At 35.7% G+C, this 56,880-nt stretch overlaps 1 protein-coding gene across 1 annotated transcript; it reads right to left on the bottom strand.

Annotated features, from left to right (window-relative positions):
• Positions 1 to 3,036: 3,036 nt before the first annotated feature.
• TMPRSS15 (transmembrane serine protease 15) lies at positions 3,037 to 54,485 on the bottom strand. The gene is made up of 28 exons (XM_063150348.1): positions 54,341 to 54,485; positions 51,458 to 51,588; positions 50,997 to 51,064; positions 50,186 to 50,227; positions 47,830 to 47,966; positions 46,046 to 46,090; positions 44,994 to 45,031; positions 42,726 to 42,831; positions 40,373 to 40,492; positions 35,485 to 35,593; positions 32,874 to 32,983; positions 31,861 to 31,998; positions 31,123 to 31,272; positions 28,760 to 28,862; positions 28,145 to 28,295; positions 26,800 to 26,941; positions 23,387 to 23,476; positions 22,009 to 22,134; positions 21,434 to 21,565; positions 18,876 to 18,986; positions 15,834 to 15,966; positions 12,027 to 12,122; positions 8,696 to 8,745; positions 7,979 to 8,153; positions 6,229 to 6,410; positions 5,937 to 6,032; positions 4,904 to 5,043; positions 3,037 to 3,192 (listed from the first exon to the last, which is right to left on the bottom strand). The coding sequence occupies exons 1-28, from the start codon at positions 54,483 to 54,485 to the stop codon at positions 3,037 to 3,039; spliced, it is 3,222 nt and encodes a 1,073-aa protein (XP_063006418.1).
• Positions 54,486 to 56,880: the final 2,395 nt, after the last annotated feature.

Below are 56,880 nucleotides of genomic sequence, written 5' to 3'. Positions count from 1 at the left end.
TATTTTACTGCCATTGCAGCAGGAGGTCAAGAGCCTGAGTTCAACCTTGCTGGCTTTAACACAGATTGATAACCACCACTGGCTGGGGAGAGACTGACCAAAGCAGAGCTGAGGGGTTGCCTGCACTGTGCTGGCTGATGCTCACCACATCACTTCAGACACAAATCTGTCCCAATTTTCTGAGTACAGAAAAAATATTTGAAAGTTTCCATTAATACTAATTGTGCAATTAGCTGCTGAAGCACTTTTGGAAGTATCTTGAAACTGCTGTTATGCAGTGGTTCTGCTTCCTTTTCAAAGGAAACTCCTCCTGTTGTTCAGATTAAGTATTGTTATTCCACTTAAGTATTCTATAATTCTTCCATTCAGTAGGAACTTCTTTCTTTGTTCAATCCCCACCTTCAGTTTCCTTTGCAGTCAGAAAATACTATGATCCTACATGATCACCAGGACCAGAATTGTTTTCCTACTGATGTAACATATTGATGAACTCAACTGAGGGGAGGAGAGACCTCTTTCTTGAGAAGAGTTGTGGTAAAAAGGACTTAGTTCATTTTTATGGTCTTGAAGGATTAGCTCCCTTTAACTTAGGGATTAACTATTTCTTCATACTTCCAAAGGACATGTAAAGTTGTCACTATCCATATAATGGTTAATGGCAGCAGAAGTGACTTTGAAGCAGCAGTTAAGAGAGTGAAAATACCTTCAGGAGTGTTTTTTACAGAGTGAAAGTGATGGATAGGCAGACATTGGCACTGATCTGTCTCAAACTCTGTGTGAAGGCAGATGGGGAAGTGGCATCCAATGCTTCTGTTGTAGTGTGCTCAGATTTTACGTAGAAATAAGAAATATTGGCTGTTGGGGTGAAATATTTCCATATCTACCACCATATCCGTCCTCTGTTTCAAAGCATCTTGGAACTGACTCAATTGCAAATAATCTGTTCTGCCCAAGTGTTTTAACATAGTATTGACTGGTTTCTTCACAGGTAATTTGCAGGCAACTGAAGCCGTGATGCTGACCAAAGGCTAGAATGTGATTGACTGAGGTTATGTTAGTTTTATCTAAACATAATTAATTGAAATAAAATTGTTTTTAAAATTAAAATAGTTTATATGATATATATTTTTATGCTAGGGTTTATATAGTATAAATATATAATATACTATATAATATAACTATATATAATATAGTTATATATAGTTATACAGTTGTATACTGTATAAGTACACAACTTTTTCAGTCTGATGAATTGTTTTATCAATGTATATCTCAAAATATGCTTTGCATTTTGGAAAGCAAGAAAATGCACACAGATAAAAGTATCTTACTGTATTCCTGGGAAGCACATTTTCTGGTGACCGGATTTGCTTTCAGTTGGCTTTTGTGTTTCATTAACAGACTGAAACACAATGTACAATAGTGATGTATGATAAATAATGCAGAAATCAGGTCATATTTTACTTAATCATTTTAATGTAATTGCTTAATCCAAATCAATTTATACTGGTAGCAAAATGCTCTACTTTTTAGAGTAATAGGAGAAACAATGGTTCACTATGAAAGATAAAATTTGCAGCTCTAGTATTTTAATGTCAAAAAAAATGTGTCTTTCATATGAGAGACTCTCTAAAACACCTTCTTACCTTCTCTCTGTCATAATTATATTTATCTGTGTTCTTTGTGATCACAGATGTCTTTGATAAAGCTACAGATTTTGGTCTGGACCTAATTCTCTAATTACAAAGACCTGAAAGCAGTTTGGGACTTATTTTTTTAATCAGTGACTGCCAACCTCTGTTTGCAAGCATTCCATACCTTCATTTAGGGTTGTAAGAACCAAATCCAGTAAGTGAGAATGCATTTGTAGTTTGGGTATGGAATGATAAATACATTAAGGTCCTACACTGGTGTGAAAACAGAAATAAAGAAGTGCATCATATTATGCTAATACCATAGAATTTAAGGCATTTGAACAAGTAAGTAATTATTTTTTAATAGAAACCTATTTACAAAAGAGCTCAAGAAGATAAACCCCTTATTTTAGTTTTCATATTCTTTCCTCTTTAGAATGCTGTAATGGGATACCCTGCTGGTTTTTTTACAAAACCCAAAATATATATTAAAAATCACCAGTACAAAAAAGTACAGAAAAAGCTTGTAATATGGAAACACTATTATTCTTGAGGGAGAACTGGTACTCATTATTGTCAAATGTTTTTAGAAACATCACTTTTTATGAGAAGAAGTTGCGGTATTGTGAGTCTGTGCTTGGGTGTGGAAAAGCACATCTCTATAATTGTTTGAATAATTGCCCAACACTTGCCTAGAAAGAAAACTAAAAAGCTTTATTCAATCCTTTTTTAACTCTATTAATTCCAAGCACATTACACAAGAGAGAACATTTGGCTGACATTCAGTTTGTTCATTAGAAAGCAGCATGATCCATGGTCAGCCTTTCTGCACAATCCATAAACTTCACTCCAGAGCCTTTTGCAAGAGGCAAGGCAGAGGAGCTCCCATGAGCCAGTTTGAATTGAGGACATACACCTTCAATTTGATGTGCACAGAGATTGCTGGGAAGAGCTGACTCTGCATTAATATGAAATTACACATTGAAAACCACAATGTAAAAACATAAACCAGATAATATTTCACTTGATGTTGACAATTTGGATTCTTTTCCACTGCAGCATTTACCGTTTGCAAACATTTTTTTACTGCCCGTGCTTTGTAAGGCCCTCCACTGTGCAGTTAATGCACTGATGTTCAAAGAATCTGTTTTCCTAAAATCCTATATAAAATAAGAATTAAAATGACAAAACTATTTATTACCAAAACCACAGCATCTCTTTTGAAATATTGTGCTCACTTGAAAATGGGTCTTCTTAACAAACAGAAGTTACCAATGTTTTCCTCACCAAGAGTTATGTATTTATTTAATTTCTCTGTGAGATTGAAATGGCAGCCTAGTTCACATCATTATGCAATGTCTTGCTTTCAACATCCGAACTCCATTGCTATAATTAAAAAATATCAAGCTATGATGTTTTTGATCCAGTCCACAAACATGGTGACTCGAGCATACACTCCTGGTCGCTGGGGAAGGGCACACCCTTCCCCAAATGATGTCACACCAACCAAAAACCACTTGTCCCCATCTTCAAATGTCAGAGGGCCACCTGAATCCCCCTGCAATGACAAATTCAAAAGTTAAAAGTGAGCAGTGTCAACTCTCAGGCAAAGCCTGTTTATGATGTTTGTTCATTTTGTTCCTTAATCATAGATGCTCTACCCCTGTATGTCTTTAGCACCAGAAAGATCAATATGAATATTTCCATGTGAAAAAAAAATTGAAATTATCCATTTATTTTTTTTCTTTTTTTTTTTTTAATTATGTGAGCTTAAACTGTCATCAGTCTTCTAATACAGGACTGGACTTCAAGAGATTTTTTTTTTTAATCTTATTCCTTTTATGTTCAGCTCTTCACATTTCACAAAGCCTGAGTAAATGTAGAGGATTTTTTTCAATTGAATGTATTCAGCCAAAACACAGTTCTATTTTCAGTCACCCCAGAGTTTCCACAGTTTCAAATTTAGAGAACAAAATAACAAGATTGCCAGAAGAGGTGTTCTTTTCTCTCACCTCCTTTTCAATAGTTTAGCAGATGTAGCATTGTAATAGAGACTGAATTTGATTTAGCTTGAGTGGGGATGAGTCAGCCGTGGGTGTCTTGTTTTGATGAGAAAGAAAACAATTACTATTTTTCATTGTCTATCAAGTTAGTTGAACCAGTATTAATTGTGTCTTCTCCAGGCCCTGTGAATGGATCTTTACCAGAGAATTCTGCAAGGACTCGGCCATTAAAATGCTTCTGCCCATAACCCTGGGGCATCCCAGAATGTTAAAGGCTGTGACAGCAGCCTAAAGAGGGATGTGCTATCAGGAATCACTTGTTTATCTTTGCTCATGGCTGACTGGTCATTGATCACAGTGCTGGTCACTTGTACTCTCTATCACCCTGTGGTCCTACATGGAATTGGTTTTTGTTTTGTTTTGGGTTTCTTTTATTTGTTGTTGTTTTTTTTTTTTTTTTTTTGGTTTTGTTCAGTATAAGGTTCAGAAAGAAAAAGGGAAAGAAGAAAACCATGAGGGGAAATGACATTAGGCTTGAATAGAATCCTTGTTCTAGACTAAACTGGGCAAAAAGTCAGGGCAGGGGATGAAGGCTTAGGTTGGTAGGGCAAGGCAGTAGGAATTATGTGAGAATGCTCCTCATCAGCCTTGAGGGAGGGCAGCCAGTCTCCATGCCACAGACTCCATATTGCTGGAATAAAAATCAACTGGCAGCCACCTCTGAGGACATTCTCAAAGAGAAGCAGGGAGTTAAAAAAAGCTGGAATGGATAAAAACGAAACCCACATGAACATATATCAGTGCAGAAAGGCAGCCTCTCTGAAATACTGTGGTGTCTGCTTGGGAAAGGTCTCCAGAGTCTACAGATGCTGGGGAAAAGCAGCTTTGCTTTCTCTCTTTCCCATAATGAAGGATTTCTGAGACTTCAGTCTATTTGGTATTTATTTCTCTGTTCTCTGCATTTCTCTAAGTATATGCTTCTCGCCTTCATGGAATTACTCAGCAGGAATTATTCAAAGCCTAGTGCAAAAAATTCCCAGTCCTCATATTTATCTCCCTCCATGATTGTTTATGCCAAGATGACACACACACACACAAAATTAAACTTGTATCCTGATAAATTATTAAATGTGCTAAGTACCATGAGTAGAAGTTACATTAGTGGACAGGGATTGTTCTGTTCTTCATGAGTGGAGGATCAGGGAATTTTATTCAGTAACTAGATGAGGTTTATCCCAGCAGTGAAAATGAGTTGCTTCTACTTACCTGGCAGGAATCTATGCCTCCCATGTCATATCCTGCACAGAGCATTTTCTCAGTAATATTATATTTTGGCATCCATTGCTGGCACTTTTCATTAGAAAGGAGAGGGACCTCTGCTTCTTGCAATATATTTGAAGAGGGACCTGATGAAAATACAAAGTACATTTACCTGCAGCATTAAATACATGCATCCCACTGGGAATGCTGATGGTTTTGTTCCTGTTCCAGCATGCTCAGCACACTCCTGAGCAGCAGGAATCCCTGCCTTACCGCTGTACTACTCAGGCTTATGCCCCTGTAACACAGTCTCTGATTAAACAGGGCTCATTAACTGAATCCTGTCTTTCATTTTTGCAATGGGACTGAATTTGGTTATAATTGAATCAAGATCACTAAAATCAATGACTATGAACTCACTGTGGAGAGATCTAAGGGATGATTAAAGACTTAGGAATATGGGTTGTCTAGTGTTTCCTCACTATTCATTGTGCAACTTTGGTTATTTAAAATTTATTTAAAAAATATTTTATTAATTCCTACCCAAAATTTTAAATGCAATTTAATGTAGAAGTCAATGTATTCAACTGTGGAAGTGAACTGTCATGTTTATTATTTCAGAGAGACTTCAAATCTGGAGCATATGACATACAAACAGAACATACATTTCACACTGCAGTCAGCTTTCTTGACTTCTGGGGAAAAATCATTTTCACGTTGTCAGAAAGACTAATCTTCCTCTTCCCCCACCCAATATCTGGAACTCAGATGTACATATTTCATGTTGAGAAAAGCAGTCATCGTAACTTCTAAGTGAATGTAAGAAGCTTTCTTCATAGCCTAATTAACTTAGGTATGCATGGGTTTTTTCTAAGAGATATGTTATAATTTTGCTTCAGACAAGGAATAGTGGAATGGGATATTAAATTTTCATGTGGAAGAGTAGCTCTCTAAACTATTTGACCTTAGCAACTCCTGTGGAATAGGAAGAAGCCTGCCCTCACATGCCTGTCAGAATTTTTGCAAGCAGATGACGCACCATCATTGCGAATAGCCCCCCAGCCAGCAATGGAGCAGATAATTCCTGGTGGAAACTGTTGATTCTTTTCTGGTAGGCAGATAGGTTGGATGTAATCTGTGAATGAGAAACAAATAATCAATTTCAGCCTCTTCCCTGTGTTCAGGTTTTTATGAAGTCATACCAGAAAACATTCATTAATTCAAGCCCACTTTTTGCCAAGATATCCAGGAATTACTGAGTAGACTTCCCACCACCCTCATATGCTCAGCATAATAGAATAAATGGGTCTTTTGGGAAAACAAAAACTCACCTGTATACTGCACTTTGTGTTGAAGGTGCATCAGAGCAATATCACTGTCTTTTGTTTGCTTCATGTAATGAGGATTTATAATTATTCTGTCAATGTTCTGAACCACTGCTGGAGGCTTTGCCAGGTCTGACTGGCTGTACAAGCCAAGAGCTGCCTGCCAGCGGGATGGCTTCAGCTGTCTCCTAGAAATTGCAAAGAGAGTATTCACAATTAGGGATGATTAATGGAAGTCTTGAAAAATGTGTATCAGATAAAATGCTGATATCTAGCCTTGTGGTAACCTATAGCATTTGCATGTTTTGTCAAATAAATAGAACAGGGTAGATGTGCTTAGAATTCTGTGAGTATCACTGTCTTAAACATCCACACTGCAGATATGCGTTGCTGATTTTTTTATGGTGAGCTTATAATGCATTATTTATAATGAATTAATCAGATGGTGGTGCAGAGGAGGGAAATACATTAACTAAATTACCATGGCTTTTTAAACACTATGAAGAATACTGCTGACTGCTGGCAATTAATATTGGTCCCAGTTAGAAAACTGTAATGGAATATCTAAGGGATAAGAGGTCTGAGATGTTGGAAATGCTGCAGCTCACAGACTCAGAAAACTAGTCCCTTACTTTTTAATTCAATCAAACAAGATATGATAAAACAAAATATGGCATAACCTAATTTATTTCCTTATCTACACATGCTGGTTTGAGGCTGTGTTCATCAGAGAACTTAAATATTTTCTGGTTTTTAATCAATCACCTTATGATTTAAAAAGTACATTTTCAGCCTGATTGTTGGACTGAATTGGTTTCTGCTCCTCTTTTGGTTTGACATCAAGATGTTCTTTTGTTCTAAACTACGAGTGTCCAAGTTAAATGTTCAGAAGGTGTGAAACCACAAGCTTCAATTTAGGAAAATTCTAGCAAAGGCAAAATTAGATTTAGTTGAAAAGAGAAAGGTGATTCACGTGAAAAGGAAGTATCAAGACAATTGTGGATTTATTGTGAGGAAACTAAGGGGCTTAATCCTTCTCATTTTAGTGTCTTTGTGTGGAATGTAGTGCTCGTCATGCCATGAGGCAGTGTTGAGATTTTGGCATAGTCTCCTCTGCCTTACCATTTAGCTATTTGTAGTGAAAGCTCTATTCTAATTTTGTTTTTAGTTTTTTTTTTGGTTGATTTTTTTTTGCCATTCCAGTTTCTATATGTCTTTTACAACATCTGGTTTTATTGTAGATATTATGAAATATCCTAGAAAATATTTCAATATGCATCACTTCTTGGAATGATACAAATTACACCATAGAGAAGATATCTACTATAGCCTAATCAATGCACATAAATCAAGAGTCATTCCAGTGATGCACAGTAAGTCTTGATCAATCCAGGATAATATGTAGGAGGAATGCTGTGTTTAATTTATGGGATATGATGTCACCTTTTATACCACTGGTAGAGGAATTCACCCAATTTATGGAGGCCCACAATAATTATGGATTAAGTACCAATGCTCAGTATTAATACCATGCATTTAAAGTGCAATTCCTTATTGTTCAGGAAAAGCTGCTTTGTTTCCACAATTGTCTGCATTAAAGTAAGGACTGAGGATTTACCAGGAAGTAAAGGAGCCTACAAGTGATTCAAAGCTTGGTAATTAAACCAGGAGCTAGTTGTTAATTTTTCATATCAGCGTCACAATTTGTTCATAATCTGATGCCTCCTTAGTGAACTTGCACATGAAATAACTTTACCCATAGACACAGTGTGCTGCTGTCACCAGCCACTCGTCACTGACAAGGGAAGCTCCACAAACGGGTTGGAAATTAAAATGGAGTGAAACTATCCAGGGCCAAGCCTCTCTTCTGGCATCATTTCCACCTACAATTCTTGTTCCATTATTCTGAGTTACCAGGTTTTTTCCACAAGCTAAGAGAAAGTAAAATAAAATAAAATAAAATAAAATAAAATAAAATAAAATAAAATAAAATAAAATAAAATAAAATAAAATAAAATAAAATAAAATAAAATAAAATAAAATAAAATAAAATAATAAAGGGATGTTGCATATTTTATTAGACTAGTCAATTTTCTTGGGAAAAACAAGGCTTTGTAGAATCTGAACTGCTATTCAAAAATACTGTGGGAAAAATTTTGGGTTTTTATAGCTGAAATGAAGATGCAACTGCCTAAGTTGGATTTAGATGTTTTCTTTCCTCAGATCTTCTGGAATTTTTATACATTTATTTTATAAATGTTTTCACTACAGATCCATCTCTAGTGTACACTTAACACTGAAATTGAGTGAAGACTAAATTTTCCTTTGTTTATACCATTATGAGTATAGCATTTATAGTCCATTCCCTAACCTTTCCATTCAAGCTATAAACATTAGGCTTAATGGTCTGAACAATTTGATCTCTCTGTGAAATATTCCTGGATTCTGTGTACTTACATTGAATTGTACTTACTTTGAATGTTACATTGCAGATGAACCACCAGATTTTCCCGACAGTGTTCTCTAGAATAAAAGTGCAATTTAATCACAAGTGTCTGCACAACAGATAACTCTGACTGTCAAATATATATATATATATATATATATATATATATATATATATATATATATATATATACAGAGAGAAATGTATACAATCATATATATGAAAGCACATTCATTTAGCAGTATCAGCCTGTTAAGTATATGTTTAAATTATGTTTAAATTATAAGTATACAACATTATATGTTCTACAACTTTAAATGTATACATTCCTCTTCAGTGGGCACTTAATTGATTTACATTATGGAAATAAAAGTATACTCTTGTGTTTTAGGGAAATGGATCATCTGCCTGAGACTTGCAATAAAGTTATAGCTGCCTATGGTATTTTTCCTACCTTTTGAGATGTTTTCAACACCTTACCACTAGAGATCAGTGTGGCCAAAGAATTTAAGAGGTTAGTTTTATATCCCTGCATCATTTTACTAAGAAAATAATGCTACTGTAAAATACAGAGTTGCATATGTTAGGCTAGAAATTATTTAGCAAATATATAAAGCCAGAGTCTGAAGAGCACAAGACCATAGATCAAAACTGCTCAAGCATTTCTGATACCCAGAGGTTTTAATATTATGTTCATAGTCTGTAATGAATCTGAAAGACTTGGGACAGTGTGCGTGCTAGCAATTCAAATCTGATACACACAGAAATGAGAATGAGGGGAAGACAGAAAACCAAGCTCTGCCAACAGTTTGTTTCCAGTGAGCATTTCCACATTTAATTTGTAAATAGAGTAGGTGAAGGGTACTTCAAACATGATAGGGAATGATGTATCCCTCACTGTGTTTGCTCTAAAATTTGTTACCTGCTGTGAGTGAGAACTGACCCAGGAATTTCCCAATGGCATAAAGGGACATGAAATAAAGTGGGAACTGCAACCACCCACCACCTCCCCAGTTAAACTTTCACTATAGTGGGGTGCAAATGGGATATTCCTCTGGCCCTGAATAGTCCCACATTGCCATTTTCCATTTCAAGGTAGGTACCTAATTTTAAGTCTGTAATTTAAAAAGTGGAAACCATTAACCATTTTCTGTGACATGCATCGAAATCTGTAATCTGACAAATATTAAGAAAACAAAAATGCAAGAAACCAAAATCACCTTTGCATTAACTTCAACTAAATACCCTTTTCCATGATGCCTGCATAGGCTTTCAATGCGGGGGGGATTAGTGCTGCTGTATATTAATTCTTTTATCTAATCCTATGCTTTCTCATAGGTAGATGCATAAACTACCTGAACTAACAACCAAAGTGTCAGATTTATCCCTATAATTTTACATTTTCACTGTAAAGGGAGTTGCCTGTCTCACCACAAGTACCCACTGGTTGGTTGCTTCAGCAGAAATGACTTCATTTGCCCCTGCTTTTTCCTCTTTGTGAAGCTAGCTCCCAGCAGGAGAAGCACATTCCTGCCTGCACTTCAGCCCAACAATTCTCAGCTGCCTCTTGGTCTGCACAGGAGTGGCCAAAAAGCACCAGAGGCATGTGCTGAGCACCCTCTCTGTGCCTCTCTGAGTGTCAGCTGTCAAGCAGCACGCCAGGCAGAAATCTGGAGTAGTTAGGGTATCTGTGAGCACGATCTTCACTTAGAACTGGCAAAAACAATTAGTCCCTGTGGAATCTGCTCACATGCATCAAAAAGGCAGGATCTGGGGCTCTTACAAAAAAATCCTGCCAAAAATCACATTACCTAAGGGCACCAGATAATTCTTTTTCTGTCTCTGTCATTGCAGATTTCAAGCCCTACTATTATATATTCCCTCCTTTGTTTTAATGGTGGATGCACTTGAATAAAAAAATAAAGACAATGTAAGAAATACATTTTATAATTGGATTACCAGTTAGTGAATTCAATTGCTTAAATTATCACATCTGTGTGATCTTTCTAGCCCTCGTTATATGTAGAAAAACCATGTGTGAATCTGCTATAGAGTCACCCTGCAAAATAATTCCTATCAGCTGTCCAGATGAAACATGGGAGGAGACACCTATTTCTGCCACAGAAATACAACCAAGATAAATGAATTTATTCCATTTCCTCCTGCTTTAATCACTTTCACTGTTTAACAGGTATTAACAGAAGACATCTTTAAATCATTACTGCTCTTCAAGATGTCTTGTGGCAATGCTGGTTTAGACATTCACTCAAGAAAAAAAGAAAAATAGCCTCCAATGATATTCCATTAGTTTAAGATACTTTCAGCACTCATAAAAATTATAAATGTTTGGGGTTAACAGAGTATAATTAGAACATAAAATGTAACTTTTCTTTTTTTTTTCTTTTTTTTTTGTGTAGACAAAATAATAGACCATAGAAAATTAAGACATGTCTCTTGCATTGTCACTATGTGTTGTGTTTATTAAGGGAAACTGAAAGAACATGGATTCTTGCTGTCCTCAACATGGTTTCAGCATTTTAGCAATTAGACAGTAATTTTCTGGCTCAGTGTTCTGGTAGAAATCCAGAAAAAATTATACAGTAAAGCCTCTTATAAACAGAAAATAGTAATTGAAGTCATTACAATTCTTTAAACTGATGATGGGAAGCTTTTCTGCTTGGGAGTTGTGTTGTAAATCCCACTATTTCCTGAGGAGGTAATCCTGGGCTAATCTCACATTTTCATTAAATCTACAAGAAATTACCAGTTTCTAGTACCCTTCAGAATCCCTTGAGCAGTTATTTGGACTGAGAAAGGTTAGAATAGAATCAAATGTATTCTGAGGATCATGTCATCTAATGATTCACTTGTGAAGGTGGAGATAAATCCAGAAGTCATTTTTTGAGTGGAATTGTTTGTTTAAATATAGATTCCTGTCTGTGGATGGCCTAAATTAGCAATTCTCAGTGTGTCCAAAGTCTGTATCAATAAAGTTAAAGACCATAGAGTGTGACTCATCATATTTCAAGAGATGCCTTGATGGATCACATTTTGGATCACTATTTTTCTCCGCTGATTACAGAGAGAACCAACTTTGGCAACTACTCTGTAACTATGGGTGATGCTCACTCCATCCTAATTCTTCTATATTATATATAGGCAGTCTTAATTCTATTATATTATGTAGTCATAATTTAGAGATTTCTAGATAAGAAATATTTTCATAAAAGAGCATATAATTTCCACAGTAAATGGATAGAGATGTCTATTAGGATTTGACCTATATATTAGTGCATAAATAATCACCAAAACACTTAGAGACATGGTTTGTATGAGGAAGAAATCTCACTGTACCTACCTTTTTGTGAAAATTAGGCTCTGGTTACCTCCTTTGGTGATGGCGACAAATGGGCCATCTCCAGTGAATAATACAGGTGATGACATATTTGCATCCCTAGGACAGAAAGACATGTGCATATATTTAGATATAAACCACCAGTGGAGCAATATTCGGGAAATGATTATGCTGACAGAATAAACACCAGATTTTTAACTTTTTTTTTTCTTCTCCTCAAATAATGACCCTTTAGCAGGGGCTTTTTGAGGCTTGAAACTCGTTTGGATTAAAATGCGAGTCTCTTACTTCCAGTCTTACATCTTAGTCTAAGATTTCTAATGCTTCATTCATATTGAAAGAGATAGTAATATTTATTTTCACAGCAGTAAATATTTAGTTTGATTTTTCTGTGCCACAATGAAGGGCTTGAAATACCAGTTCTTAAATGTATGGAGCTAGAACTTAGAGCAGTAATAGCTGAATCTCGGGGTATCACAGTCTTGCTTTTTTGAGGGGTGCAGTTATACTACAATGTCCAGGAAAGAAATGAAATCATATTTTATATAATGAAGAATCTAATTGAGTAAAAAAAAAGTTAATTTTCACCTCATAGATCTGTTAAAATCAGAGTGTCTGTGGAATAAGTCAATAGTGTCATGTTTGCTATTGATCAAGAGTGGGGTGCATTCACAGAGCCACAGAATCACAGAACAGTTTGGGTTGGATGGCACTTTTAAAGGTCATGTGGTCAATCTAAAGGAATCAATTAGTCTATTCTTCAACTAATTTTTTGGGGTTTTGTTTTGGTAGCAATGGCTTTTTGGTGAGACAAATAGTTTTGACATTTAGAACCCATATCCAGATTTACTTTACAGTCCATTCTGCATCATGCACTTTGTGATACTTCATATGATCAGTTTGGAACACATATCTATGAAACATATTTGCTTTCCCTTGAGGAAGCATGGGGAAAAAAGATAGCTGTGGTTAGATTGACAAATTTTTGGGGGGATGACAACCTCCCATTTGGCCCTTTAACCTTACACATCTCAGGAGAAATAAGGGAACAATTTGTTTCATACACAGGGAGCACCTGCAGGTTTAATGCACAGGGAGCACCTGCACTGTGTCTTCTCTTCAAATGCAGTAAATCTCACTCTCCTGGGGAGGATGAAGTCTGGAATCTGCCTGCAAATCTGCTGTGTATGAAGTAAAGAGGTGTTCAACAACCCTGCTGTGCCACCAGGAGAGCTGTATGATCCACCTGCTGGAAAAGTCACTATCACTGCATTTCTCAGCCTGGAAGTGCTTTTAGACAGCCTGAGAGAGCAGTGAAGTGCCAAGCCAGGTAGGCAGAGTCAAATTCTGTAATGAAGAACTTTGCTGAGACCAGCAAAGCACTCCCAGGACCTAATTGCCTTCTGAAGAATGTTGCAAGTTCATGAAGAAAATAGAATGAAGGGTTACAGAGTAAAGACTAAAAACTCTCACTCTTGTTGGATTTTTAGGTGTGATAAAATTGCCAGGTCTACCCCCATTCCTGGGTACAATTTAGCAAAGGCCCAGCTGGCTCTGGTCCCAGGGAAACAGGATTGTTTTGCATTGGCCCAATGCAATGGTGAAAAGCTCAGTGTGTGATTTCCTTGGTTCCAGGAAATAAGATGCTGACAACAGATTTTAGCAGTGCTGTCAGATGCACACAGCTACAAGTGCAAGCTGAGTAAAGGATTGTTTACAGGTTTCTTCAGAGCATCAATTTGTTCATCTTGCAGCCCAGACTAATTAAGATTTGCAAATTATTTGCTTAAGATGTGTTTTGTAGATGCACAATAAGCATGTCCCCAGACTGGCCTCTTGTTTGGTACAAATCACAAATGCAACAGGCACATATTTAATAAATGGAGGCAAAAGGATTCACACTGAGATTTACTAGAACCTGTGAGGAACATTGCACTTTGTAGCCTGGGTACATAAATAATCAGGATATGATACAGGACTCCGATCAGCTCAGTCCTTTTCAGAAATTAAACAGAAAGTGAGACTAGCAAATGTATAAGCAATTAACAGTAAAACTAAATTGTCCTAGATGAACTTTAGTCTGTCTTTCTAATAAAACATGATTCTAGGTAGTAATTCAGTGTAGGAGCATGAACTACAGCCTACTCAGAACCTGCTATTGCAAACATCCATTTAATAACAAATATGGTGATGCTTATTAAGAAATATGCTGCTACAGGGGGACTCAAGGAAAGCAGAATAGTGTGGTGCTCACAGAAGTTACACACACACACACACACATATATATATACATATATATATATATATACACACCTTTTCCTGTATTAATATATACATAAATATAGACACACCCATGTGAGGATTTCGTCCTATGCTGTAACTTCAGTAGCACCCAGGTTACAAAAATGTGATCCAAGTTAGGGTTAAAAATATTTTTTCTAGACAATGGGAGTATGTAATAAACTGAGAAATGGAATTAGAAGAAATGACTAGGAAGCTTGATAGGAACTCTTTTAGCACGTGCACCTGAGTAGTTTATAGGGACAACCTGAAAGATATTGCTGCAGAATGCTATGGGGAAAAAAAGTATTAACTAATATTTAAAAGTTAAAATACCATGGAAGGAAAAGCTTGTTGAAGCTTATCAAATATGTCAATTAAATCAGTAGACCACAAAATTACTTCTGTCCAGAAGGGTAAAGAGGCAGGGTAGGGACAGAAAGAATCAGAGAAGGAGGCCACTGGCCACTCTAAGGAACAAGGTATTTGACCAGAAGCACGTTTACACACAGTTTGTATGTTCTTACATGTATGCATACTTAAATTACAGCCAGGATTTCTGCATGTAGCTACCTGATTTTTATGTAAACTCAGTACTCACCCAAAGGAAAAAAATAAAAAACCCAAAAAAACAGCAGACATTCATCCAATTAGAAGTATTTCTGAAATAACACTTGGATATTTTTCTAAGCCATTCTAACTATGTGATTGCTGCAATTAATTTATCAGAAGGGGATTTGTAAGCATCTTTCTTTGGTCACAGACCAAAATAACGAATTACAAGCTCAGAGTTCAGTTTGATTAGTGGTTGGGTGAGTGACATTCCCAAAAAACCTCAGCACTGCAGCAAAGCTAATTATTATTTAGTTGATGGAAGTAGAGTAGCACATGATGTAAGGCCAAAATTTAGGCCATAAATTTTACCACAGATTGAAAAATGTCACACTCTGCACTCAACAATCCCCATGTTTCCCTTGAAAATTCTTCTGAACAGGGACTAAAGCCAAATCTATATTTCTGCCATATACTTCCCTACTCTATCCTTGCTCTAAGTCTACCTCGAAATTCCATTCTACCTAGCAGAATTCCAGAATTCCATTCAATTCTAGCAGAGTATCCAAGTGATGATCTCTACTTGGAATGATCAGCGGCACTACAAAAGCAGAGCAGCCAAGGCTGCTGTTGGCTCCAGCTTTACTCTTGAGCCATCCTTATGGAAGTGAAGATGTAAATGATGACACAAAGTGATAAAAGGGTGATGCATCCACAACACTTTCCCAGTGTTCTCCAGTATGCATCCTCCTGCCCAACCTGCCATGTTCAGAGTCATCAATCCTGTGCTGAATGGCATCAGGACAGGGTTTGCCACATTCTCAAATTTGTTGGCACACCAAGCACTCCACTTGACAGAGACAGACACATTTGCCATTTTTTTGGAGAGCACACCAGCGAAACGAGGAGGAAAATGCCAATATACACTCAACAAATCTGCAAACAAGTCACAAAGGGCAATGAATATTTATCACTCACCCCAACCCCAGCAGCTGGCAAACACTGTCTGAAATCTCTCCACTCCAATCCTCTGCACATGCCAGGTGCCACGACGCCCCAACCCTGGCCTGTACCAGCCCTTCGGTGCTCTGAGAGCCATTGAGCAATCTCACTGGAGAACAAAATGGGCAGAAACATTTTAGATAGGTGGCACACCACTTTCCACCCCAAGCAAATAGAAATGTAATATAAAGAGATTTATTATTGTCAATGAAAAACACGAGAAAAAGTTAAAATGCTTTACAGAGGTCATAAACCCAGAATCTCCAGGATGTTGAGCTCCCACAGGAAGGAAATGCTATTGTTATTTCCTATATTTCTGCCACAGGAGAGTTTCATACCTTGTATTTTGCAAATGTCTCAGAAATAGACAATAAACAGTACATTTTCCATCAACTCTAAACAATGCATTGTTTTCTTAGTCAGCATTATATAATTTCCAAATAATGAGTGAAGCCTTAGTTCCATAATGCTCAGTAATACTGACTGGAAATAAGATTAAAAAAAATTATTTCCAATTCCAATTGCTACTATTTTCACTGCAGTTTTAATTAAAAGAGTCATACTAATAATTAAAGCTCACTGAAAAAACAGTCCTTGTATAAAAACTTTTCCCAAAAGAAAATATTCAGAACAAGAATTCAGAAAGTCATTAACTTATTGGTAAAAAGTCTTATGCTATTGGCATAGCGACTAAGGAAGTTGGACTGTATGGCCAACAGAATCCCATGTATATACATCTATATAAAATAAGAATTTTATTATATAATCTTAGATTTATATATAATAATGTCAGTCGAGTCTCATATATGTCTTAGCAGCTACAGCTGCATTTTAGGCAGATAACATGTATTGCCACTGTCAAGTAGAAGAAAGCATGCAATGCATTGACATTTATTGTTTTCCAAAATATTTTTTAAAAAAAAATCTTGTGCAAAAAACCTTTTTCTACCAAAATGCTTTCACATAGAGTATCTGCCATAATAAATAAAACATTTAGATTTTTAGAAATGCCTCTGTGACACCTGGAGTGCATGAACCAAAGAGGAGATTTACACTGAATAATTAATTAATGGTAAATTTTAGATTAAATTAAATTAAATTAAATTGTTGAGCTTTTTAACATCTTGGAATTGTATGCACTGCAAGATTTCTCCAAATTACTTTTGACACCTCTCTTCTTGAGAGAACTTGAACTATAAGTCCTTTTCCTTTCTCCTCATCAGATCCATGTTCTTATCCAAATACATTATTGGTAAGAAATAATAAAGTCAGTGAGGATCCAACAACTGCTTTATTCAGATATCATATATTTTAGAATTCTGGCATTTCTTTGCAGTCCCTGGAAGTTTCAGAAGTTGGAAGATTTGAAAAGACAGTTTGTCTAGTTCAAGTTGCCTCTTCTGATAAGTCATTGAAATTGGTTTCAGGAAAATGAGCAAGGCTTTTGGACACTGGAAAGACTCAATGTGAGAGTTTCTAATTGAATTTTCATTTTGTTTTAAGACATAAATTGATTTAGCCAAAGTTAGGATTAAATGGATTTTTGGAAACAAATCTCCCAGGCTTTTCATGTGAGGTAATTTGTTATGAAGTAATAGACAACCAGTGGCAAAATAAATCTTTGGGAAAATGTATGTCATGTTAATGTAGGTGATGGTTTTCTTGTTCAGATCTTCTTCAGCAATGACTGGAAAAATAAATTCAAGTTTTCTTAAGAAGAAAACTGAAGTGAATTTTATTCTATACATTTTAAAGGATGAATATGTGGCTATTTTGCCACAAAATAGCCAATGGAACTAATTTGAGGAGTGAATCTGTGTCTTCAGACATCTATCTATCTATCTATCTATCTATCTATCTATCTATCTATCTATCTATCTATCTATCTATCTATCTGTCTATCTGTCTATCTAATCTATCATCTATCTACATGTATTTGCATATGCCATGTATATTTTTATATATATGCATGTCAAAAAAATTTGAAATCAGCAACTGACTGTCAGCACATATTTAAAACATATCTGACCCCTAGTAGAACTCCTTAAAACAAAGGAATTGTGCTAAGCTTAAAGACCACCTTTAAATCTTCCTTTAGTTCTCCAAAGTAGATTGTCAGAAAGAGCAGTTTAACTGTTGTGCTAGGCCAAACATGATTTTAGCATTAGTCTTACATTCAAATTATTTATTTCCCTGCTATGTAAAATGAGTACAGATACTGTACACATGCATTTTGGAATGAATTTGGAAATTTGCATCTTGGAATTTCTTTGTAAAGAACCACTTTACCAGAGAAGTAAGGAATAGCAGTGAACAATGGATGCTGCTTTTGAAGCTGTGCCATCCATTCACCCCATGGAGTCCAGGTGGGCTGGAGGGTGCCATGTGTTATAGTTTGGCTTCACACCCACAAAACTATTTGGGAATTTCCACCAAGAACATGATTATTCTCTACCCTGCACTGCAGAATTTTCATTCTAATTAATTACAGCAAAACCCAGTATAATTTGGAAATACAAATTGAATACAGAAGAAAAGCATATGGTGAGTTTTCATTTAATTTTGAGGCCATTAAAAACAACTACAGTTTTCAGCACAGAGAAGCTTCCTACCTTTTCCAGAGTTCTTCACCAGATTCCATACACTATCTCAGAAAAGTGACTGTTTTCCTGGTCCTGACAAGCTCAGTGAGGTACTGCTGTGCAAATTGGCATGGCCTGAAGTGCTCTACATCAGCTGAGCTTCTGTGGCTGTTTTCCTGGCAATTCCTGCTAAATATGCATGGCTTGGGTTTGATATTAAGGAAAATGTCTTCAAAAGGGCTGCTAAGCATGTCAACCTGCAAAGTGGTGGAGTCACCATCCTTGGAAGGATTTAAAAGATGTGGAGATGTAGCACTGAGGGACGTGGTTTATCAGTGAACTTAGCAGCGCTGGATTAATGGTTCAAATTGATGATCTTAATAATCTTTCCAAACCTAAATTAATCTATGATTTCTTTGTAAGAAGGAAACCTTACTGCATTTTGCTTCGTCAGAGCCATCTTCACACTGAGGGACGTTGTCACACAGGTTGTGCAATGGGATGCATTTCCCACTGCCACACTGATGCTCATTAACTGTGCAAGCTCCTGAAGGGAAACAGGAGAGAAAAATTATTCTGTAGTTGTGAGGAAGGTTGATGTTCACAGGAGGTCTCAGAGTTCACCAGAAGAAAACAGTGTAAATATTATGAAGAACCTCTGATTTCCTTTTCTTTCCATTTCCACCCATCTCTCTTGCAAAATAAAGATAATTTTCAGATAAATAGAATATAATTAAGAATAAAATCTGTGGTACTCTGCCTTGTAGTTTCTTGTAGTTAGTGTTGCTCAGTTAGTAGTGTTCTTCCATTGCAAGTGATCAACATGGGAGTGAAAAGTCAAATCCTGCCAAAAGTGACTAATAATTTCAATTTTCAAATGTTCATCACTTTCAAAAATTTTAGAGACCTTAAGCTCTGTCAAATCAAGCATATGAGCAAAGAGGCAATGAGAGCTGAGAGTCTCCTGCTGAAATGTATTTGTTAGGAAAGGTGGAAGAAACAAAAGCAAACGGAATGAATGAGGAAAGTGTTCATACAAGTAGGATTAAGCTACTTCAGAATCAGTTATACAATAAAAACAAATGAGGGGAAGAGTAAATGTAAAATTATAATTTTTTTCTGTGGCCAAATTACATTTTTAATGGCTTTATTTGTGTTACAGGAAATATGCAGGCATAAACTTAAATTCAACAAATTGTTTACCTTCCTGGACGTACTGACAGAAATATTTGATTATCTAAAGTCTTATTTAAAGCAAGATAATTGCTTTACTTCTGAATTTTTAATATTCCTATAAAATGATTCATTCATCAATCAGCATGGTTTGTACCAAATGGAAGCAGAAGAATATGGTTTATAAAAAGCTTGAACCAGATTTTCACACAGTCAGTATCCATAACTAATGACAGATATTACACAGAACTTAGTTCTTAATTTAAATTGTTTTTATTATATTGCATGCTGCCAAAAATTATTTCTGTTCAAATAAGTCTTACTTTTCCAAAACCCAATATTTCATAGAAAAAATAAAACGCAAAGAAAAATCTGATTTCTTCTAAAGTTAATTTTTTTACTGACAATCCTTTTGTCCTTAAGCCTGAATGCTAATGATAATAGTCTCTCTCCTTTGGCTACAAAGATCATGAATAAGCATAATTCTTTTGCAAATGGAACATTTAAAATATATTTAACCAGAACTGGCAATGGCAACCCTGAGAATTCTGCCTTGCTAAGCTTAATTTTCATTTTACAAAGTGTGGGCAAGGCTGGCCCAGCAAAGGTGCTGAACCAGCTAAAAAAGAAAAAGGCAGAGAGTTGTTGGACTGAACAAATGTGATTGATAAGGCAGAACAAGAAGCAGCAAAATTTTCAAATGGACATTTAAACTAGCATCTCAGTCTTGCACAATGGGATTAAACAGAGTTAATTTTATAAATGCAGACCAAAGGTGAAGATTTTAAAAAATATTAATAAAAGTAATATTATAGTTACTACTGTGAATCCATGAAAAATCTGCCACTGGCTAAACAAACTGGGAGAAACTTGAGAGATTTCTGAGAGTTAAAGTAAGAAAAAGAGCCTAGATCCTTGCTGATCTTCTGTTCAGGTAAGTGCATGGTCCTTCACACATTTCTGAATACATACTGCTTTTTCTTTCTCTGTTCTTCTCCTGTCAAACTTTTACAGAAGTAATACAAAGCCTCTAATTAATGCAGTCAAGATGTGGCCTCGAGTTTGTATAATTATTTGTCCTGCTAAGCTTATTACTGTTCCATGTAATTTGCATTATGCTTCATTTTGCATATTTTGGTGAGTTGATTGCTGAATTATGAGTGACAAATCTAACTGCAGACCCCAAGAAAATCAAGAGCCTTTCAGGAGGGATCTGGCTGGAACCAGAAACACTGCTGTCCAAATATTTAAGAGACTAGTTCTTCTCAGATTATTCACACACTGAAGACCAAATTTTTAGAGATGCAAGAAAGACCATATTACAATATTGATAGAGCTACCACATACAGTGGTATATTCTCTTTTCTAGTGCATGTTATCAATAATAAATATTTTACAAATTAATTTAAGCAGACTTTAATGACACACTGAAATTATTTAAAAAGTGATGCTTTTTCCTGTTTTTTTTTTGTTTGTTTGGTTGGTTTTTTGTTGTTGTTTTTTGTTTTTTAATAGGGAATAGTTAGTATTTGCCCTCTTAACACCTAAAAAGATATTGGTCAAAATAATGACTCAATTTTCCACATAATATCACAGAGCTATGCAGGATCTAGACATTGCTCCAATTACACTAAGAAACAAACCCATCACTTTTCCTGCCAGGAAATATAAAGTACAGATGAGTAACCAGCCTTTTTCTCTTTAACATTTCCGTTTTTTTCTACTGAGCAAATGCTGAGAGTCACTTTGCGCTCTCTATGTTTTCTGAAATACATTTGGCCAGTGGTTTAACCTCATAATTACAAAGGTTCAGATGCTTACTGAGATGGTAGCCAGTGGTGAAGTTTGCAAGAAATCCCTTCCCAGTTGAAGACTTGTCTGTCCGGAGGATCACTGTCATCTGGTTTGTTGTAGAGAAGACATCTGGCAGAGGGCCTCTCTCTGTGTAGACAGCTATTCAACAGGAAAACATGAATACATTCAACATATTTTGTTCCTATGTTTTTCAAAATGTTCTGGGTTCACAAGCAAATGTTGCCACCACAGGGATGTAGCTGCTCCCCCAAACCTAACTCAGATTGCTGTGGTCAGACCCCAACACCAGATTTGACTAATCAGCATAGAGCAATAAGGTTCAGCTAAGAGATTTTCCATCTGTTTGTCCACACACATAAACAGTCTGACTCCCTGAGAATTTCATCTCACACGGATTGCATGGAGAGCTGAGTGCATGAAAATGTTTTGGAAACCTGATGTCACATAAAGTGTGCTTTCTCAAATTTTTTTCTCTGAATTTCCTCTGAAATGAGAGGAATTTAATTTCCATGATATTATATCCATCAGTTTGCTCCAGCTGTCTGATTACATTCATTTTAGTACCCACTGCTGCTACTTGCCCAAAAGTAAAGAATCTGGTCCTCTGCCATCTCTGATTTCAACCACATCATAAATATTTTCCAGATCAAAGACCTGAAAATGAAGCTGGATGTTTTTTCCATTTTCAGCATTCAAGTACCACACACCTGGAAAATAGTAAAAAACACACACACACACATACAAATCACCTTTTCAATAGTTGCATTTACTGTGCCATTTTCCTGTTGAAGTGCTTTGGGGGGGAAAAAAAATCTAAATTCTTAATAATCACCCAAGAAATTAAGAAGGTTAAATCTTGTATTTAAAAGCTGTCAAGATCCAAAATTCTATTGTTCCTCATTCTTGAAACATTTTTAAAAATTAATTTTAGGCTTCTACAACACAAACATATGTGGTTTTAATCATTTGTGTCAGCTGTGTTTTCTCAAGGTAGTATATCCCACTATTTTCTGACACTGACAATGTGACAAATAGTCTTGTCACTTAAGTCTCATTTGATAGTAAGATAATTTTTATAATCAGTCACAGAAGCCTGTCTTTGAAGTTAAAATAGCTCTTTGCTTCTGTTTAGCCTATTCTTTCCCATATTTCATCTAAGTGTGGATACTATAGAAATCTTGTAAAGTAAAAAAAAATAATTCCATGGAGTGAAAAGTATTTTCTCACTAGCAGGAATCTCATTTGGGAACTTGTGGAATGAATCATGGAAATGTGAGCCATATCTCAAGCAGAGCAGAAACACAAAATGACAACTCTTATGATTACCATCCCAGCACAATTCTCCAGAATTGAAGGGATAAATAATTAAAATTTCATTAAGAAGCAATGACAGAGCTCTCTTCCTTGCTTTATCCATCAACAAGATGTAGTGAACCTCTTTGAAGCATTCACTTTTGCCAGCTCTCATTTAATCTAAATCAAGTAACATCAGTAGAATAACATCTTGCTAGTATGTTAAGAATCATTCAATAAAGGGAGGATTCTTTACAAAATGCATGCACATATTCTTTGCCCTTAGAAAATGTGAGCTATTTAACAGCAGAAGTGATGATATTAACCTGGCAGATACACCAGGTTATGGCAAAATGGGGACTTTCATCACCTTATGTGCTGCTGCATTGACATGAAGACATTTGACATCAGAGGCAGGATGGAATTGGCCAGTCTGGACCTGTTCCATTGGATTATGCTTGTTTTCATCCCTTTTTAATCAGCTGGCACATGCTTAGCTTCAGCTCAGTACCATATAGAATGCAGTTAAAAGATCCCACTGTAGATGCCTTAGATCTTTTTTTGTTTCTTTTATGTTTGACAGCGTCTGAGTTGGAAAAGCAGATTTAGTATCTCTACTTTTATGTGGTTAAACTTCTCCTGAAGTTTTGGAAAAGAATGACTTACAAGAAGCTAAATTAGGGTAATTGTTTGGAAAGTTTGCAGAGCTGAATGTACTGTTTGGCTCCCAGAGTTCAACCGGCCCTCCACAGTCAGCTGGAAAAGAAAACATTTCAAAAACACAATTAACCTGCTGTCTTAATCCTTTAATCTGTGGTAACAATGATAATGTCTAAAAGTAATTTTCATGATTATTGGTCTGCACACTGTGACCATGACAGAAATAAGAAGACAAGAATATGATACAGTCATGTGCCTCATTTACAGTAATAAAAAAGCTAGGACCTAACTAGTGCCTGACCACTCTTTTGGTGGAGAAATTATTCGTGCAGCATCAGCAGAGATACTCAAATCTAAAGGTCCTTTTTTCATCTGGCAAGTAAACGTTCAGCAAAAAACCACAAACTGTTCCTTTGTTTTCTTCAGGATCCCAAAAGCTTTAACAGCTAAACCTTCTCAGTAGTTAAACCAGTCATTTGCTTTTTCCTTAAAATAACTGTTCTAGTAGGAAAGACCTTTGTCATCAAGAGGTGTATGTACTTACAGGTAAAAAGTAATAAAATTTCTGTAAAAGCAAGTATTGTAGATATGTGTACTCACATAAACATGCACTGACAACAGGAACACAGCTAACTGTACTTTATATATTTGATATTCTGTTTCAATTATAATTTTGATGGTGGTTTACATCCCAAATATATCAGCTTTGTGTTCAAAACTTTACTTGATATTGAGAAATATTATTTCTTTTCATTTTAGCCATCAGAATGACTAAATGAATCATGAGAATGAACTTTGGTGTTTTCCCAATTTTGTTGCTCACAATTACTTCATTCAAAATGAACAGTGCTCCTCCCCTTGCTTCAGGAGATCATAAATTAAAGCAAAATACCTTTACCTTTTTTTTTTTTTTTAATGTTTTATTCCTTGAATTAAAATTTTTGCCTTTTTTTTTTTACCTCTCAGATTTTGGCTAAACTTTAACTCTCTCCTCCCCATCCCTTATTCCCTTATGGCTCAAATGTGCATGCCATGATGTCTGATAGCATCTTACACTCTGAGCCCCTTGGTTGGGGACTGCATAATTTATAAATTGTGCCAAGTCTGACCACTGAATCCCATTGGCAGAAAGCTAAAAAAAAAAGAACCAAAACCCCAAAACCAAGAAAAATTTGAACTTCCTCACAACAGTCATTTTCTAGAACTTTCTATTTCACTGAATCACTCCTGGCAAGAAAAGCCAAAAGCTCAGAAAAGAAAAGGAACTTTTAACAATCTTATCCTGACTAATAATTATATTATGTTTCAGCCATATGGCTCACAAGGAAGATTATTTTCTATAAATACCATGGACAGCAGATAAAGATTACATTTTTTTAATGGAACATTATGGCTTGTGAAATCTGATCTGGTCTTGACTACACATAAGGCACATTAGTAGTGATCTTTGTCTATCATGGAAAATGAGAGAAGAAATTGAATTTACTCATGTCTTGAAAAAATGTTTTAAAAATTTCCAGTGATCTTTGAACATAAATTCATAAGGAGTTATTCATACAGCTGAGAACCAAATAGTAATCACTACCAACAATCTTAGTTGAGCACAAGAGATGTGAGAGAGCACAACTTTTCTCAACATTTTAGAAATTGGACATGACCTGTATCTCTGTTCTTTGGTCTAAACTTCAGTTTATATTGACATAAGTATGGAATGTACACTTTTCCACACTATTGTTTGTGTTAAAAGATAGATTATAAATTAACATGAAGATGAAAGCAATCTTTGTTTTAGATGAAAGTGTAAGGTGACAGACTTGTACAAAAGACAAAAGCAAATCTGGCTTTCCCATGCCACCATCAAAAATATCCCTTTTTACATTTCAAGGAGCTTTTGTGGCACTGTGAATGATGCCAGTGACTCGTACTGAAGCTCTAATTCTAGTAAAAGAAATTGACTCAGCTCAAATTCTTTCATGTCTTGTTTATGGACATGACATTTGCAGTGAAATCATTAGTGTTAGTAAGCTTGTACACGTTCATCAAAGTCATTTCATGCTTTGAAGATGATTGATAACATTCACTTTTTTTTTCATCAGGTTACAGATAACACGTAGTAGCATGTACCAATAAAATTATGAAAGTTATTTTTTTTTTCCCCAGCAACAGACATGTTGTACCATGGCTCCCTTTAATCTCTTTCATAAGGAGTTATAAGCCATATTACCATGTCCCTTTTTGGAATGCTAACATTTTATGACCATGCAGTGGGTAGAGATCTATAGTTTGATATTCCTTTGGTGTTTCTCAGAAGCACTCAGCCACTTTTAGCACAGGGCTGTTCCACCACTAATCATGAGTGCTGCTGACTTGCGAGGTGTGTTTACCCACAGCACCTGAAGGTTAGCTGGAGGGGGCAGGCATCAGCATCTCTCCACAAAATTACTTTAATAAAAACTGCTATTGAATTCCAAAACTCATTTTGAGAAACTAGGACTGAAATTATTACTGTTATTAAAATTTCATTTTGCTGACAGACACACCTTGTTGAACTTTACCTCCCTGTGTCTCATGATGGAGCTCTGAAACTGCATTTTACTCTTCCATTTAAAGGCTTTTGCTTCGTCCTGATACAATAGATTTGGAGGTACAGATTTGAGGGAATAATAATAGTATACAGTGTTTCAACATGAATGCAATGTGAATAGTCTTACTATTATTTTAATTTTAGACAATTTAGACAATTTTTAAATTTTTTTATGTTGTCAAGAGAGAAACTAGCTGTGCTTTGAAAGACACAGTAAATCTAATAAAAGGAACATGCTCAATTTTTGCTTTAATGATTTGAAGTTCTATCTGAATGGGCCTTTGTAGAATTTTTTTTGTCCAAAATTTCATCCACTTGCAGAATAAATAACAAAGCAAACCCCATCTGATATTTTAATAATTTTTCCACAAGGAAAAATGATTGAAATATCAGATTTTTTAGATTTTATCAGATTTTAATTTTTTTTTGGTTTTTGCTTTGAATGGGCTTGGACTTCTTTATCATCATATACAACATTTCCTCTCTCTTTTATATAAGCTATTGAGATTTATAAGGATAGTTACAGGTATTCTCTTTGAGTTTTGTTTGTTTGTTTGTTTTTCTTTGTTCGATTTTTTTTTTTTCTGTGAGATTTTCCTGTTTAGCTCTGTGAAACTGGAATGTTTGGAGTAAGCTTTGACCTCTGTGCTTTCCTCTAAAATACTCTGCAGCTGGAAGGGTCTGGAGAGGCGTGGAGCTTGATCTTAGTGTGTTATCCCAGAGACAACTTTATGATGCCGATAAGAGGTTTTGATAAAACTGAGGTTTAAAATCCTGACCCACTCAAACTCAGATACATCAGGAGGAAATCAACAGTGATTTGGTGTTGACTTACTGGGAACCAATGGGGTGGTGGCAGTAGTTGGCCTCACAGTGGGCTCTACATAATTGTCCTCATTGCACTTTCCCTTTGTCAGGCCAATGTCGTCCAGGGCAATGTCACTGGGACCACGCCTTTTAAAGGCATCAAAAATAACCTGAATTCAGGGAGAAAAAAAAAATCAGAATTTTATAATTTAATGAACTATTTTCAGCTGACTATGCTGCACTATTCTGTCTTTTCTTGAATGCTCTTATTTCCACTGTAGTCTACGCTGGTGCTACACTCAGGGGAAGGTTTGCAGTGAAATTCTCTCTCATTGGGGATGAGGCAGAAATTCTCACAAAACAAAACAGCACTATGCAAACTGAGTGGATCATTCTAAGGAATGTAGTAGCTTCTTCATTTAAATGATGATCATGATTCAAAAATATTCAATACCTTTGCTTTTTATATCTATTTTTAAAATGTAATTTTAAAAGCAGTTCTGCATTGCTCATCAGCCCAAACTTCTCCTGAACTAATGGCACAAAAAGATAAAACTAATCTCATTTGTTTTTAACTGCTCTTTAATATCCACATATTTAAAGTAATCCTGCAAAAAAGGAATTAGAGCTGGTGAACTACAGTTAGGCTTAGCAATCTTTTTGAGATCATATGTGGTTACATATTTCCTGGAAATCTGATGCAGCCAGGTCACAGATGCATTTATTTCCTCAGATGTTAAATGCATCTTTCTAGCAGTGCTTGCCAGAAATCAATCAAAACTACTGTAGCAAGGCAAACCATCCCAAATGCCTATAAAAAGAGATTGTTTTCAAAAGAGAGGTGCTGAAAGAATTGTCTGGAATAAACCTCCTCCTTTTGTTTACAGATAAGTCATGTCAGTTGTTAATCATTGCACTTCCATCTGCAACACACTTTCAGTGGATTAATCTGTAAGTAATTAGTGAAAACACTGATTAACAATCTGAAGTAATTTAAATTGAAATCTTCTCATGGCTAAACACTTCACATCACCCTCACTACTGAGATTTTATATTCCACAGCAGATTTTGATAGGCTTTGAACACTCTTGTTTTGTGGAAAGCTCTCATGATAACATTCATTGTTCCCTGAAAATGATCATGTTTTCTGAAATATTAATACTTTAAGTTCCAGAGTAGGGAAAGGGGGTGTGGGAATTTAAATGGGGATTCCAGTCTTCTGTATGCTAATATTTGTTTGATGGTAGATATTTTAAAATGATACTTAGTATTATCTTTGGAATAGTGGAATTTTGGATTCATTTCACAAAAATCTCTGATATCAGTCTAGCTAAAATAAATGAAAAAAGAAAAAAAAAAGCAGCTAAACAAACCTTAAAATCAGAAGTTTCATTTAAAGTTACTTGTCCATAATTCCAGTTGTTTCCATAGTTTCCTACTTTCTCAAAAATTATCTTTTCCTGACCACGCTCATTGCTTATGCTGACTCTTAAACGGTAAACATTATCCCCATACATGAAATACCTAGAGGGGGAAAAGCATTTTATTAGAACAAAGTCAGAATTAGAACAAAGTCAGAATCCATGAAAAAATGTCACTCTTTTTATTTTACAATTTTTCATGAAATCAGGATTAATTTGAAGCAAGCATGAAAATAATATTAATTGTATGTTTAAATTACACCTGGAAGGGTAGAGACCTATTTAAGCTTCATGATGAAAAACATTTCAGGGACTCTAAATATCCTTTTTGCATAGAAATGAATATTGGATGCAGGGTGAAAAAGAAAATACATCATAGCTAACTGCAAAAGTCAAAGCTATGCAGGAGTTAAACTTCAGGCCTGGAGCTGAGGCTGATTGTGGAAATCCAAACAGAACCAGGCTGGTGCTGCCGGCACGCTGAGTGGGAGTAATATTTTAAATGAAAGAAAGCTCTTTGGGTACATTCTTAAACAAAATACAAGTTTAGGAATTATGTAACAATACCAGAAGCTTAGACAATAGGTGTCTGAAGGGACCAAAGGCAAGCTCAGGATCCGGACCCGCTCTTCTGTGAATCCAAGCCCAATGGGTGTTGAAATATAAAATCCTGCAAGATAATGGTCACAATTTAGCCAGGACAGAAGAAATATCTTTTTTACTTTTTTACTTATTGAATTAGAGTTTTTATATTTAAAACAACATCAAGCACAGATAGTGCTGCATGATTTGGAAGACTCCCGACACAGTAAATGTGAGGGATTATCCCAAGATATGTTCACCAAAGAGATATTAAATTGAGCTTTTAAACTTCTTGGATACTCCTCAGAACTAGATGAGCAATGGGAAATTAGTCTTTTCCAAGTCAGTGGGAATTCTGCCTTATATTCTGTGAAGGGAGCAATACTCCTGCCTTTATAAAAATGTCTTCCTGTTTGATATTGATAGTGATTTTGCTGAAGAATTTCCCAACATTTTCATAATCTGTATCCACAAATGACAATGGGAAATATGGATTTTGTGTTGAGAGGGTGACAGAATGAGTATGTGAACATTTTATAGCAAGGTGAGGCATTATAAACCAACAAACAACAACAAAAAAAAAACCCTTTATGTGTGACATTAAGTTTGTAGCTTTTTTCTGAGATAATTTGTTGCAGCAGCTGGGAATTTGGACTTCTTGTCACCATATGAGGTCACGCCATAGAAACACTGAAATTAGTCATAAGAAATGCAAACTTAGTCAGCTTTAAAATAAAATTCTTGCTTTATTTAAATCATGGGTGTAATCTTGTATTTTCTTCTACCTAATCAATATATATATATGCAAATATTATATTAAGAGAATTTTCAAATTAATATAGTTATAATTATATGAATTAAATTATATACGCTGTATTCTGTTATTTATACATCCAGATTATCTAGTTTTTTCAAATGAGAGGCTAAAATTCCTGAAAATTAATCTGAAATCTGAATCAGGCCTTTAATTTCCTCTGTTGACTTAGAGAGCATGCAGTAAAATAGACATGATGCCTAACTTAAAGATAAAAGTTCTTAATATAATTCTCTGTTTTGTCAATTCCCTGAGCATTCATAATCAATTTTTGAATGTGTATTAAGGCCTTTACTTTTCAGGAGAAGAAAAAAACAAAAAAAAGTGTTTCATGAATGTAATAGCTTGATATTTATGATGCAATTTACTCAAAATACAGGTCAGAAATTTAAATATGCAATACAGTAGTAACATTACACATAGGAACATTGCATATTTCAGCTTAGACTTGGCATAGGAAAATTGAGAGCCCCTAAAATGCATTAATATTTTTTGAGAGAAAGAAATCATTCTCAAGTGTTTTGTTAAAAAAATTTACATTCTTTCATCTGATTTGCATTCTAGGAGCCCAATGGGAAGACAAAACAGTGTTCTGAAGATTGTTTAGAAAATGTGCTTTTACTCAGAAAGGGGTGCATAATTTCTATCTGATAAAGTGCAGAATACTATTTTTTCTTTTCCCAGGAGTAACTTCTTTCAGAATAATTTGCAATTTTCCCATTCATTTGTCACTGAATAAATTTTATGTAAGTCTTGCATAGAATACATATAAACATTGCAAAATCCAGTTTGTATTTTATCTGGTTTTAGCTGGACTGACAAATCAGCTGAGACAGTGATTGTTTGGCTTTATTATTAAAATAGAAAAACACTTATGGAGTCTAATGCAGATATAAGGATTCATGATACATTCAAAATCCAATTCCTATCAGTATTGTCTCTTTAAACAGATTCCACTTTTGATATGACCATTCTTCTAATAAAGTTATTTAACTGTAACAGTTACTGGAGTGTTTGTGGTGTGTTTGGCACAGTAGGTGAGTTTGCTGCGCAGTAACCAGGGACACAGATGCCCCCTGAAAACTGCAGGTCAGCTTTATTCAAATCAAAATTATTTTGTGACTACCCTGAGGATGTCAGCAGGAGAGAGGGATGAAACAGAAGTGATTTGTCTAATAATGCAATTATACTTTTTTTCCGCCTCAAGTTATACATACAGGTTTTTGACCTATAATATTTTTGCCCAATAGAAATTTCTTTCTCAGATAAAGCATTTTGGTGTAATAAAAGCATTGAAATTTTTAGTACCTCACACTTAAATAATTTTACTTTTTTTTTTTTTTTTCCTTTTAGTTTTGGTATATTTCCACAAGATGGCAATCAGAAGGATAAAACATTTAATCTGGTAACAGTGACATTTTTATTGCAGAATAATACAACATTTTAGTAATACCACTATGAAGAATCCATAATGCAGTGACATAAGCTAAATCAAGTTTTTCCTTCAATCTTCAAGCCACTTTTTTGATCTTACCTGAAAAGTTGCCAAATGTATGATCAAATTCAGGACCACTCATCAAGGGAAAGGTAGGACCCTGAACTCTCTCCCAGTCTGAATCATCATCCAAATCTTGTATCCAGAAACAAAAGCCATCTTCAAAAGTGCAGTTGATTTTCTCATAATCTGTGAATAAGAACTTCTAGTAAATAAAAGATGACAGAGATGGTGAGTTTTTTCTTAGAATTACACGGGGAGCAGTGATGAATAATGTCAGTTTTTAAATATGTTTGTAAATCAGCCTACAGTGACTTAATTTCCTCTATAGGAAATGCAACAAAATTACTCAAATAAGCGTGTTTTCCTGAATGTTGTTTCTAGATGTTGTTCTGAATGTTTTATTTTATAAAGACATTGTGGTCAATGATTTCATAGTGTTTAGTGAACAAGCTGGCTGAGAGGAATCTGATGGAGGTGCAGACACAGTTTTATTTATTTTTTTATGAATTTTGTAAGACATCACTCTACTGCTAGATACAGGCCTGTAAACGTGTATGGCCTTGCAGGAATAATTTATTTGATATTTAAATCAGTATGAATTTATTCAAAATGGATCTAGATATTGGACAGAGGCCAGAAAATGTTGCTTCTGTTTCCACTGCCATTTTCTCAAACTGAAAGTGTAGATTCACCAAAATTTTTGGATAAAAAAGAAACAAAAAAACCAGACACATACACACACAGAGAGAACACACACACACAGAGAACACTTACTGTTCAGTTCACTTGCATTAAATGCAGTGTATGTTGCATTAAAGCCATTATAATTCTCTGCATAATCGGACATAAACAGTGCTGTAGCCTCATGAGAAAAAATGTAAATTGTTTCAGGATTGGTCCCTGACAGAGAAGCTGAAAACAAATAAAAAAACCCAACATACAGTCAGAGAGAAAATAAACACAGGCACATTAAAATTTCCAGTATTGTCACAAAACCATAGTGGATTAGTTTATTGAGTCTTAAGGAATGCTTTTCCTGTTGTACTGTGATCCTGCTGCAATAGCTTCAAACCCTTGAAGCATTTAGCTGTTTGGCTATATATAAATATTCTGCATATTCCATCTCTCATATCCACCAATATGGATACCAGCTAGTCTTCTGCCATTTCTCATTCCCATTCTCTACCTATTTCCAAAAATAAGGATAAATAATAGTATATCTTTCTGATATACTATTCTTCCTACAGTCTATCTTCAGAATATGTTTTCAATCTCTCATAGAATTCAGCTGTAGAGACTGAGTCTTATGAAAAATGGGTACAATCCCAGTTTTCAGAGTAGAATATAGAGACAAGGTATCATCAGTATTTCAAGATCTGAGGAAAACAATGTATTTACAAATACTTGGTAAAGATTTTCAGGAAGTTTTGTACCAATTCTCCCACTTTTTCAGTTTAGATACTTTCATTTTATGTTACTGTGTGTGATATTACAGGAACTTCTGACAATATATTTCCAATGAAACATGGACCCCACAAGACCATGAGGCTGATAAAATTATCAAGATCATTTCAATAAGATCTCAAAAAAACAAATAAAAATTTCATAATGTATAAGGCTTTTATCTGGTCAAATTAAAAGGCAGACAGGTATATTGAGATTGTCTAACAGGGTAAATTCATGCAGATCCAGTCTTCCTTTTAAACATACATGTGCAGCTTTTGATACCTCAAAATGCTTATTTTACCACTTAGATTTTAGTACTGTTAGCTGAAAAATAAACTTACCTCTTAAAACTTTGTTTTGTCCTAATCCTTCAAAAATACTCAGCTCGTCTGCATATGGTTGTGTTTCAAAAGAAGTGAAGTTCAGTTTAATGGACAACCCTTGAGGCACTCTAAGGCAACAAAGGAAACAAACTCAAAACTGAAAATCTATTATTTGACTTCAGTAAAGTCATTGAAGTCATTGAATGTTTGAATGATAGGTTCAGAAGCAACACGAAATTATCTTAATCAAGATTATTAATCAAGATGATCTATTTGTCTCACTTCCAGCTCGTAAAATTGCCAAAAAAATTTGACATAAACCTTTTGTAACAGTGTGTGCACACCTTTAAGCCCTGGAGTTAAGTGTATTCTAGAAATGGAATGTTCTGAACTCTAGAAACTAATTATCAGTTCTAGAAGGGTTTTTTGGATGGTTTTGGCTGGGTTTTGTTGTCCTCTGCATCTCACTGAATTGCAATCCCTTTTTTCATACATTTTACTCTTATATATCTCACTGCTCAGGTAGACTTCCCAAACCCAGAGGAACAGTACCAAGATATCAATATGAACAGCAAGATACCAAAATGTCTCTCCTGAAAGTCCACAACACTGTCTCTTATGACAAAAACAGGCTTTGCAAGCAGGTTTGATGATGTAAAGCCCACTCTTTGGGAAATTGTTACAAATCAAAATCATCACACCCAAAGTTTAATGACCAGAAGTCACTTGAAGTAAAGCGTAAAAATTCTTGGCCTTATTTTGCTACAGTTATGCTCTATGAATAATCTACAGTTATGCTCTATGAATAATCTATATTTAATTTGTTTTCCCATTTCCTTTGCACTAGACACATATGGTAGTCAAAATTCTAAAACATTACCAGCTTAGTTACCACTATGTGGATTTCTTTTCAGAATTCAGACTCCATGAAAATAATCTTTTAACAGCAATCTGCTGGTGCCTATCAGTAATGATAAGTAGAAAAAGGTGAAATAAATACTTAGATATTTTGCCTTTTAAAATTTTTTGTTCTTGTAGTAATTTTATATTTCTCCAGATAGAAGAAACAGCTTTGGTTAGAAAAGAGTAAAACATATAGTTGGAAGGTTCAGGAAGCTAAACTTTCAGGGAAATATTGAGCATATTGCTCTCTAAGGAGAGGACGTTGGATCTTCATTTAGAGTTAAAGGGCATGAAAAAAGCTCTTCCTAAAGGTAATGGGGAAATATTTCTAGACAAAGGCAAATCCAATCTCAGATGTATTATAGGTTGCCTTCTAACACATTTTTATAGGGATAATAAAAAATGTAGGTTATTGGAAAACCCAAAAGTTCCCTCATGGAAACAACTCTGGAAGAAAGACAAAATTTGAGTGCCACTTTGAATTTCTTAGGGCTTTACTCTCAGTGTGGCTTGATTTCTTAAAGCAGTTAAGTGGAAATTAGTTCAGGTGGTTGCTTTTTGTAATTTTTCAATCTGTAATTACACATATCTGCAGAACCTCTACCGTATTATTTGCAATTGCTCATGATTCTTTCCATAATGATATTTTTACCAGCTACACCCCTGGTATAGATATCCACCTAGTACAATGCTTTCTGCAGCTATAGCAGCTCTTGGAGCAACACCAACAGTGTAGAAGGAAGGAGGGCACTGGGGCCATGTTTATTTACTGAGCTCAAATTCTGCAATGCCCTGAAGTGAGGAACAAGGCAGATATACTCAGAAGGGAAAAAAAAATTGTTTTCTTTTCCTGGGACACATATGTATTTTAAAGCCAGGTGTTGTCAGTAATTACTGGTGAGCAGTACCACTGAGGATGAGAAGGAAAAAATGTGCGAAACAGAAGGAAAACCAAGATTTCAGGGTAAAGATTAAAGTTCTGAACAAAATCAAAGCTTAACATTTTCAAAGGAGCCTTTGGAATGAGAAGCTCGAACCTTTTGCAATTTTAAAGGCAATTTCTTAATCTCCTTTGAAATCTGCCAAATTAATACTTCTCAGAATCAAAGAGCAGCCATGATTATGAAACCATAATAAGAATGACTGCCTTTCAAAGCAGTAACTTCTGAATTGGCAGTCATAGGAGAGATTTTTAGGACTGTCTAACTTGTGATCATCCAATTTTTTTTTTGATATGTACTTTTGGATGAGATTTATCATATAGTGTGGCTACCTTTTTTCTCCCTGTCCCAAGAAATGGACCTAGAGAGTCAAAATCAAAGAGTTGTCCCTATCTGTAGGTATATATCCTTGATAAAAAAAATGAATTCTACTTCTTGTTCCTGAGGCTTAAGAGGTATTTGGTGCTTTTATGTAAAAAATATAATATAATATAATATAATATAATATAATATAATATAATATAATATAATATAATATAATATAATATAATATAATATAATATAATATAATATAATATAATATAATATAATATAATATAATATAATATAATATAATATAATATAATAACTTTATAATTCTAAAACATACTTCTAAATTACATGGAATTTTCTATGCTGAGGTATTTGGGAATAAAAGCAAATGACATAAGACTATTGTGCAGGAAACAAGATCACCTCATAATCCAAAAAAATGTTAGGTACAAAATTATTGGAAAATGGCTTACTCTATTATCCATTTGCAAACAATGTTTTCATTATATGGCTTTGGATAATTCATAGAGTGAAAAAACCCAGAGGAGAGAGTCAACATGAATTGTCCATCACAAACTGCAGCTGTAAAGATATAATGAAGAACATTTGTCAGAATGACATTTGAAAAACAGAATCAGAGCCAAAATGTGGGTGACCCTGGATATTGATTTACATAGATTACCTTGTAACTGCTTTGTAAGCAACAATAGGAAGACGAAATAAAATACAATATAGATTTATTCCCATTTCTAATTCTTATCACTGTTTGATCTCAAAGTACTATAGGAGAAGAAAAGTAGTACAGAAAATTAATTTTTAAATTCAACACAATCCAACTAATCCAAACTAGTCTAAACCAATCCAAATAATTCAAAACCAGCAACTGGATTTAGCTAATCCAATACTTTCATTTTACTCTATACTTTTATAAAAAAGCAGGATCTTGCCTTACCAGTTCTTATCTACAACTACTTTAAATCAGAAAACTGTGTTTGTACTACCAGAGACAATTTGATATCACAGGAATAAAAGCAAAAGGGGATATGGTTGACTGTTGTTATCTCTACTTTTATAAGCTTCCTGGTTCCTTGCCTTATATATTACTGAGTACTTGAAGAGATAAGTGGCTCTCCCAAGTTTCCTGCCAGCTATTGAATTCATTCAGCTGAGGTAAATGTCATTTATCATCATCTATTTTTTCAAAGGGCTTTCAATAGTTTTTTCCTTGGCGTTGGTATTCTATTTTATGAAAGTTCTTCACTTAAAAATAGGGGGAAAAGTATTTTTAAGCCTCAGCAAGATGGGAAATGATAATTCCTGTAGAGATTTTTTATATCAGCAGACACTGAGGAACTGCTGAAGGTTTTGCCTCATCTCTTGAACATTATGTTAGAATCTGTCTAATAATGTTTTCTCTTCAGTTTTTCAAAAAGTATCATAGTGGCTTAACACAAAGATAAAATCAATACCACACATGATTATCTGCAGAGGTAAGGACAAGTTCATCAGTTTGAGGCAGCTGATCAGAAATTATACAAAGCTTTTAATTAATTTCTGAAATGAAACCATACCTATAACGACAGTCCAAATTACGAATAACCAAACATATTGAAAATTAAATGGGAATTTTATTGAGCATAGTCTTCCTCTGGGAAATGATATATAAATTAATAAATTGGGCCTCCTTGTGTGTTGATTTTATAAGTGCAAAATTCTTTTTGCCTGTCACTGTAGCAAACACAAAATAAAAGTCAAGCTTTGTTTCATGCAGCCATATACCATAAATAAAGACTGTGCAGAATGAACTTTGCCAACATGCCTAATGCATGAGCTGAAATAGAAACATATTCCCTTTTGCAATCTTTGAGAGGAAAACAGAACACATAAGATTTTAAATACTTAGAAAAGGTCCATGAATGATAGTTATTATTCTATATTAGCATTAGAGCTGGGTATTGGTATTGAAGTACTTTTTTTCTCCACTTTCATTCACATATTTCCTGTCCTTACCAATGAGAAGAAGAAAATCAGTGTGAGAAGAACTGATTGTTCTTGAGCTTGTTATCAGTGAAGATTAGGAAAAAGTGGTCCTGTTAACAAGTAAGACATAATCTGATCTAAAAGGAGTCTCATAGGATGTACAACAATAAAAAAGATGAGCATACTTTTCTAATAAAATCAATGACAACTGTTTGCTCATTCATTTCTCTTGGAATCACAGAATGAATCAGGTTGGAAGGGACCACAATGGGTCCAACCTCCCTGCTCAAGCAGGATCAACCTAGAGCATCTGGGACAGGATGGCATCCAGATGGTTCTGGAACATCTCCAGTGAGGGACACTCCACAGCCTCTCTGGGGGATCTGTCCCAGTGTTTGGTCACTGCACACTGAAGAATTTCTTCCTCATGTTCGGGTGAAACTTCCTGTGCATCAATTCCTGCCCACTGCCCCTTGTCCCATTGCTGGGCACCACTGAGCAGAGCCTGGTCCCTGCTCTGACCCCTCCCTGCAGGCACTGACAGACACTGATGGAGTTCCCGCTCACTCGTCTCTTCTTGAGGCTGAACAGCCCCAGCTCCCTCAGCCTTTCCTCATAAGAGATGCCCCCTATTATTATGATTGTTCTTATCTTCTTATTGTTTAATTTTGTTTATTCCTTATCTCTTAAGAGACAGTGAGTAAATTCAAACAGGTCCTTAGGTGTATGGCTAAGGAATGTGTCAGGAATGAGCAGGAAGACAGCAGGGACTGGTCCTTTTTCCCTAAAGAACCTCCCAGTGCTTCCTCCTTGCAGGGAGCAAGAAGCTGTGGTCGAAGATGGATGGGCATGGAAGTCATTACATTTTGCCTCATCCTGGAGCCCAAAGAAAAGCTGCAGTTGTTCTCCTAAGGAGACAGGAGATATCCTTTCAAGGAGCCACTTCTACTCTTTCCCCAGTATGTATCCTGCTGTCTACTTCTATTTAATTCTGTTCCATGGGACATTATGAGGACTTCAGCCTGTTAGCCTTGAGTTTGGGGGAGAATCTCCCCAAACCGGTCAAACCCAGCCCACATATTTCACTTGACAGCATCTTTCTCTGCTAAAGGCCAGTCCATTACTTTCTGATTAATCTCTCTCAGTGCTGCAGTGATGCTGTGAGGTGAGTAATCACAAAAAATTATAGTCTAGACATATAATAACTGCAAAGAGTCTGCAGAAACCCCTCCTGGGATCAGCCTCCAGTCTCCCTTTCTGTACCCCTGCGTAGCTGCTTTACAGCAATGCCAGTCATTATTAGCGGCTGCTGCTCAGACTTCACATTTCTCTAGAGACCCTTTCACTGAAATTGCTAGCTGTACTTTCGTGAAGCCTTTTGTTACTTCACTGCATTGCAGAGCCAGAAAGAAACCTTTCAAGATAATTTTAATCAATAAAACAAACAAAAAAAAGGGTGTTCAGTTGCTTGAGTCTCTTCTGAGAAGCTAAGATTTTGCAATCTCTTTTCTGCAATTCCCTTTTCTTTTTTTCTGAAGAAAATTGCACTTATAACAGAGAAGTTCAGCCTGTCACAAAGCTTCAGGATCAAGCTTTGAGATTCTTTAAAAACATAATTGGTCTTTTAGTTGTTTGTTTGTTTGTTTTTAGGGCCTAGCATTTCACATGCTTCTGGAAGCTCGAAGCAGATTGCCCTCACTGTTTTCTTCTTATCACAGCAGAATGGAAAGAAGCTTTCCAGATTTCTAGCATCAAATTCTATAGTTAAAAAAACCAAACCCAACAAACAAACAAGAAAAAAAAAAACCACGTAGGGAGTGTTAATTGCTCCCATTTCTCCTAAAACATTTGAAATGTTCTATTTGAGAGACAACTTAACAGAGTTTTAACTGAGAGCTGAGGCTGTGGAGAGCAATGCAGGCAGCATTAACCCACGCACCTCCCAACAAAACCGCAGAGCAGTTGGGTAAGGAGCACTGCAGTCAATTCCTTGGTACAAACAGTTTCTTGGGGAAACCAGGAAGTCAGATGGACTCATAGAGTAGAATAATTTAGGTTAGGAAAGACCTCCAAGGTCATTGAATTCAGCCTTTGCTGGATCACCACCTTGTCTGCCAGGCCATGTCCAGTCCTTTCTCAAACACCTCCAAGGATGGTGACTCCACCATGGGCAGCCCATTCCAATGCTGGACAACCATCTCTGTGAAGAAATTCTCCCTGATGTCCAACCTGAACGTCCCCTGGCACAGCTTGAGGCCATTTCCTCTTGTCCTGTCACTGGTTACCTGGGAGAAGAGCCTGAACTGCACCTGGCTCCATCCTCCTCTCAGAGAGTTGTATGGTATGAGAAACTGATCCCTGAGCTGCCTTTTTCCAGGCTGAGGCCTCCCAGCTCCTCACATGGATTATTCTCCAATTTTTTTTACTCTTCCTCTCCAGTCCCTCCATGTCATTCTTGTAATGAGTGGCCCAGAAATGGGCACAGTACTCAAAGATAATACAAAAGCAAATAATCTGACTGGCACTGCAGGATAAACGCTCTTTTTGTTAAATTCCAGTGGGGTTTCAGGTCTGTAATTTCATAGAATCACAGACTGGCTGAGGTTGAATGGGACCTGTACATGTCATCTGCTCTGAACACTATTTCATATCACTGATGCAAATCTTCACATTAAATTTGCGTATTATTTTTTAATTTACATAGTATTTATGTTAGTAATATTTCTACAGTAAGCAAAAAATGTATAACTGTAGCTATGATATTTTCTGAAAAATCATTTCCTTAGGATTTTTCCTCCTGAGAAGCTGAGAGGCCTCAGGAACAAAATGTAAACAATGATTATCTGCTGCTGTGGAATGCAACAGGTGGGTCTGTGATTGGTCTCATGTTGGATGTTTCTAATTAATGGCCAATCACAGTCAGCTGGCTCGGACTCTGTCCGAAACACAAGCTTTTGTTATCACTCTTTCTTTTCTATTCCTAGCTAACCTTCTGATGAAATCCTTTCTTCTATTCTTTTAGTGTAGTTTTAACATAATATAGATCATAAAATAATAAATCAAGCCTTCTGAAACATGGAGTCAGATCCTCATCTCTTCCCTCCTCCTCAGACCCCTGAGAACATGGTCACGTATAACTTTATATTAAAACAGAAAGACTCTAATATTCATTATTTATTAAGCATACATGCTTCATTAGCAAGAATTTTACAGAACATTTTTCCTCTTGCAAGATAAATATTATAAAAATCACTCATTATTATGTTTAATGGAATTGATTTGGACTTCCCTGTGCAGTTTATTGCCCATGAACTATTTACAAACAACTGACAGTGTTAAGCATGTGTAAAAAGAATGATTCACAGGAGTTCACATTCTTACCACATCTTTTTTCAGATTCATCTGAACCATCTGGGCAGTTCAAGACTCCATCACAAAAGAATTCTTCACTAATGCAGGTTGCACCATCAGCACAGAGTTCAGCAGGTGGCAAACACTCAGCTGGAATAATAAGGATGAGAGCAATAACAGCACAACAGTAATGCAGTCTCACTACAAAGGAAAATTGACTTACCTCTGCTTGCTTTACCACAAATCAAATCAACCACTCTATTGTGTTTTACAAAACTGCATTTTTAGAAGCCTGGAATGAAATATCACATACTAAAAAGATAAATTTGGCAGAGAATGGAGAGAGTTCTCAGAAGTGAAATATGTTTTGAAACCAAGCTTGAAGCAAGGCTGGAAGAAAATGTCTGTGAATTCCTTTTTTTTTTCCCTTTACACAAATAAACTACTTTGTGCAATATAATGAATAACATTTTCCAATTTCTTGTGTTCATATAATGTGAGAAAATTGTACTTTGGTTTAAAGAACAGTGAATAATTTCTGGGTTTAGGTAAATAGAATTAATTGATTTCTTCAGCTTTAACACATCACACTGTTGCACCTCATCATGCTAAGAAATCTGATTTTTTAACCAGTATATCCTAAAAAAAGAGCCTTTAGATTCTTAAGCACCAAAATTATCAGAAACCATATTCTATTCAGATTTACAAATTAAATGTGTAAGTTAAGAGCAAATTTCTGTTAGAAGAATAAATGGGCAGATCCTTGAAATTGTAGGTCCTGCTAATAGTCTTTTTCTAGAGCATAAATGTTCATCTACTGCAAACAAACTCTTAGTCTTCAGAGGGTTTTGGTCCTAGATATCTTTAGAATTGAAGTAGGTCCTATTAAAGTGAACAGAAACATGCAGCTAAACTAAGCTTTGGAGAACTACTGATTTGAAAATTGTTAAAATTGCATTAAATTCTATAGAACTATTCACACAGTTCCTTGTCTCTACTTCAATAAATGCTTACAGAAAAAGGTCAACATTTCTGATGCAAGAAGGAAGAATAGTAATCTGTAAAATTTCATTTTTTTCTTTTTTTTTTTAGAGCTGTTAGTTCTGTAATCAGATTAAATACGACATTTTACTGTGTGTCCCAGACTGCAATTGGCGTGGATGTATTGCAGTACCTCAAAGTGCTTTACAAAACATTCTCAGTGTTGGCAATGCAAATGTCACAAAGCCACAAGATTTACCATTTTGCATCCAACTGGAAATTAAAATGAACCAAACATACTCCAGTAAAGTGTTGGAGGTGACACAGGGCCAGTGAATGAATCTCCACAGATGAGCAGAGACAAAACTGAGCATTCTAGATCCAGAGCAAAAATTCCAACCAATAACCCAGGAAGAGATTTTGCACAAGCCCATCAGGAAAGAAATCATTGTTTACACACAACCTGATAAATCCTTGGTTTATTCAACTCAGAAAACTAAACAGCACTGCCACCTCCTGGATTGAAAGAAATCAATTTTTCCTGCTTAAACATTATGACTCCTCTTTTAAATTGCAAATTACCCTAAATTGTGCTGTAAGTGTTACATTCAATTAAATAAGGGCAGTAAACACATAAGACTTGAACACATTAGACTGTTTGCAGAAATCATATATATTTCACTATATAAGAAGGCTGGAGAATGTTTTCAAAGACTCAAACATTTTCAGCTTTCTGTCTATTGGAAGTCACACTTTGCTATCTGTTTGCTTATTTTATTTTCCTCATAAAAGTAAAAAAAAAGAATATGAATTTTAAAAAAAGAGCAGTTACTATTAGTGCCAATGTGTGCATCAACATGCATAACACATCCAGCATTTTTTGTAGCATGTACAGTCTTAGAAGTCCCTTCTCCTTGAAGAGGTCTCCTTGGTCTAAGGCAAACCTGCATATCCTGAATTTTCAGGAATGTAATACAAGGATTGAATCCTGTGAGGAAGAGTCTGCACATGAGCAGTGCAATTTTGCAGTTTCAGATTGCTCTGTGGAACCTCCCTGCCCCTCCACACACACACAGTTACTCACCCACTGTTGTTGAGGGCTTGATTGTGGTGATTTGTCCTGAACCTGGACAAACACAACCCAAAGTTAGAATTCTACTTCTTGTCGCTGCCCTGCCCCTCCACACACACACAGTTACTCACCCGTTGTTGTTGAGGGCTTGCTTGTGCTGAACTGTCCTGAACCTGGACAAACAAAACCCAAGGTTAGAACTCTACTCCTTGCCTCCTCCCTGCTCCTGAACCCCTCAGCTGTCCTGAACCTGGACAAACACAACCCAAAGTTAGAATTCTACTCCTTGCCCCTTCCCTGCGTATCCTCCACACACACAGAGTTACTCACTCACAGTTGTTGAGGGCTTGCTTGTGGTGAGCTGTCCTGAACCTGGACAAACACAACCCAAGGTTAGAACTCTACTTCTTGCTCTCAAGGAGCACCTCTGTTTTTGCTTGGGCAGAATTAAGGAGCAACCAATCTGCTTTTATAGCTGCATTATTGCAGATATTAAAGAAAAAAAAAAAAAAAAGAAAAAAAATGCTCCCCGCACTCCAGGTAGTGCCAGCTTGAGTGGCTTGGTCCTGAAGCTCCAGTGTCACAATAAACATAAGAAAAAATTATGTGAAATCCAAGTGTTATTGAAACAAAAGATTCCTTTCCTCCTTCCCCCTTCCCCCCACTAAAAGAGGAGCTATTACTGTGACTTGAGGAGGTCACTGGGGTGAGAGAAGGACGAGAATCTTGTTTCTTGATCAGAAGGTTGGATTTATTGATATATGATATATAATACATTATAACTATATTAAATAGAATAAGGAGAGAAGTTGCAGAGGCTTGCTAAGGTAAGAATAGAATAGAAAGGAAATAAATAATAAAGTTCTGTGTCTAGGGACTCTGTCCCCAGCTTGCTCTTGTGATTGGCCCTTAATTAAGAACTTGGAACATGAACCAATCACAAGTGCATCTTATTGCATTCTACAGCAGTTGATAATCATTGTTTACATTCTCTTTCTGGGGCTTCAGCTCCCCAGAAGATAGACAAATCTGAAAGAAAAGATTTTCATGAAAAAATGTCTGCAACAAGGAGCAATTCTTTCTTGTCTTCCCCTGTAAAAGTTCTGACCCGGAGTTGGTGTCAGGGAACTTGTAATGAAACTCGTGGGATCCGTTGAAACAAGAAAAGTTATGACAACTTCAGCCTTAGTACTAAAAGGGAAATGTACATTTTCTGACAAATAAAATTGCTCTACAAATAAATTAGGAGCTTCCAACCTACCTAGTGTTTGTCTATTTACATACAGAGGTGTGTATATATATATGTGTGTGTGTATGTGTGTGTGTGTGTGTACATATTTACCCATGAACAAATGCCTGGGTAAATAAGCAGATACGTATCAGTGATTGTAAACTGCAAAACGTTCTGGAAAAATGGAATGTGTATTTGTGATTGCTCCAACAGAAGTTCCACTTCATTGAGGATGCACCTGGCACTTCCAGCTCCCAAACAGTCTTTTTTCTTTTCCTCTCTGAATTTGCTTTAGCATCTCTGTTTACTATTTCTACTTTCTAAATTAAGACTCAAATATGTGAGTAGGATAATGATGTCTTTGACTGAAAACAATTCCCAAGTCACTGCAGGTACTGGATCCTGTACCTGTTTATAAGATTAAGGGCCAGAAGGAATAAAGTAGAAGATGCAGTAAGGATTTCTCTTAGTTTGTCACCCATCAGATTTGTGGTCAGAAGCTGCTGACCACTGGCCATCACCAAATGACTTTTGTTAGGTATTCCTGCTCTCCCAGACCTAGTGCACAAACTTGCAGGAGGATTTCCCACCAATTTTTGATCAGAACTTGCTTATTTAGCAAATACTGTTAAGCTGAACTGGGCCATTCTGTTTACAGTGCATTTTGTGTCAGCAAATTTAGGGACACAATTTCTTTGGCAGAGAGAGAGAAGAGCAGTGAATAGATGGACTGTTCTCACAGCTACTGCAGAGAAAAAAAAGCTTAATTCATACTATCACAGGTTTTCAAAGAGATACACACACACACATATATACATATGCGAATCCCAAGTGTTTCAATAACTTCAAAAGATATATATATATATATACACATATATATTTATATATATATAAATATATAATATTATATATGTTATATATATTATATTTATATTATATAATATATTATCTAATATTATATAATATATATTATATATATATGTGTGTGTGTGTATATATATACGCATATATATATATATTTATACCAACATATCTGTCTATACATTTACTACAGGATAACCAATTTAGAAGGAATTAAACATTCCAAGACATAAAACATACATGCATGCAGGAGCAAACAGTTCTAAGAAAACAGTTATCAGGGAGCTGCATCTTGAAAACTGCTGAAAAATTGTGGTTGCTACAGATGTTCCCAAAAGTGCATGCACAAGTTGACAGCAAAAAGGAAAACACAGGAGAATGACAGAAGCAGCAGTGATATAAGCACAATTACTAGAAAATCTCACTAAAGTTACAGGTTGAGATGGCAAAGGATGATTTTAGGGTCAGCAGAGCCATAACCCTGCATCCAGCAGGTGTAAATGTACCTGGTATGGTAAAATGTGGGTATATTGTGACATTTGGACTGAAATATAAAGAATAAGGAAGCAGGAAATATTAACAAAAATACAAAAATGACCTAAAGCAGACCCAAGGCCAAGGGAGAAGAAATTCACATCAGGAATATTGTTGGCATTCCAACCTTGGGTGCTGACAATTCTCAACTCCCTTTCCCTTTGCTTAGGAACCTCCCCCAGTCTCCAAATTTTGCTTGAGGATGATTAGCAGCATTGAACTTAGGAGCAGGGGAGCATTAAGATAACATGCCAGAGGAAGGGACAGATAGGGATAAACCTGAATGTTAGCAGTTTAAACTGTATCTTTGGGAATAGACACAGTACTTGCACACTTTGGACTATACACGTTGGAAGGCCTGTAACCAGACTAACAGTAACTCTTTCATCACCGCGGCTGTAATTAGAATATCAATAAATACTTGTCTCCTATATTTATAAGGGCAGTTGTTTAGCTTCTGCTCTGGTACCCTGTGCCCTGGAGAGTTTGTGTGTGATAATTTGAATCAGTTTGTGTGTGACTATCTGCACCTAGTGCTATAAAGCACTTACTGTATTGTTTATCTCTCTTGCTGACTTTTGGCAGCTTTGTAAGACTAAATTTGTCTGCTTTGTGTCTTATCACTGTAAAACTTCCAGGGATAGTGGAAGAAAATCTGTCTCTCAACATTGCTTAGTAAATCAATAACCACAACATGAGAGCAGGACTCCCCACCCTGATCTACCTCCTCAAATCTACAAAATCTTCAGCTTGCAGCTCAGCTGGTTAATGGAGACTCAGCCTTTGGTTTGATACTCTAATTAAGCTCCTACAGATTTTGTACAGACTACAGATCACTCAGTGCTTTCTCAAATAGTCAGAAATGGGGAAAGCAGTTAATTAGCACTGAATGGACCCTGGCAGTCAAGCCCCAGCTGCAACCAGTGCAGATGTCCTAAGTTAGGTGAGCTGAACAGCAATTCTTGTTTTCCTTCATCTTGTATTGGTAACAAAAATTAGTGCCTGCTTTGAGAAAGATACTGACCTGATGAGGTTAAAGGTGTTGCTGTAGTAGGATTTTCAGCAGCTACTGGAAGAAAACAAGTTCATTATAAGCTTCTTTTATAGCACAGAGTCTAGTTTTAGATGTCAGAAATAAAGATTAAAAAGAAATCAGCCATGACTATTTCTCATTGAATCACCATCAGTGTCCTGCTTCCCTCCTTTTGCTTCATCCTGCTCCCAATCTTTTCTCAAACTCCATGATGTTACCAAGGAAGAAATATCCCAAAAATGAGTGGGAGCTATGAGGTTTCAAAGCCACTGCAGTTCCTTTTAGTCCTCAATCCCTACTGATTGTATTGCACATAAAATGTCTTCACCTGGGAAATCTCTCTCAAGGCTTTTTACTCTATGGAGGGCATAGAGTCTTAGGGCACCTGTGTCTTAGAGAACAGTATTTAGAAGAGTTGAGTGAGTTAAAATTAACCTGGGATAGTTTACAAGAAAGAAAGTTACTTTTAATCACTGTGAAAACTCACTTCAAGCAAGTCATGCCTGTGTGACAGCTCTCTCCCTCTCTGAAATAGGAATGACTCTAGCAGAACGTATTGAAATACACCATTCAAAAGTGCCCCATATGATTGTGATTGTTAATTAGTTACAATTATTTCATTGAAGCACTCCTGGTAGAGTGGACAGGTGATTTCTCACGTGAAAAGAGGCATTTTAATGAACCACAACAATAAAAGTTTGACTACTTCAAAGTTCATCAGTGGATGAACCTTTTAAGAGGCACTTAATTAATTTTTTGGTGGCATTTCTGAAGTGTAATGAGCAATCAATTTCCACAGTGTTGTGTGGTAATTTGTAACAAACAAGCAGTAAAGAGAACTAAATATGCCCAGACTCTGAATTTAGCCTTTGAATACTTGAAGTACTTAGCAAAAAATGCAGCTTTTAGTATAGATTAAGAGACATGGCACAGCAGATTGCCACTCCTCAGTTTTTACTTAGTGGTAACTCCAGCAGGTCTTCAAATGTCAGCTTACCAACTTCTGCTTCAAAGAATTCAGATTGTTTTTTAACGTCATCCTCAGTGAAGGGCTGTTTTGAAGGTTTATTCAGGTAAAAAAAAGAAGGATTCTCACTGATCTTGAAGGGCTGCCATTTAGACTTTGATATATTTTCTAGTACTTACATAAAATATCTGTATATTTGCAGAATTTAAAGCTACCTAGTCCTCAAAGCCCTGTTCCTTTCTCCACCACTTACATTTACCTAGGTTCTACAGGAATATGGAGCCAGTTCCCTGGGTGCACTGTTCCCAAAGCAGTTTGTTTTCCTACAGGACATATTTTTCAGCAAATGAGTATTTACTCACTGCCACTCTGAGCCCTTCTCTCATTCTTTAGCAGAATAAAATTGTAACTGTATTTACGTATGAAACAACATGGTTGGGGCTTAATTGCTTTAATTAGAGGGCTAAAAATTACAAATATTATGCTTCATAAGAAGTGAAATTGAGTGGTTTTCAATGGGAAACCGCTACCTTGCCCTTTACTCCCTCCTTAGGGAATGTACACAATGCTGGTCATACTTTCTAGTAGAAAAGGTTGTAAATTCTTCTTTAAGCTGCTACTGAAAGTTATGGAATGTTGGAAAAGTAACAATCCAATTACTGTTTGGGAGACAAAACTTTCCTTCCTGCTACCTGTAGTTCTGAGGCATTTTTAGAATTAAAACCAAAAAATACCCGAAAAAACAACAAAAACCCAAACAAAAAAAAAAGAAATAAAAACCTCAAAAAAACCAACTTTCTAATATTACCTGTGATTTGTATGCTGTTCACATCAATTTTCAAAGTCTCGGTAGGGTTATTTGCAGTGACACCCAAAACCAGCTCATTTTTTATTTTCTCAACTGTTGCCATCTGGGTAAAATAAAGGGTGAGGATCACAACCACACTAGCAATGCAAAACAGAGAAATTAATTAGTTATTCAAACTGATGAAAAAATCTGCTATGCAACATCATCTAGACAATATTTCATTCTAACTCTGGTTCCAATGGCAAAGGCAGATTGATTTTTAAATATTGGCTGGCAAAGATGATATAAAGAAACATCTCTTAATCATCAGGTCAGTTTGAATCTTGGAGAAACTTTGTTTTTTCTTTATCTACTCTTACTCTCACTATCAGAAAAAAAACCTACAAGACAACATTAATTTCAATTGCTGCAATAGAGCTGAAAACTAAAGAAATAGCTTTACTGTTGCTCAACAGGTCTGTTAGTCTTAGCCCTAAAATATTGAAGGTGAACCTGGAAGTATTACTAAAATTGTATAATATGGCAAAATATAATACAAAGTGACCATTTTTATAAAGAAAATCTGTGGATGCTGCATTTTTGCAGATCTGCTCTGTGATTGTCTGGATTCTCACAAAGAAACAATGATGGCTGAAAACAGATATTTAGAAATTGTGGTTAAACTGCATTTAACTTCTATGAATTTTATCCAGAGTGTTTTCTGTTTGTTCTCTCCATCCTTTCTAGACACTATTATGAAGTTTTATATTTGCAGCTAGAGTAAGATAATGTTGAAGTATGACACTTGCCAAAGATAAACATTTTCTCCTTTACTTAAATTTAGGTGTAAACTTTTTTACTCTTAAACTACCCACTTGCAACTGACTCAGTAGTGCTCTTTGTAAGGAGTGATTAATCCTGTGATTTGTCATTTTGCTGAGCATAGTTTGTAGTTTGCAATATGCAGAAAAGCTCTCCTTCTTACTTATTTCTGATAACTACTAGGCCATGCTGAGCAAACAAAAGCTTTTATTGCTCTCCTTGTGACTCAGCAGCAGCGTTTCAAGGGTGAAATGCCAAGTAGATTGCCTGAAGGGGTAAACACTTTTTAAATGAAAAGAAAGTAAAGTCTGAGACAAAGTTATTAGATGGAGAAGTTAAAACAGATCCTTACTGTTGTATTAAAAACAAGATCCAAGGTTCAAACCCAGCAGATTTTCTGCAATTTCTATGATTGTTGTGTCAAGATACAGTGGTGGGACGAGTTCTGCCAACACAGATATTTACAGTGCAGATATCAAGATTCCCATTTTGGTTGACAGAAAGAAATAAGCTGTTCTTTGGCATAATTGGTCTCCTCCTAAAAGGTATCTAAATTGACCAGATGAGAAAACTAAAAACCCAGCACTTACAAAGGCAGCCTTGAACAAACCCCTCAGAGATGTCTCCATGTTTGATGCCCGGATTTTGATGAGAAGAGTCCCTTTCTTTGTGCAGAACCCAAATTTCCTGAGTGGATTTACCTACAAGGACAGCACTTTGGAAGTGTTGCTGCTGCTGTGCAGTCCATTCCCTTTATGTTATATAATCCTTTATGAAGCGATCATACTCTGCTTTCTAGCTAATAGGGTTATGTCCTCACTATTCCAGTCAAGATTGCTCCAATATTAATCTGCTTCCCATTACTTATTGATATTCATGGCCAGATAATATCCCAATATCTTGTCTGTGGTTTTTTTTTCAAGGACAATCATTCAAATAAACAAATCTCCTCTACATATTTATCAACTTTATGTACTTACACTGATATTGCAAGAACATGTGGTAGCACAGAACTATTGATCTGTTTTCATGTAATGTGCACTTTAATTTTCTGGGTTCACCTATGAGACAGCAAGTTATACCATTCGTTTCCCAGGGTTCTTCAGTTCTGCTAGAGTCAATCTTTTATCCTCTGGTTTGTTCTTGCCTTTCACAGTGTGTCATTAGACTTCTCTTGATTTAAAACTCGAGTTGCTGGTAGTGACATGAGATCTGACCTCAGTTTAACAAGTTTTACATGAGCAAATTCAGCACAAACCTATATCTTTTCCTTTCTAGATAGTTTCTCACCTCTCTCACTCTTCCATTTTTCTTTCTAAATCGACAGTCCCAGAGACTATCACCTTTTTAAAATCTAATCCTAAAGAAGTTTTAAGACAAAAGATGTCTTGAAGCTTCATCCTCTTTAGAGGGCCTTATCTAAATTATAAAAATGTTTGGGTTTTGGTTTTTTATAAAAAAAAAATTTATTCACAATCCACAGAAGAACTGTCTAAATTACTAGTATCATTGTCTCTTGCCTATATTTTAAGTAAACTTTGTCATATACAATTACCTGGTCTCTGATGTCAATCTGTCATGATCATCTTCTGACCTCCTGTAGAAAAAAGAAAAACAATAAAAAAGAAAAACCACAACCAACACCACATGGTTCCCATTGGGATTAGAATGTTTTGGACACCATGGGAACACATCCTGGAATTGTGTAATAATGAGAAACAGTGTTACAGGTGTTTTGCTAAATCAGAACCTTATTAAGAGTAGTGAAGAAGGAATTAACAGCACAGACCTGGCTGTATAACTTTTGTCAGCAGGTCTTCAGTAGGACAACCACACCTCAGAATATTGAAAATGAGCTTTACTAAATGAAGCAGATCTCAGTGTACCAAATTTATGGAATCTTTAGGACACAGAAGCTGCAGCTTTTCCTGATGTCAAGTGACAGTCTTACTTGTTAAAGCCCTAAGGAATGTGAATTAAGTGGATCATAGGGACATATCAGTTCCTGAGCCTCCAGGCTTTGGCCAGGAGATCTCTAACCTGAAATTTGTTCTAGATGGCAAGGATCAGCATCCCTGTGAACAGCACCTTGGCAAAAAAATAATTCAGCAGTTTTTTGAAATATGGAATTTTTCTGAGTGGGTGTTTGTTAGGGCTCAGCCTTACTGGTTTGGTCGAGGCAGGAAATTTCACCCAAGGAAACACACTGGTGTCAAACTGAGCACATTGGAAGATGTAAGATGTAAAAGGCATAACATAGGAGGTTCCCAAGGATGTCTTGATAATCAAGGTAAATACTTCTGAGAGAAATATCTAAGTAAGGACTTTTGACATTTATTTTCAAAGTTAAATTAAGCTGTACCTACTTGAACTGGGAGATTTCACATCTCTCAAACTTGTGTTTCAGATCACTTTCATGAAAGATATTTTGTACCTATATGAGAAACAGGAATCTTGAACCAATACAATAATAGAAAACCCCCCCAAACTATATAATAATATTATAATAATAAATAATAATATATTAATAAAAATAAAGTAATAATAATTAAATATTAATAATAAAGTAATAATAATTGAATATACGCACATTCTCAAACCATAATCATGGTTTCAGCACTAAATAACTTTTTCTATACTACAAAAACAAAGTATTTCTTTGATGATTCACTGATTTTCTCAAATAAGGAATATAATTGGCTCTGACCAGGCTTAGGACCTGAAATAACCCTTTTTTGGAAAGAAAAAATATCAACAGCAGTTAATGGTAAGAAATTAATGTACCTACAAATAGTCTTGAATAAACCACAAGCTGATAGGTTCTTACCAATTTTTCGACATCAAAGGCAAGGACTTTGAAATCAGCTGAGGAACTGTTTTGTAAGGTTGAAGTGAAAGACGTGCCAGAGACTATTTTTAATATTCCCATATAGCTATGAGTAATCCTCTCTGCTTCAACTAGATAATGAAAAAAAAAGGTGTTTTAATTATATAGAAATAAATGAAAAATATTACATTAGATTTTATTTCACACAGATCATCAATACAATGATTTCTAGGTTTTTTTTACTGCTTTTTGATCAGAGATGTTCTGCCTAGAAAAAAAGACTTTTCAATGTTTACAATAGTTGTATTGGTAATCATATTTTTATGAATTCTATTTGCCCTTAGCTCTCATTACTTTCAGTTTTGTTTTAGATGCTGTTTTCCTGCAACACTGAGTGCATAAAGGATATAATGATATGCCTGGTTCTGTCCAACACAAGGGACAGAGATAAATGAGAAGGCAAATAGTGAATTATGAGTATTTTGTATGTTCTGGATAAAAAAATATTATGAATTATTGCCTCACACTTTATGTATTTTTGCCCTTTTTTATATGCATATGCTGGTTTCGATGACAGCACTGGAAACATCCAGTGTCAGAATAGCGAAATTATTTTTGACCTTTTTCACCAATACATACATGAAATTCTGGGAGAATTTATAGAGAAATTAGACAACTGATCCTTGCTGCAAACTTAATCTTGATTTTAATATGCTACAGGACATGAGGTATACATAAAGGAATTCATTATACATTAAAAAATTATTTCTTCATTGCGTAACATACTGGAAACTCTCAGAAAATATCTGAATTAAAGTTGATTGATAGGAAATGCCTTTTTCTTACTGGCTGCAGTACCAGTGGTATTTTAGGTTGTGTTTGAAGGCATTAACATCAAAGCAAGTTTTAAGACCAAAGCAGATGTCAGAGACAGAAATATTATCGTTCATGGCTTAAACATTGTTATAAAGGAGTTTTGCCCATTATGGCAAAACAGCATAAAGAGGCTGTGACCACCAAAGCCCTCTCGTCCCTGAGGACACCCCCTAACAGGAACCTGGGCATTCCCACCTGGCCCAAATGTATATTAATCCACTTGATTCTGTGTTTTTCAAGAAACCCTCACCACCAAGAAGATCAACATCAGGATCCATGGAGTTGATATTTTCTACTTAATCTTTCTCCACCTTACTCTCCCCTCCCAAGCCCCTCTTTCCTATTTCTTCCTTTTTATCTCTCACTTATTTACTGTTAGATAAAACCTGTAATATTGACTTTGGCATACAGTCTCATTTGCACGTTAATTTGGGCAGAGGCATTTCTAATAAATTTAATAACTGAATCATAACAGCAGATAAGCAATAAATACTACAATGAACAGTTTATTATGGAAGGCATAGCATAGTGACACCAACTGAATATCAACTAATAATAGCAGGCTGCTTTGATCTTCTTTGAAAGCTGGTCTTTAAAACAATTGAAAATCTATTTAAAAATATTTCTGAATAGCAAGAGCCTTTTAAAATTATATATCAACTATAATTAAAAATATGTTCTAATCATATTTTTTAAAATATTTTCCTATTTTTCTTCTAAAAACAAAGTCATTAAATAAAAGCCTGTCTCTAGATTCAATAATACACCTTTTTATTTTATTGGAGTGTGATAACATTCTGGTAAGAAGGTAAGAAAGTTGGTTGCTGGTGCAGTTTTTAAAACCTGGAAACAAAACCAATGGCAACTGAAGGAACAAGCATGATATTTTGACATAATGTTTTTGGTTGGTTGCTTTTATTTTTTTAACAAATGTCTTACAGAAAGTTTAGTCTTCATGGAAATTTAGCCATCAGAATGAAATAGTGTGGGTTTTTGATTAATGAAAGCAGCAAAATCAGCAATGTAGCACAATATTTCTTCAGCAACAAAAAATCACTTTGAGACTCTCTCTAGCAGCTCCATATCCCTCACATGTTTTGGAGCCCTGAACTGGATGCAGTCCTCCAGATGTGGCCCTTTCACTTATATACACATGATTTCTTAACCAAAATTTTAATTCCATTTAAAAATCATGAAACATTGTATCTATCTATCTATCTATCTATCTATCTATCTATCTATCTATCTATCTATCTATCTATCTATCTATCTATCTATCTATCTGTCGTATAAATCAATATATATAATATGTATAAAAATATAATAAATATATTATATCAATATATATATTGATATTTTAATTTAGTTTGCTTTGAGCATCAGTAACTTCTTCCATTACATTCAGAGCACTGAATAAAGACTAAGAGTGACTTTACCTGGGGCAAATAAACTGACGGATGCAGGAACTCTCTCATACCAATAAATGACTTAAAAATATTTTTTAAATAAAAAATTAATATATTCCAAGGGATGGGCCCCACAAACTTTAGGAGATTATTAGCCTTTCAGTGGATTATTTGTATTCTGATTCAAAAAAATTTCTCTGTTTTCCATATTACCTTCACTAGTTGATGAATATGGGGGAATAATCCAAGCTTTATGGCTTGGATTGCATCTTAGGGATCTTTTCCAAAGCCTAAACCATGACAATTATTTTATATATCTTCAGAGTATGATTATAGAGCTTGGTGTTTCCCCCTATTTTGTTCACATCATTTTTCAGGGGAGGAAAACACATAAACCCTAAAACACCACTTCCCCTGCCCCCAGCATTAAAAACATAACATGAAATAAAAAACCAAAAAACCAAAAAAACCGAAAGCAAACAAAAAAACCCAAAAAACAGCAACAAAACAAACAAACAAAACCCCCCCTACAATTTTAAGAGCAATGTCTTTAAAGTCTAAGGAATTCCTAGAAGACTGTAGCTAAAGGTTGGCCACTTACCTCGTTCCAACTCCTGGATAGATAACCAAGAAAGTACAATCAGTCCAACACAAACACACACAAAAATTGCAAGCAGAGAAGCAAAGAAAATCTCATAGCTACTAGGAGAAACATATTTCTCATCAGATGGTTTTTTCAGCTTCATTTCTGTCTCAAAAACTCGTGTGAATTAAGGCCTGAAAGGACACAGCTTGAGAAGGAAAGTAATAATCCACACAAAGAGATATTTATAGGAGTTGCTTGTAAATGAATTACATCATAAAACTTCACTGACACAGGTTTTTACAACATTCTGAGCAGTCATAATCATGCACAAGATATGCAAATAAGAAGAAAAGAAATCCACTCAGAGGGGAAGCACTGAAGACACTTGTCTCAGATAAGACACAAGCAGACCCACAGAAATGTAAGGTAGGTCACTGGATTTGCACTATTTCTTGTAATTTGATATTTTTAAGTGACAATATAAAATATTGCTGCCAAATTCATTGCTTATACAGTTTTCTTTTGATAATTCCTCACAAGGGTAATTATGAGGGAACACTGAAAGCTGTATCTTTCCTCATTCTGCTTAGAAAGTTCTTTTAAAAGTAATTTCATTTATAAAGGAAGTGCTGGGAAATGAATTGTTTAGTAATGTGCCATAGCTCAGCAACATGTTCAGCACTGAGCAGTAATTCAGCAGCACAAATTTAATCTGTGTAAGACATGGTTCTTTGACCACAGAACTGGAGAACTAATCAGAGAAGGCATTGTGAAATGCGTGCTTGTTTTGTATTTTCTTGCCAGGCATAAATGTGCCATGGGATGCAAGTCCTTGATAAAGTTAAAGTGCTGTGGAGGGTGAGAGCTGCAGTTGTAGTAGAGCAAGAATAAATTAAACAGGCAGTGTAGTAACCAATTTTATCATTTGTTTATAAATCTAATCTGTCAAAATTTTTGAGCTTCAGAAAAGTAAAGCCATACAGATTCTATGTTTTGAGCCCTGGGAGTTGCTGTTTCTGACTCTCAATCGGAGTGCTAAACCCAGATTTGTGGTATGACACTCTTCCTTGTGGAGAATCTGGGCACACCAGCCACATTCCTGCCTGTCAAAGGAAAAGGAAACTTCTGAGCCAATCTTTGGAAGAGAGAAGCTCCACCTATCTGTTAATTGACAGAAATGGAGATAATATAAATTGGGAAGAAATGAGAAAGTCTTGAAATGAGGTTCTTGGACGACATAGCAATTCTCTGTCCATATTTCCTTCACTAGTCTGAGAACTAGTCCCTTATCTCACTCTTTGAGAACAATGGCATTTGAAAGAATTGCCATTTGAAAGGATATAAAGCACTAAATCACATTCAAAATATTGCCCTGACAGCAGGAACCTCAATTTAGTGTAATATCATACCATAATGAAAGCAATATAGTAATATTTCACCTTACTAAAAAGAAATAATGATTTGCTTAAACCCAAAGTTTTTAAAACAAAATTCAGTGCAGCTTAATCATACTGCCTTCACGGAGCAAGAGAAAACTGAGTTTGTATCTTGCAAATGGATTAGATCTCTGGGTCAACATGCTAGACAGAGTGGGAATTGCTTTTGTATATATTGCATCTCACAGACACACACATATATGAATACAAATGTGTGTAGATATAGATGCATACTTATGACCAGGTCATGTTTGTAGTGCTGAGCTCTGCTGAACTGTTCCATAGTGGTGTCTTTGTAACTTTTTGTGCTTTCTCAGCAATAATTTTAATAGCCTTCATTTTTAAGGGGTTTAAGTTTCGACATCTTTCTGAACACTGAGTCTATCACACAAATGGAGGATGTCTCTAAATAATTCACTTTGCCCAGCTACACATATTAGGTTATCCCACACCTAGCAGGGTTGTGCCATTGCAGGGAGTAGGGGAAGGCTGTGAAGAGGAGGGAGTGACAGAGAGCTGTTATGGACTGACCACAAGCCCTCAGTCCTCATGTCCCTGCACCCCTTGAGGATGGTTATAAATTACTTTTGCCCTGCTGTGCTGAGGAGGGCACTGAGGAATCTTCTGGGTGGGCATTTGACAGCCAGGCAGGGTTAAATCACTGCAATTGTCCATGGTTTAGTCCTGCTTTATTCCTAATCAAATGTTTTTTGTCACAAATCTGAGGAACTTTGTGTTGATGGACTCGTTTGCCATATTTTGCATAATTTATCTGTTTGCATCATTTACACTATATATAATTAATAAAAGACAAACATTTATTACCCAAAGATGCCTCTGCATTTTAAATTCTGAATTAATGCTCTAATGGTGAAGAGATTAGCCCAGAAGATTAAAAACTGTGGCCACTTACAATTCATACAGATTGATTAGTGTCTGGCCAAAGACATAGCTTGACATGGGTAGTCTCAAGTTGGAGTTGTGACTCCTGCAAATGAAGTCATTTGCTAAACAATTTTATCTGCCAATAAGGCCATGGTAGCAATAATTAATAGGCAAGACATGGACACTGAGCAAATAGTAATTAAAAGTGAGTTCTTGGATTAATTAGTTTGCAAA

The sequence above is a fragment of the Melospiza melodia genome, chromosome 2, assembly GCF_035770615.1.
Source record: "Melospiza melodia melodia isolate bMelMel2 chromosome 2, bMelMel2.pri, whole genome shotgun sequence".
Lineage (NCBI taxonomy): Eukaryota > Metazoa > Chordata > Aves > Passeriformes > Passerellidae > Melospiza > Melospiza melodia.
Note: the sequence above shows the minus strand (reverse complement) of the source record. Positions and strands in the feature narration are given on the sequence as shown.

Excerpts from the sequence above, each read along its gene's own strand:
- TMPRSS15 (XM_063150348.1), bottom strand. The coding sequence starts at position 54,485 with ATGAAGCTGAAAAAACCATCTGATGAGAAATATGTTTCTCCTAGTAGC. Across the intron at positions 46,091-47,829 it reads GAACAGCATACAAATCACAG|TAGCTGCTGAAAATCCTACT; the intron begins GTAATATTAGAA and ends GTTTTCTTCCAG. Across the intron at positions 45,032-46,045 it reads AACACCTTTAACCTCATCAG|TCCAAATGTCACAATATACC; the intron begins GTCAGTATCTTT and ends TTTATATTTCAG.